The sequence below is a fragment of the Leucoraja erinacea genome, chromosome 13, assembly GCF_028641065.1.
Source record: "Leucoraja erinacea ecotype New England chromosome 13, Leri_hhj_1, whole genome shotgun sequence".
Classification (NCBI taxonomy): Eukaryota; Metazoa; Chordata; class Chondrichthyes; order Rajiformes; family Rajidae; genus Leucoraja; species Leucoraja erinaceus.
Window position 1 is genome coordinate 53,281,019 of NC_073389.1, and position 71,537 is coordinate 53,352,555.

The following is a 71,537-nucleotide window of genomic DNA, read 5'->3' on the forward strand; positions in this document are numbered from 1 at the left end:
ACTGCCACACTTTTCGGCGACAGTGGCGACAATTTTTGCTGTCGTAGGTTATCGTAGGTGAATTCCCTGGCAGTCGCCTAAGTGGGACATGCCCAGAGGCAGCAACTCTACCGCTGCGACATCGTGTCGCACTTATTTCTGATTTCCTTCAACAGTTTTCCTTCGGGAGTTTTTGCTGTTGTGGTGGAATGAGCTTGGGATAACCGGCCATCACAAGTTCACAACTGATAGGAGCAGAATTAGGCCACTCGGCCCATCAAGTCTACCCCGCCATTCAATCATGGCTGATCTATCTCTCCCTCCTAACCCCATTCTCCTGCCTTCTCCCCATAACCCCTGACACCCGTACCAATCAAGAATCTATCTATCTCTGCCTTAAAAATATCCACTGACTTGTCCTCCACAGCCGTCTGAGGCAATGAATCCCACAGATTCACCACCCTCCGATTCACCCTGTAGTTGTTACGGATGAGAGTCATCTGTCAGCCCCAAAACATGCTGACATTTGTGTAATGCTTAGGTTGTTCTCTATGCAAAGTAGTTCACTCTATCTAGGTACGTGTGACAATTAAGTATCATTCATTCAGTCATACAGCACAGAAACAGGCCCTTCGGCCCAACTCGTCCATGCCATCCAAGGTGCCCCATCTAAGCTGGTCCCATCTGTGCTTGACTCATCGGCAGCTGCATCTTCCCCTACCCTGTACATGTCCAAATGCCTTTCAAACAAGTCCAAATCTCTGTTCATTCTCTCCTGGCACTTTCCCTTGCAACCGCAGGAAATGCTACACTTGTCTTGCACCTCCTCCAACCTCATCTATTGCATCCGCTGCTCTAGATGTCAGCTGCTCTACATCGGTGAGATCAAGCGTAGGCTTGGCGATCGCTTCGCCCAACACCTCCGCTCGGTTCGCAACAACCAACCTGATCTCCCGGTGGCCCAGCACTTCAACTCCCCCTCCCATTCCGAATCTGACCTTTCTGTCCTGGGCCTCCTCCATGGCCAGTGTGAGTCCCACCGTAAATTGGAGGAGCAGCACCTCATATTTCATTTGGGTCGTTCACACCCCAGCGGTATGAACATTGACCTACAATTTCACGTAGTCCTTGCCTTCTCCCTCCTTCCCCTCCCCTTCCCAGCTCTCCCACAGCCCACTGTCTCCGCCTCTTCCTTTCTTCTTCCCGACCCCCCCCCCCCCCCCCCACCATCCCCTCATCAGTCTGAAGAAGAAACATCACCCATTCCTTCGCTCCACAGATGCTGCCTCAGCCGTTGAGTTTCGCCGTCATTTTTGTGTACCTTCTGCAGTTTCTTCCTACATTTTCTACCAAAGGTTTCTCAGTTCTTAATAAAATCTTGTCTGCACAGATTAGTATCATAGAGTTATGCAGCAGAGAAAATGGCCCTTTGGCCCAGCTCGTCCATGCTAACCTAGGCACCAACTTTGAGTGAATCCCATTTGCTTGTCTTAGGCCATATCGCTCCAAGCCATTAGAGTAATACAGTGTGGAAACAGTGTGGTACCTGTCCAACTGTTTCTTAAATGATGGGATAGTCCCAGCCTCAACCACCTCCTCTGGCAGCTTGTTCCATACACCCACCATCCTTTGTGTGAAAAAGTTACCCTTCGGATTCCTATTAAATCTTTTCCCCTTCACCTTGAACCTATGTCCTTTGGTCCTCGATTCCCCGACTCTGGTGGACCATCCTATCACCAACTAGAGAGTGGATGAGAAAGTGGGATGCAATCAACGGTTCTGACCTACGATCGACCTCATTGGAGACCCTCGGACTATCTCTATTCGGGCTTTACTGTACACTAAACATTATTTATTTTACCATGAATCTGACATAATCATCGGTGGTCACTCGAAACGAGTATGACTGTCCTCTCCTCTCATTAGGGTGGTCTACTTGTGGGTCTGCGGATGTCTGTAGAGGCCGATCTGCGATCCACACACACCTTGGTGCAACGTGGGCAGTGGAGACTGGCGGTGGTCGTTAGTTGTCGAGCCTCCTTCTCTCTCTCTCTCCATCCGGTGTTGTCGCTTTGTCTCTGCGACACGGCGTAGTTCCGTTTCGTCACGTGCAGCTCCTTCCCGCACGGATTTCCTCCAGGAGCGCCAGTCTTGTGCAACATGCTCCCAGTTGCTCGATGTGATGTGGAATTTCTTCAGACTGTTCTTGATGTGGTCCTTGAAGCGTTTCTTTGGCTCGCCGACCTTCCTTCAATTGAGAGTACGGGATCTGTTTAGGGAGACGTGTGTTGGACATGCTGATGACATGGCCAGTCCATCGAAGTTGGTGCTGCATTATTGTGGTGGTGATGCTGGCCATGATGGCTTCCTCCTAAACGCTGATGGTGGTGCGTTTGTCCTCCCAGCTGACCCTCAGAATCTTTCGTAGGGATCTTAGAAACCTAGAAACATAGAACATAGAAATTAGGTGCAGGAGTAGGCCATTCGGCCCTTCGAGCCATTCAATATGATCATGGCTGATCATCCAACTCAGTATCCCGTACCTGCCTTCTCTCCATACCCTCTGATCCCCTTAGCCACAAGGGCCACATCTAACTCCCTCTTAAATATAGCCAATGAACTGGCCTCGACTACCCTCTGTGGCAGAGAGTTCCAGAGATTCACCACTCTCTGTGCGAAAAAAGTTCTTCTCATCTCGGTTTTAAAGGATTTCCCCCTTATCCTTAAGCTGTGACCCCTTGTCCTGGACTTCCCTAACATCGGGAACAATCTTCCTGCATCTAGCCTGTCCAACCCCTTAAGAATTTTGTAAGTTTAAGAGTGTGTATTTTGTAAGATCCCCGTCTCAATCTTCTCCAAAGTTCTAGAGAGGTATAAACCATGTCTTCCTCCAAACGTCTGGTTGCTTCATACCAAGTCTTTTTCGATGGATATTGTTCCAGGGCTCTCAGGTGCCTGCTGTAGGTGGTCCATGACTCGGCTCCATACAACAGGGTGGAGAGGACAACGGCAGTTTTGTTTGAGCCTTGTCTGTACAGTGTGGACGGCTCGATTGTAATCGTGTATGGTCTTTCCGCTGACTGGTCAGCAGGCAACAAAAAGCTTTCCACTGTACCTCGGTACACATGACAATGGACTAAACTGAACTAAATTGTTCCTCTATCACCTTAAACCTTTGTCGTCAGGTTGTTGATTTCCCTACGAACCTCTGTCTATGCATTCTCTCTATATATTCCCCTCGTGCTTTATGGTTGCAAGTTTCCTACCCGCAACATGAGCGCCCTGGAGAGGAAAAGACTACAAAAAGCAGTAAACACTGCCCAGTCCATCATCGGCTCTGACCTCCCTTCCATCGAGGGGGTCTATCGCAGTCGCTCCCTCAAAAAGGCGGGCAGTATCATCAAAGACCCACACCATCCTGGCCACACACTCATCTCCCTGCTGCCTTCAAGTAGAAGGTACATGAGCCTGAAGACTGCAACAACCAGGTTCAGGAATAGCTACTTCCCCACAGCCATCAGGCTATTAAACTTGGCTGGGACATAACTCTGAACATTAATAGCCCATTATCTGTATATTTGCACTTTTATCAGTTTATTTATTCATGTGTGTGTATATTTATACAACGGTATATGGACACACTGATCTGTTCTGTATTCATGCCTAACTATGTTCTGTTGTGCTGAAGCAAAGCAAGAATTTCATTGTCCTATACAGGGACGCATGACAATAAACTCTCTTGAATCTTGAAACCTACACCTGGAAGATATGAGACTCCTCCTTGCAGGCAAATCAGACCACTTCCAAAAGACTTGGTCTGCATTTATCGACTTACTCCAAGAATAAGGTGCATCAGTACTTCAAAAAAGTAATGGTTGTCACGATCTGGTAAAGGGGGAGGAAAAATATGAAGTTGGTATATCCCTTTTTATAATAGAGCTCTGTTTTTTTTTCCTTTTTCCTCCTTTCTTTTCTATGGTCTATTTTTTAATTCTTTTCTCGAACCAATGGGTCGTTATTTTCTCTCATGATCACTCTATTTACACGAGCACAACTCTCTTTCTCTTACTTCCTCTACTTTTTTATCTATATCTTTCCTTAAAGCTTAAAAAATGCAATAAAGGTAATAAGATATATCTGGCTTGTACTGTTGCAATTTACTGTACTTCTAATAAATAAAAATATATTTTTTTAAATTAAAAAAAAAGAATCTTGAGACCTCTCATGCTGCATTTATCGGTGGGCGGAGGGGAGCGGGGACTTGGAGAGAGAGAGAGAGAGGTTTCCTCTAATGAACGAATGCTTTATGGCACATTTCAACTCCGCCCTGGAGCTGCTGCTGAGTCAAGCTGCAAGCATCTTGTGATCAATCCTGTGAGAGGCAAGTACTTATGTTTTAATTAACTGGAAAACCAGACCCGGGCTGATTAGATTGAACGGAGAAGAGCAGTATTTCAGAAGAGGAAGATAACACATCATCTGGGCTGGTGCCCACTTTCATGACAAAGACCCTGGCTCATCACACAATGTCCCCCTCACACAAATATATCCCATGAGTCATAGCGCGGAAACAGGCCCTTCGGCCCAACATGACCGTGCTGACCAATATGCCCCATCTACACTAGTCCCACTTGCCCGAGTTTGGCCCATATCCCTCCAAATCTGTGGTGGTCTGCAAAAGAAATGTAATAGATGTCAGTCGATAGTCTATCTCCCGCGATGGAGACTATAGGCAATAGACAATAGGTGCAGGAGTAGGCCATTAAGCCCTTCGACCCAGCTCCGTCTGTACGAGGTATTTTATTGTACATTATCCAGGCAGCGAAAAGACTATACATAATTACAATCAAACTGTCCCCAGTGTAGAGATACTGGATAATAGGAGGTAATAATGTTTATTGCAAGGTAAAGTCCGGTTGGCTTTCAATAGACAATAGGTGCTGGAGTAGACCATTCGGCCCTTAGAGCCAGTATCGCCGTTCACTGTTATCATGGCTGATCATCCCCAATCAGTACCCCGTTTCTGCTTTCTCCCCATATCCCCTGACTCCACTATCTTTAAGAGCTCTATCTAACTCTCTCTTGAAAGCATCCAGAGAATTGGCCTCCACCGCCTTCTGAGGCAGAGAATTCCACAGATACACAACTATTTGTGTGAACATGTTTTTCCTCATCTCCGTTCTAAATGGCTTATCCCTTACTCTTAAATTGTGGCCCCTGGTTCTGGACTCCCGCAATATCGGGAACATGTTTCCTGCCTCTAACGTGTCCAAACCCTTAACAACCGTATATGTTTCAATGAGAAATCCTTTCATCCTTCTAAATTGCAGAGCGTACAAGCCCGGCCGCTCCATTCTCTCAGCATATGACAGTCCCGTCATCCCGGGAATTAACCGTGTAAACCTGCGCTGCACTCCCTCAATAGCAAGGATGTCCTTCCTCAAATTAGGGGACCAAAACTGCACACAATACTCCAGGTGTGGTCTCACTAGGGCCCTGTACAACTGCAGAAGGACCTCTTTGCTCCTATACTCAACTCCTCTTGTTATGAAGGCCAACATGCCATTCGCTTTTTTCACTGCCTGCTGTACCTGCATACTTACTTGCAGTGACTGATGAACAAGGACCCCCCCAGATCCCGTTGTGCTTCCCCTTTTCCCGACTTGACACCATTCAGACAGTAAACTGCCTTCCTGATTTTGCCATCAGTGTGGATAACCTCACATTTATCCACATTAGTTTAGTTTAGTTTAGTTTAGAGATACAGCGCGGAAACAGGCCCTTCGGCCCACCGAGTCCGCGCCGACCAGCGATCCCCGCACACTAACACCATACTACACAGGGGACAATTGTTACATTCATACCAAGTCAACAAACCTGCACGTCTTTGGAGTGTGGTAGGAAACCGAAGATCTCGGAGAAAACCCACGCAGGCCACGGGGACAACGTGCAAACTCCATCCAGACAGCGCCCGCAGTCGGGATCGAACCCGGGTCTCTGGGGCCGTAAGGCAGCAACTCTACCGCTGCGCCACCGTGCCAGGCCCCAATGCAAAAAGGAGGTTGCTTGCTTTTTTTGGCCCAGTTTTAGATGCTGCCTTTCCAAACCACGTCGCCATGGAAACCGTCAGAAATTGAACGAGCTACAGATGTCGGCGGTCGATCCCAATTAATGCTTCCCATGGTGATGAGTGAAGGATGCGAATCAATTGCCATCCGCTGTCGCCTTCGTAAGTACCTGTACCATGGTGAGATCATGAATGTTTCATTTCAGCTGGTCCCGGTAAACACAAGATCAAAGGCAGAGCGACACAAAGTGCTGGAGTAACTCAGCGGGTCAGGCAGCATCTCTGGAGAAAGGGAATAGGTGGTGTTTCGGGTCGAGACCCTCCTTCAGACACAGATGCTGCCTGCCCCGCTGAGTTACTCCAGCATTTTGTGTCTATCTTTGGCATAAACCAGCATCTGCAGTTCCTTCCTACACCTTATACACTCTGGAGTTTAGAAGGATGAGAGGCGATCTTATTGAAACGCATAAGATTATTAAGGTTACACAAAAAAGCTGGAGAAACTCAGCGGGTGCAGCAGCATCTATGGAGCGAAGGAAATAGGCAACGTTTCGGCCCGAAACCCTTCAGGAAGGAAATAGGTAACGTTTCGGGCCGAAACCCCAAAGGGGTTTCGGCCCGAAACGTTGCCTAGTTCCTTCGCTCCATAGATGCTGCTGCACCCGCTGAGTTTCTCCAGCTTTTTTGTGTAACCTTCGATTCTCCAGCATCTGCAGTTCCTTCTTAAACACTAAGATTATTAAGGGTTTGGCCGTGCTGAATTTTTTAACCCGGTCGGTTTTTCGGAGCCCCGCGCGATGTCGGGACCAGCTCCGCACAACTCCATATGGCTCCGGCGATCGAAGTGGGACCGGCTCCGCGAGGCCGCACGGCTTAAAGCGACCACGTTAGGTCGTGCAGGCGCATGCTGCTGGGACCAGCGCTTTAGGTCGCGCTTGCCGCATGCAGGTCGCATGCTCGTGGGACCGGCCCTTTAGAGTGATCTGATGTGGAAACAGGCATTTGGGTCCAACCTGCCCACACCGATCAACATGTCCCATCTACACCAGTCCACCTGCCTACATTTGGCCCACATCCCTCTTAATTGGTAAGGGTTGTTAAGGGTTTGGACACGCTAGAGGCAGGAAACAAGTTCCCGATGTTGGGGGAGTCCAGAACCAGGGGCCACAGTTTAAGAATAAGGGGTAAGCCATTTAGAACGGAGACAAGGAAACACTTTTTCTCACAGAGAGTGGTGAGTCTGTGGAATTCTCTGCCTCAGAGGGCGGTGGAGGCGGGTTCTCTGGATGCTTTCAAGAGAGAGGTAGATAGGGCTTAAAAATAGCGGAGTGAGGGGATATGGGGAGAAGACAGGAATGGAGAACGGGGAACATCAGCCATGATCACATTAAATGGCGGTGCTCGGTCAAAGGGCCGAATGGCCTACTCCTGCACCTATTGTCTGTTGCCTATCAACTTCTCCTATCCATGTACTTGTTTCTTACATGTTGTGAAAGTCCCTGCCTCAACCACATTCTCCGACAGCTTATTCCACACATCCACCACCCTTTGTGTGAAAAAGTTACTCAACAGGTTAAACATTAAATGTTTCTCCCTTCAACTTAAACCTTTGTCCTCTGGTTTTCGTTTCCTCTACTCTGAGCAAGAGACTCAGGTGTAGTATTTCCACTGATCGGCGAGCATGCAACAGTGTACCTCGGCACATGTGACCATAACAAACTAAACGGAACTTAAACGAAACTAAACCGTGCATGATCAGAAATGCACAATATTAATAATTCTCTGAGTTCATAAGTTACAGGAGCAGAGTTAGGCGACTTAACCCATCGAGTCTACTCCGCCATTCAATCAGAGCTGATCTATCTTTCCTTCTTAACCCCATTCTCCTGCCTTCTCCCCATAACCCCTGACACCCGTACTAATCAAGAATCTGTCAATCTCCACCATTGACTTGGCCTTCACAGCCATATGTGGCAATGAATTCCACAGATTCACAACCCTATGACTAAAAAAATTCTTCCTCAGCTCTTTTCTACAGGTACGTCCTTTTATTCTGAGACTGTGGCTTCTGGTCCTAGACTCCCCAGAGTAGGGGAAACATCCTCTCCACATCCACCATATCCAGGCCTTTCACCATTTGGTAAGTTTCAATGAGGTTCCCCCCCTCATCTAAACTCCAGTGCGTAAAGGCCCAGTGCCTTAGAATGTTCATCATCACACGTCAACCCACGTCATTCCTGGGATCATTCCCGTAAACCTCCTCTGGACCCTCTCCAATGCCAGCACATCCTTCCTCAGATACGGGACCCAAAACTGATCACAATGTTCCAAATAGGGTTCAAAGAATTCACAGAATCAATAAACTCATCAGGAAGGCCAGCTCCATCCTGGGGGCGGAGTTGGAGTTGGATTCACGGGAGGTTGGTCTTGGAGGGGAGGATGTCCGCTCCTCAAACTGTGGAGCATCTTGGACAATACAGCTCACTCCCTCCATGACACACACTGGTCAACCTGAGGAGCACCTTCAACAACAGACTGCTTCCACCAAGATGCAGCACAGAACGCCACAGGAGATCCTGCTTCCATGTGGCTATCAAACTGTACAAATCCTCCACATTATGTCGTGGGATAGACTGACTCCCCCCCCCCCCCCCCCCCCCCCCCCCCCATCTTTGCACATCCCCAATCCTCCACACTTCAATTTCATCTTACATGTATCTTGTTGTGATTTACGAAGGGGAAATCATGCTTGACTAATCTTCTGGAATTTTTCGAGGATGTAACTAGGAAAGTGGACAAGGGAGAGCCAGTGGATGTAGTGTACCTGGACTTTCAGAAAGCCTTTGATAAGGTGCCACATAGGTGACTAGTGAGCAAAATTAGAGCACATGGCATTGGGAGTAGAGAGTCCTGACATGGATAGAAAATTGGTTAGCAGACAGGAAACAAAGAGTAGGGATTAACGGGTCCCTTTCAGAATGGCAGGCAGTGACTAGTGGGGTACCGCAAGGCTCGGTGCTGGGACCTCAGCTATTTACAATCTACATTAATGATATAAAATGAAGGGATTAAAAGTAACATTAGCAAATTTGCAGATTACATAAAGCTGGGTGGCAGTGTCAACTGTGAGGAAGATGCTATGAGGATGCAGGAAGACTTTGACACGTTGGGTGAGTGGGCAGATGCATGGCAGACGCAGTTTAATGTGGATAAATGTGAGGTTATCCACTTTGGTGGCAAGAACAGGAAGGCAGATTATTATTTGAATGGTGTCAAGTTGGGAAAAGGGGAAGTACAACGAGATCTGGGTGTCTTTGTTCTTCAGTCACTGAAAGTAAGCATGCAGGTACAGCAGGCAGTGAAGAAAGTTAATAGCATGTTGGCCATAACAAGAGGAGTTAGGTATAGGAGCAAAGATGTCCTTCTGCAGTTGTACAGGGCCCTAGTGAGACCACATCTGGAGTATTGTGTGCAGTTTTGGTCTCCAAATTTGAGGAAGGACATTCTTGCTATTGAGGGAGTCCAGTGTAGGTTCGCGAGGATAATTCCCGGGATGGCGGGACTGTCATATGGGTTTGTATCCACTGAAATTTAGAAGGATGAGAGGGTATCTCATTGAAACATATAAGATTATTAAGAGATTGGACATGCTGGAGGCAGGAAACATGTTCCCATTGTTGGAGGAGTCCAGAACCAGTGGCCACAGTTTAGGAAATAGGGATAGGCAATTTAGAACAGAGATGAGGAAAAACATTTCACCCAGAGAGTTGTGAATCTGTGGAATTCTCTGCCTCAGAGGGCAGTGGAGGCCAATTCTCTGGATGCTTTCAAAAGAGAGTTAGATTGAGTTCTTAAAGATAGCGGGGTCAAGGTTAAAGGGGATATGGGGAGAAGGCAGGAACGGGGTACTGATTGTGGATGATCAGCCATGATCACAGTGAATGGCTGTGCTGGCTCGAAGGGCCGAATGGCCTACTCCTGCACCTATTCTCTATAGTCTCTTGACTGTTCATAAGGTCATAAGTGATAGGAGTTGAATTAGGCCATTCAGCCCATCAATTCTACTCTGCCAATCAATTATGGCTGATCTATCTCTCCCTCCTAACCCCATTCTCCTGCCTTCTCCCCATAGTCCCTGACACCCGTACTAATCAAGAATAGGTTCAGGAAGGAATTGCAGATGCTGGAAAAATCGGGGAAAGAATGCTGGAGAAACTCCATAGATGCTGCCTCTCCCGCTGAGTTTTTTCCAGCATTTTTTGTCTAAGGAAGAACCTATCTATCTCCACCTTAAAATATCCACTGACTTGGCCTCCATAGCCTTCTGTGGCAAAGAATTCCACAGATTCACCAGTTGGCAAACCAAATTTCCCTCCTGGGATGAATAAAGGTCTATCGTACGGTATCGTATTTTTAGAAGGCATTTTTCGGGCAAATCATCACATCTCAATCCCTTTCTGTAAAACGGCATTGGAATTTGAAGGCCTTCCCGTTTCTTTTACTTAGCGGAGTTTTTCCATAACCTGATTACAGTTCTGATGGCGGGGCGATAAATCCTGGCGTAGAGCGATTGAGAGTCTTGTCAATTTGCTTTAGGGGAGAAACGCGATGCTGTAGAATCGCTGATTGTGGCCACAGTGTCTCTTAATCAATAAAAGAAGCTCGGTTAATGTTGTGGAATTTATGTGGAGCCAACAGAATTGCAGCCAATGATCTGACGTGGCGGAAAATCTCTGGAGAAATGCCACAGTGAATTAAACATCCGGCTGAATGCCTTCCTCCTCACTGCCAAGGCTTGTGCTGCCTCAGCCATTGGACCTGACATGGGCTGAATCCCATATTTCTCCATTCTTTAGTTCAGTGAACAGCGAAAGGCCTGGATAGAGTAGACGGGAAGAGGATGTTTCCATTAGCGGGAAGAGACTGGGAACAGGGGCCATAGCCTCAGAACTAAAGGACCTCCCTTTAGGAATGGGCAGCGCGATGGCGCAGCGGTAGCGTTGCTGCATTACAGCGCAGGAGACCCGGGTTCGATCCCGACTACGGGCTCTTGTCTGTACGGAGTTTGTACGTTCTCCCCGTGGGTTTTCTCCGAGATCTTCGGTTTCCTCCCACGCTCCAAAGACGTACAGGTTTGCAGGTTAATTGGCTCGGTGTATAAATGTAAAATTGTCCCTAGTGTGTGTGCAGGATAGTGCTAATGTGCGGGGATCGCTGGTCGGCGCGGACTCAGTGGGCCAAAGGGCCTGTTTCCGCGCTGTATCTCTAAACTAAACTAAACTAAACGGAGATGAGGAGGGATTTCTTTCGTCAGAGGGTGGTGAATCTGTGGAATTCATCGCCACAGAGACTGTGGAGGCCAAGTCCATGGATATATTTAAGGCGGAGATTGGCCGATCCTTGATCAGTACGGGCGTCAGGGGTTGTGGGGAGAAGTTAGGACAATGGGGTAAGGGTGGGAGAGATAGATCAGCCATAATTGAATGGCAGAATACACTTGATGGGCCGAATGGCCTAATTCTGCTCCTGTAACGTATGAAGAAGAATTTAGGATTCTCAAGAATTATTTTTTTAAATCTATCGCTGCAATTTATTTATATTTCAGTCAAGATTTTTTTTCAGACCCTCCATCCAGATATGAGGAATGACTATTCTCTTGATGTCCTGCAGTGATAACCATCTGGAAAGCATTAAACAGTGTGTAATGGAGAGAAAGATTAGTTGGCAGGTTCAGAAAGGCATAGTGGAGAGTCTTAAGATGAATGATTTTGATTAGAAGGCCTCTCTACTCTGCCCTGCACAGCGATCAATAATTCCTCTCTATCGGAGAACGCTCCAATTTCCGTCTCTCCTGCACTAAATATGCCAAGCTGGGATTCACCTAGGATACTGAAATTAAACAGAACTGAACACAAACTCAGCATAGATGATCACCCGTGTGTAGTAAGGAACTGCAGATGCTGGTTTATACCAAAGGCAGACACAAAATGGTGGAGTAACTCACCGGGACAGGCAGCATCTCTGGAGAGAAGTAATGTGATGTTTCGGGTCAGACAATAGACAATAGGTGCAGGAGTAGGCCATTCGGCCCTTGGAGCCAGCACCACCATTCAATGTGATCATGGCTGATCATCCCCAATCACTACCCCATTCCTGCCTTCTCCCCATCTCCCCTGACTCCGCTATCTTTAAGAGCTCTCTCATGAAAATATCCAGACAACCGGCCTCCACCGCCCTCTACGGCAGCGAATTCCACAGATTCACAACTCTCTGGGTGAAAAAGTGTTTTGCCTCATCTCCGTTCTAAATGGCTTGCCCCTTATTGTTAAACTGTGGCCCCTGGTTCTGGACTACCCCAACATGGGAACATGTTTCCTGCCTCTAGCGTGTCCAAACCCTTAATCTTTATTACTAAAAGTAAGATCTTGACCATTTCCTGTTTTTATGTTCCATGGTTTTTGAAAAAAAGCTGCCACTTACGGCTGTGTTTTTTGGCCATCTTACTCAGAGTCCCCCTCCGCTGCGCAGGACAAGATGGTTTTTCCCATCGATGAAAAATAAAAGAGTTATTAATGGTTAAAAAATGTTGACATTCTCTCTGCTGACCCTGCTGGTGGGAGGGGGAAGGGACTATAAAACCCGGAAGTGTTGTGCCTCACTCAGTCTCTGGAAGATGGAGGAAGCGAGATGGTCACGTCTCTCTGAGCTGTGAATAACATTGAACACATGTCTACTCAACTGTGAGTCCCCTTAATGTGTTTTGAAAATGAAAATGTGGTTCCTTTAAAATGCTGCACTGCAAATGGTTATGGGTGGTGTTAACTGCTTTGAAATGCTGCACTGCAAATGGTTGTTGGTGATGTTAACTGCTTTGAAATGTTGCACTGCAAATGGTTGTTGGTGGTGGTAACTTGACAACTTCCTGTTTGCACTCTATATTGATTTTAGATAAAACGCTGCCACTTACGGCTGTGATTTTTGGCCACCTTACTCAGTCCCCCTCCGCTCATCAGGTGCAGAGGATTCTTCCCATCAATGAAAAGTAAAAGTGTTAATAGTTTTTTTTAAAATGTTGAGAATCACTCTCCTGTCAATCACACCATGAAAGCCACGCCCCTTCCGGTGGAAGGGGGGAGGTATTATAAAACCCGGAAGTGTGGGTGTGGCTCAGTCTCTGCAAGATGGGGGAGGGAGAGGTCACGACTGTCTGAGCAGTGAATCAACTGAACACACTGAATGTCTACTGAACTGTGAGTGTGGTGTTTATGTGGTGTTTTGTGTGGTTTTATGGTGGTTTTATGGTGATTTCACACTGCTTGAAATGGTATGAAAATACATTTGAATGTGGTGGCCTTACACCCTTGCATGAAATGGTATGAAACTGCACTTCAATTTTGTTGTCTTGCACCCTGCTTGAAGTGGCATGAAACTGCACTTGAGTTTGGTGGCCTTGCACCCTGCTTGAAGTGGTATGAAACCGCACTTGAATTCAGTGGCCTTGCACCCTGCTTGAAATGGAATTTCAAGGAATAGCGGTGAGTCAACTGCTCGCCCACCAGCCGTGAGGGAGCTGCCAGCACATCAGGCTTGTGTGACTGAGCTGTCACCCCAAGAATCCATTTGGTCCACAATGTCCATACTAGCCCTCTGAAAACCAGTCCGTTCAGCCCACAATACCCATACTAGCGCTCCAGATAGCGCCCCTCCCCCGCCCCCACTGGCCAATAATATTGGAATTGGTGGAGAGGTGGAATATTGCGTTGGGGGACCAGCGCTCCCGTGTAAACTCCCGTGTAAACTATTAACACTTCATAGCAAGAGGATTTGAGTATAGGAGCAGGGAGGTTCTACTGCAGTTGTACAGGGTCTTGGTGAGACCACACCTGGAGTATTGCGTGCAGTTTTGGTCTCCAAATCTGAGGAATGACATTATTGCCATAGAGGGAGTGCAGAGAAGGTTCACCAGACTGATTCCTAGGATGTCAGGACTGTCTTATGAAGAAAGACTGGATAGACTTGGTTATACTCTCTAGAATTTAGGAGATTGAGAGGGGATCTTATAGAAACTTACAAAATTCTTAAGGGGTTGGACAGGCTAGATGCAGGAAGATTGTTCCTGATGTTGGGGAAGTCCAGGACAAGGGGACACAGCTTAAGGATGGGGGAAATCCTTTAAAACGGAGATGAGGAAAACTTTTTTCACACAGAGAGTGGTGAATCTCTGGAACTCTCTGCCACAGAGGGTAGTTGAGGCCAGTTCATTGGCTATATTTAAGAGGGAGTTAGATGTGGCCCTTGTGGCCAATGGGGATCAGAGGGTATGGAGAGAAGGCAGGTACGGGATACTGATTTGGATGATCAACCATGATCATATTCAATGGCGGTGCAGACTCGAAGGGCCGAATGGCCTACCCCTGCACCTAATTTCTATGTTTCTATGACCCAATTGGTCCCACTTAGTCTAGTAATCTTATATGATTCAATAAGATCGCCTCTCATCCTTCTAAACTCCAGAGTATACAAGCCCAGCCACTCAATTCTCTCAGCATATGACCGTCCCGCCATCCCGGGAATTAACCTTGTAAACCTACGCTGCACTTCCTCAATAGCAAATTCATAAAACGAATAAAACTGATTGTATTGTATTGTAGCAGGAATGTCCTTCCTCAAATTAGTGGACCAAAACTGCACACAATACTCCAGGCGTGGTTTCACTAGGGCCCTGTACAACTGCAGAAGGACCTCTTTGCTCCTATACTCAACTCCTCGTGTCATGAAGGCCAACATGCCATTCGCTTTCTTCATTGCCTGCAATACTTGCAAGCTTACTTGCGTTGGCTGATGAACAAGAACCGCCAGATCCCGTTGGACTTCCCCTTTTACCAACTTGACACCATTTAGATAATAACCTGCCTTCCTGATTTTGCTAACAAAGTAGATAACCTCACATTTATCCACATTAAACTGCATCTGCCATGCATCTGCCCACTCACCCAACCAAAACCCTTCTTCAGACTGGGTAACCTATTCCGTTGAAAGGCCAGTCTGAAGTTGGGTTCCGTTCCGAAACGTCGCCTATTCCTTTTCTCCAAAGATGCTGCCTGACCCGCTGAGGGTTACTCCAGCATTTTGTGTCTCTTGATGATCAAGCATTGCCCATATTCCGATCGATTTATGTGTAGGAAGGAACTACAGATGCAGGTTTACACTGAAGACAGACACAAAATGCTGGAGCAACTCAGCGGGACAGGCAGCATCTCCGGAGAGAAGGAATGCTTTAACGTTTCAGGTCGAGTGGGGAGACACAGATATGGAAGGGTAAGGTGTGAAAACGACAGGATCAAAGCATCTGTAGATCAAGAAAGTGCGGAACTGTTCACTGTTGGCTGAGGGGAAGGTGACAACGAGGCATACAAAGTAAAATTAATCAGGAGGGCAGTGAAACTAGTCAGGGAACTAGGATGGGGGAGGGACAGAGAAAGAGGGAAAGCAAGGGTTACTTGAAGTTAGAGAAGTCACGGTGGCGCAGCGGTAGAGTCGCTGCCTTACAGCGAATGCAGCGCCGGAGACCCGGGTTCGGTCCCCACTACGCGTGCTGTCTGTACGGAGTTTGTACGTTCTCCCCGTGGGTTTCCTCCGAGTTCCCCCCACACTCCAAAGACGTACAGGTTTGTAGGTTAATTGGCTTGGCATAAATGTAAAAATTGTCCCTAGTGGGTGTAGGATAGTGTTCATGTGCGGGGATCGCTGGGCAGCGCGGATCCGGCTGGCCGAAGGGCCTGTTTCCGTGCTGTAACTCTAAACTAAACTAAACTAAAGTCAATGTTCATACCGTTGGGGTGTAAGATGCCCAAGCGAAATATGAGATGCTGTCCCTCCGATTTGCACTGGTATTCAATCTGACAGTGGGGGAGGCCCAGGACAGAAAGACCAGCCTGACAACAGACAATAGGTGCAGGAGTAGGCCATTTGGCCCTTCGAACCAGCACCATCATTCAATGTGACCATGGCTGATCATCCCCAATCAGTACCCCGTTCCTGCCTTCTCCCCATATCCCCTGACTCCGCTATTTTTAAGAGCCCTAGCTAGCTCTCTCTTGAAACTACCCAGAGAATTGGCCTCCACCGCCCTTTAAGGCAGAGAATTCCACAGACTGTGGGAATGGGAGGGGGAGTTAAAGTGTTTAGCAACCGGGAGATCAGGTAGGTAGAGGCGGACTGAGCGGGGGGTGATAGTGGAGGAGGCCCAGGACAGAAAGGGTCAGTGTGGAAATTGAAGGGGTGAATTATTAAATGTTTGGAAAAGCTGGGAGGTGTGGTTAGGCCTGGGCGGATCTTTCCGTTGCTGTGGTAAGTTGTTGCATGAAGTCGCAGAACCAGTTCCACCCTGCGTTCCGGGGCGTTTGAGGAACTTCATGCAGAACTTCAATAAAAGTGAGGAACCTTAACTGTGCCCCAGCTTGCGACATCGCAAAGCAGACGTCCGTCGTCCTGCAGCTGAGTTTAGCTCGTTGTCACGCGCTCCGAGTTACGGTGAAAAACCAAAGCAGAAAACGCTGGAAAATGCTCAGCGGGTCAGGCAGCGTCCGAGGGAAGGGAAGCGGAGGTAGCACTTCAGCTCTGAAGCTCCTGATGCTCGGACTCCTGCTGGTGTGCACCAGTGCCAAAGTCTACAAGAGATGTGAGCTGGCAAAGACCCTGAAGCAGTTTGGCATGGATGGATATTACAAGTACAGCCTGGCGAACTGTGAGTATCGTGTAGGAAGAAACCGCAGATAGAAACATAGAAAATAGGTGCAGGAGTAGAGGCCATTCGGCCCTTCGAGCCTGCACCGCCATTCAATATGATCATGGCTGATCATCCAACTCAGTATCCGGTACCTGCCTTCTCTCCATACCCCCTGATCCCTTTAGCCACAAGGGCCATGATTGAATGTTGACTAGATACTTCCCCTTCATGCTGCAATCTGCACACAAGTGAACTGGTAGAGGTTGATGAGTTTTATTGTTCTCATTCCAGGGGTCTGCATGGCTTACTCGGAAAGCCGCTATAACACCTCGGCAATTAATCACAACACGAAGCAAGGAAAAGTTTGGTCGACGGACTATGGTATTTTTCAGATCAACAGCAAATGGTGGTGTGATAATCAGAAGACCAAAGGTGGAAAAAACATATGTGGGCTCAGATGTGATGGTAAGTAGTTAAGTTTACAGATAGTCCTTACTTTCTCCCTCCTTCCCCTCCCCCTCTCCCACACAGCCTACTGCCTCCGCCTCTTCCTTTCGTCCCCACCCCGACATCAGTCTGAAGAAAGGTCTCGACCCGAAACGTTGCCTACTCATTTTCTCCATAGATGCTGCCTCACCCGCTGAGTTTCTCCAGCATTTTTTGTCTACTTTCGATTTTTTCAGCATCTGCAGTTCCTTCTTAAACAGCATCAAGAGCTCTTGTCCGCACTGGGCCTGTACTCACTGGAGTTGAGAAGGATGAGGGGGGGGACCTCATTGAAACGTAACGAATAGTGAAAGGCTCGGATAGAGTGGATGTGGAGAGGATGTTTCCACTAGTGGGAGAGTCTAAGACTAGAGGTCACAGCCTCAGAATTAAAGAACGTTCCATTAGGAAGGAGATGAGGAGGAATTTCTTTAGTCGGAGGGTGGTGAATCTGTGGAATTCTTTGCCACAGACAGCTGTGGAGGCCACAAGTCAGTGGATAATTTTAGGGCAGAGATAGATAGATTCTTGATTAGTACGGGTGTCAGGGGTTATGGGGAGAAGGCAGGAGACGAAGGATGTCAATGGATATTTTTAAGACAGAAATAGATTCTGGATTAGTACGGGGTCAGAGGTTATGGGGAGAAAGCAGGTGTATGGGGTTAGGAGGGAGGGATAGATCTGCCATGATTGAATGGCGGATTAGACCTGATGGAGTGAATGGCCTAATTCAGCTCCAATCGCTTATGGCCTTATGAGATACAGCGCGGAAACAGGCCCTTCAGTCCAGTGAGTCTGCACCGACCAGCGATCCCCGCACACTAACATTATCCAACACAAAAGGGACAATTTTTACATTCATACCAAGCCAATTAACCTACAAAGCTAAGAACCTGAAGAAGGGTCTCGACCCGAAACGTCACCCATTCCTTCTCTCCACAGATGCTGCCTGTCCTGCTGAGTTACTCCAGCGTTTTGTGTCTATCTTCTTTAATCTAACAAACCTAAACATCTTTGGAGTGTGGGAGGAAACGGTTCTCTGAGAAAACCCACGCAGGACACGGGGAGAACGTGCAAACTCCATTCAGACAGCACTCGTAGTCAGGATCAAACCTTTATCTCTGGCGTTGTGAGCGCTGTAAGGCAGCTATTCATTCTATTGCTGCACCACCATGCCGCCCAAATCAATAATCAACTCAAATCAAAAGTAAATCACTTTAGCACTATAGTCATTGCTTTTTACGAGGCATTTGCCAGGCCTCGAGGGCCTGAGTTATAGAGAGAAGGGGGAATCGAGGACCAGGTAGGTGATGGGGGGGGGGAAGATTTAATAGGAATCTGAGGGGTAATTTCTTCACACAGAGGGTGGTGGGGGTATGGAACGAGCTGCCGGAAGAGTTAGTTTAGGCAGGGGCTACCCCAAAGTTTAAGAAACAGTCAGACAGGTACACGGATAGGACGGGTTTGGAGGGATATGGACCAAATGCGGGCAGGTGGGACTGGTGTAGATGGGACATGTTGGTTAGTGTGGGCAAGTTTAGGCTGAAGGGCCTGTTTTCACACTGTATCACTCCATGGCTATCAGGGAAGTTAAAAAATAGGAACTTGAAATCTGTGATTTCCTAATCAATCAGTTACACTTGCAAATAAAAGCAGAAGTAAGAAGTATACATCGTCTGGTTCAAAGGTTTTATGATTCAATGGGGCGTTTAGTGTCACATATGCACAGATTAGTTTAGTTTAGTTTAGAGATACAGCATGGAAAGAGGCCCTTCGGCCCACCGTATCCGCGCCGACCAGCGATCCCCGCACACCCACACCAGCCTACACACAAGGGACAATTTACATTTACACCGACCCAATTAACCTACAAACCTGCAGGGCTTCGGAATGTGGGAAGAAACCGAAGGTCTCGGAGAAAACCCATGCAGGTCACGGGCAGAACGTACAAACTGACTCACTGTACCTTAATTGGTACACTTGACAATAAAATACCTTTGAATCTTTGAGCCTTTGAAATGATGAGAGCTTCCTGTCGAACCCCCCTTAATACAAAGTGATAAGAGTCACACAGCACAGAAACAGGCCCCTCAGCCCAACGTGCCCACACCGACCAACATGCCCCAACTACGCTAGTCCCACCTGCCTGCATCTGGCCCATATCCCTCTACACCTGTACTATCCATGTACCTGTCCAAAAGTATTGTGTGCAGTTTTGGTCCCCTAATTTGATGAAGGGCATTCTTGCTATTGATGGAGTGCAGTGTAGGTTCACAAGGTTAATTCCCGGGATGGCGGGACTGTCATATGCTGAGAGAATGGAGTGGCTGGGCTTGCATCCTCTGGAATTTAGAAGGATGAGGGGGGATCTTATTGAAACATATAAGATTATTAAGGGTTTGGACACACTAGAGGCAGGAAACATGTTCTCGATGTTGGGGCAGTCCAGAACCAGGGGCCATTTAAGAATAAGGGGTAAGCCATTTAGTCAAGTCGAGTCAAGTTTATTTGTCACACACACATACGAGATGGGCAGTGAAAAGAAAAGTGGCAATGCTCACGGACTTTGTGCAAAAAGACAAACAAACAAACAACCAGACAAACTATTTGGAGATGAGGAAACGCTTTTTCACGCAGAGACTTGTGAGTCTGTGGAGGCCGATTCTCTGGATACTTTCAAGAGAAAATTGTTTTTGTTTTTTTTTTTAATTTAATTTATTAGAAGTAAGTATACAGTGGTACCTTTTTACAGGTTCCCAAAATTATGTTAACATAATACATTATCTGTACAACTTCCTTTTTTATTTTAAAAGAGAGAAATAAGAAAGAAAGAGATAGTAAAGAATAGAGGGAAGTCTAGTGTGTGTGAATAAAAAGAGGGAAAAAGAGATAGTGAAGAAAAGAAATAAGCAAGAAAGGAAAACAGAGTGAGATTATCAAATCGCCATAAGGAGATGATTTTTTATATTCTTGCTCATCTTTCACCCATACCTGAAACTACCTACTGTTGCACCACATGAATTCAAGAAATCAATAAATGGAGACCAACTTGGTCTTGCTTATCTATTAGGAGGAGTCTCATTTCTTCCAAGAGTACTTTGTCCAACATATTACTGATCCACATTTTAAACGTTGGTTATAGTAGCATTTTTCCAAAAAAATTTTTGCTGTTATTAACCCATAATTAAAAAATGAATTTTGGGGTATGTTTAATTTGTTTCCGTCTCCCATTACTCCTAATATAATCATTTCAGCATTAGATTTCATTTTATCTTAAATAGATTTGTGAATATATCAAGAGAAAGTTTGATAGAGCTCTTAAAGATAGCGGAGTCTGGGGATATGGGGAGAAGGCAGGAACGGGGTACTGATTAGGGATAGGTACACAAAATTGCTGGAGAAACTCAGCGGGTGCAGCAGCATCTATGGAGCGAAGGAAATAGGCGACGTTTCGGGCCAAAACCCTTCTTCAGGTTTCGGCCCGAAACGTCGCCTATTTCCTTCGCTCCATAGATGCTGCTGCACCCGCTGAGTTTCTCCAGCAATTTTGTGTACCTTCGATTTTCCAGCATCTGCAGTTCCTTCTTGAACACTACTGATTAGGGATGATCAGCCATGGTCACATTGAATGGCGGTGCTGGCTCGAAGGGCCGAATGGCCTACTCCTGCACCTATTGTCTAAATGAGTTGGCCAGCATATTGGCACAGCTGATAGAGGTACATGGAATTTGGAGATGTTGCTTTACAAAGAAGGGCACAGCGGGATTGGTAGCATCTCTGGAGAACGTGCATAGGTGATTTTTGAGTCGGACCTGCTGACCTGCTGAGTTACTCCATAGTTTGGAAGGTGGGTCGGAGCTGTGGGATTAGTTCATTAATGATAGGAGCGGAATTAGGCCATTCGGCCCATCAAGTCTACTCCGCCATTCATTCATGGCTGCTCTATCTCTCCCTCCGAACCCCATTCTCCTGCCTTCTCCCCAGAACCCCTGACACCCGTACTGATCAAACTTCATTCATCATTGCAGATCTTTTGAACGACTACTTGGGCGATGACTGCAACTGTGCAAAGGTTATCGTCACAGAGAGCAAAGGAATGAAAGCCTGGTACGTTGAACGCCTTCAGGTCTCGTTTCGGTTACAGGTCAAAAAGGCTTTTGGCACATTGGCCTTCATCAGTCAGAGTATTGAGTATAGAAGTAGGGAGGTCATATTGCAGTTGTACAAGACGTCGATGAGAATGTATTTAAAGTATTGTGTTCAGTTCTGGGCACCGTGTTATCGGAAAGATGTTGTCAAGCTGGAAAGGGCGCAGAGAAGATTTACGAGGATGTTGCCAGGACTAGAGGGTCTGGGCTATAGGGAGAGGTTGGGGAGTCTGGGTCTTTATTCCTTGGAGCGCAGGAGGATGAGGGGTGATCTTATACAGATGTATAAAATCATGAGAGGAATAGATCGGGTAGATGCACCGATCTTGCCCAGAGTAGGGGAATTGAGGACCGGAGGACATAGGTTCAAGGTGAATGGGAAAAGATTTAACCATGAGGGGTAACCTTTTCACACAAAGGGTGGTGGGTGTATGGAACAAGCTGCCAGAGGAGGTAGTTGAGGCAGGGACTATCCCAACCTTTAAGAAACAGTTAGACAGGTACATGTACAGGTTTTTGGAGGGATATGGACCAAACGCGGGCAGGTGGGAGGTAGCTGAGACAGTTACAACATTTAAAAGACATCTGGGCAGGTGCATGGCTAGGGAACGTTTAGAGGGACGTGGGAAATCTGAGGCGGGGAAACATTGAAGAATTGGACTTTAATCCTTGGTCTTGTGATAGTTTTCTTGTTCTCTGTACGATCGGTGGTGAATCTGTGGAATTCTTTGCCACAGACGGCTGTGGAGGCCAAGTCAGTGGATATATTGAATGCAGAGATAGGTAGATTCTTGATTAGTACGGGTGCCATGGGGTTATGGGGAGAAGGCAGGAGAATGGCGTTAGGAGGGAGAGATAGATCAGCCATGATTGAATGGTGGAGTAGACTTGATGGGCCGAATGGCCTAATTCTGCTCATATTACATGATCTTCTGATCTCTTCTTTTCTCTTGCAGGGTGGGCTGGAATAAGAACTGCAAGGACAAAGACGTTGAGCACTTTGTTGATGGGTGTGGTGTGTGAAAAGAGAAATGATTCAGCATTCGTGTTCAACACCCCCCTCGCGCCCGCTTCTCATCCCAGCTTGCTTCAGATACAGCGCAATGGCATCTTTACCACTACTACCTATATTCTCCTTAGGCCCCCTTTGGTCGTGGCTGACCATGGGTGTCTCCAGGGCGCTAGTCCCTATGTGGAGGACGCCTGTGCGTGACTTTGTTTAACGTGGGGAGACTGGTGCACAGACAGCCACCCCACGGTCCTTGACAGATCTGGGTCAGGATCCAGTGGCATGGAGTCCAAGACGACCGGAGACCCTTTTCTGCCGCAGCCTTCATCCGCCTTCCCAGCCGTTGTGACGTTAGCTCCACTAAGGTCAGCCATCGTCCTCCGCCTGTTCCACCGTTGAGGTCTTGGTTGGATTGCTCTTTGTCAGAGACCTCCCCCTCGACCTTACCGCCATGGGTGGCCCCACCAGGAGCATCACAGCTCCAGACGGCATCGCTCTCAGGATCTCAGGTCCACACGAGCTTCTCCACCACGACAAGGTGATGATCCATGGAAAATAAGTTCCCAAACATAGAAACATAGAAATTAGGTGCAGGAGTAGGCCATTCGGCCCTTCGAGCCTGCACCGCCATTCAATATGATCATGGCTGATCATCCAACTCAGTATCCCGTACCTGCCTTCTCTCCATACCCCCCTGATCCCCTTAGCCACAAGGGCCACATCTAACTCCCTCTTAAATATATACATTGATCCAATAATTGTACCCCCCCTGTGGTAGCTCGTACCAGATACGAACAACCCTCTGAGTGAAAAAGTTGCCTTGAGGTCTCTCTTAAATCTCTCCTCTCTCATCTTTAGCCTGTACCCTCTAGTTGTAGAACCCTCTACTTAAGGACCATGCACATGAAATACATAGAGTACATTTATTTTTGCCACAGTCCGCAGCTTAAATGGCGAGAGCGTCATATCCGAGTGATTACATTGAAATAAAAATTATAAAAAAATGAATAAATAAAGCGATAATTAACTTACAATGTTTTTGTCTGTCGTTGTTTTCTCATTATCTTCCCTGAGGTGTAAAGATGCCACTTGATTGGGTGACAATGGACAACAATGTCACCCAAAGGTAGACACAAAATGCTGGAGTAACTCAGCGGGACAGGCAGCATCTCCGGAGAGAAGGAATGGGTGTGACGTTTCGGGTCGAGACCCTTCTTCAGACCCGAGAGGTCACCCGTTCCTTCTCGCCTGCCCCGAGATGCCGCCTGCCCCGCTGAGTTACCCTAACATTTGGTGTGTCCATCTTTGGTTTAAAGTAGCGTCAGCAGTTCCTTCCTACACGACAATGTCACCCACACTGACTCTCTTCACCTCTCCTGTCACGGGCGGAAGGGATGGTGGGGTCCTGGTGCAAGGCCAACTGAAGATCAATGGGCGGCACAGTGGCGCAGCTGGTAGAGCCGCTGCCTCACAGCGCCAGAGACCCAGGTTCGATCCTGACCTCTGGCGCTATGCTATCCATGTGCATCGAGCCACAGTGGCGCAGCGGTAGCAGTAGATCCTGACTACGGGTGCTGTCTGTGTGGGGTTTGTACGTTCTCACTGGGACCACGTGTGTTTCCTCCGGGTGCTCGGGTTTTCTCCTACGCTCCAAAGACGTGCGGGTTTGTAGGTTAATTGGCTTCTGTAAATTGCCCCGTAGTAAGATGGAAAACTGGAACAACGTGGAGATAATGTGAATGGGTGATCAATTGGCAGCATAGGCTCTTTACTTTAGCTTTTAGAGATACAGCGTGCGAATAGGCCCTTCGGCCCATCGAGTCCGTGCCAACCAGAGATCACCCTGTACACTAACACTATCCTACACACACTTGAGACTATTGTACATGTTACCAAATTAACCTACACTCCTGAATGTCTTTGGAGTGTGGGAGGAAACCAGAGCACCCGGAGAAAACCCACGCGGTCCCAGGGAGAACGTGCAAACTCTGCACAGACAGCAGTCCGTAGTCAGGATCGAACCGGGGTCCACTGCTACCACTGCGCCACCGTGCCACCCCAATGGGTGGAGCTGACTCGATGGGCCGAAGGGTATGTTTCCATGCTGTATCTCTCAATCAATTTCTGGAGGAAGGAACTGCAGATGCTGGTTTAAACCAAAGATAGACGCAAAAAGCTGGAGTAACTCAGCGGGACAGGCGGCATCTCTGGAGAAAAGGAATGGGTGACGTTTTGGATCGAGACCCAAAACGCCACCCATTCCTTCTCTCCAGAGATGCTGCCTGACCCGCTGAGTTACTCCAGTTTTTTGTGTCTATCTTCAATCCATAAACCTGTTCTGTCCCTTTAGCAAAAGTAAAAGCTAGAACAGGAACTCGCCTGCCATCTACTGGATAAGCAGTATGAGTGCAGACCATAGAGAAGCTCCATTGTGTAGGAACAAGGAACTGCAGATGCTGGTTCAATTCCTGTTGTTCATCATTCCTGAACCCGACTGAATTGAGTCTGAAGAAGGGCCTCGACCCAAAACATCACCCATTCCTTCTCTCCAGAGATGCTGCCTGTCCCGCTGAGTTACTCCAGCTTTTTGTGTCCATCTTTGATTTATACCAACACCTGCAGTTCCTTCCGACACATTCCTGAATCCTGGGCGTCTCACGCTCGTAAATCACGCACCACTGATTGGGAAGCGGTCAAACCCTTGTTGATACAATACAAGAGAATTAAGCCAAAAGCCAGCAGACCCTTGGACAAACGTTAGACACCAAAGCCTGGAGTAACTCAGCAGGTCAGGCAGTATCTCTGGAGGTCCACAGAAATGCTGGAGAAACTCAGCGGGAGCAGCAGCATCTATGGAGCGAAGGAGATAGGCAACGTTTCGGGCCGAAACCTTTCTTCAGTATCTCTGGAGAGAAGGAATGGGTGGCATTTAGGGTTGAGACCCTGAGTCTGAAGAAGGATCTCGATCCAAAACGTCACCTATTCCTTTTCTCCAGAAATGTTCCTTCCTCCAGAGATTGATAGAGAGATACAGTATGGAAACAGACCCTTCGGTCCATCGACTGGGGTGGCACCGGGGTGCAGCGATAGCAGTAGACCCCGGTTTGGTCCTGACTATGGGTGCTGTCTGTACGGAGTTTGCACGTTCTCCCTGTGACCGCATGGGTTTTCTCCAGGTGCTCTGGTTTCCTCCCACACTCCAAAGACATGCAGGTCTGTAGGTTAATTTAGTAAGGTGTAAAATTGTCACTGGAAAAATAGGCCATGGCAAGAGACCAGTGGACAAAAGTTAGACACAAAAAACCTGGAGTAACTCAGCGGGTCATGCAGCATCTCTGGAGGGAAGGAATGGGTGGCACTTTGGGTTGGGACCGAGTCTGAAGAAGAATTTCGATTTAAAACGTTTCGATTCGAGATCCTTCTTCAGATTGGGAGTCAGGGGGAGAGGGAAATGAGAGACAAAGAAGGTGCATAGAACAAATGAAGGAAAGATATTAAGAAGGAACTGAGTTTGGCCACACCTGGGGAATTTGGAGTACCGTGTGCAGTTCTGGTCACCGTATCACAGCAAGAAAATGGCGGCTTTGGAGAGGGTGGAGAGGAACTTCACCAGAATTTGACTATGGAGTATTGTGAACAGTTTTGAGCCCCTGCAGCTTCGGCTCGCCTGCAGTCCGTCAGTCTTGTCTTTTTTTTGTTTTCTTTTGTCCTGTTGTTTTAGTTTATTTCAGTTTATTTTAGTTGTGTATGTGTGGGGGAGGGGGGGGTGGGAGAAACTTGTTTTTAGTCTCTTCTTTCGGGGGGGGGATGCGATCTTTTCTTGTCTTATTCTCCCGTCTCCATCTCCGTCTTCGCTGAGGCCTAATCACGGAGCTGGCGGCCTCCAACTGGGACAGGCCTCGAGGCACTGGAGGCAGAGCCAGGACTTACCGACGCGGGGCTGGCCGACGTCGGGGCTGTGGCAGCGGCGACCCGAGGCTCAGCATCGGGAGCTCGCATGACCCAGGTCGGTGACCGATTCTCCGGAGCTCCCGCAACAACAGCTTTGTCCGCTGCACTGGAGGGCGGCAGCTTCGTCCGTTCCGGGCCGCGGAGTTTGAACCGGCCCGTTCGCGGAGCTCGGATTCGGCCGCGGGCCTTACCATCACCCGGCGGGGGGCCCCAACATCGGAAGCCTGGATTGCCTCAACGCAGAGGGAGAACAAGGAGGGAAGAGACAAGGACTTTAAGACTTTTGCCTTCCATCACAGTGGGGAGGTGCCTGGTAGACTCACTGTGGTGGATGTTAAATCTGTGTTCATTGTGTGTTTTGTTATTTTATTCTAAGTTATGACTGGAAGGTCCATAATTTCGTTCAGAATGAAAAGTCTGAATGACAATAAAGGAAACTTTATACTCTATATCTGCGGAAGGATGCGCGGGCCTTGGAGAGAATCTGAAGAAGGATTCCGACCCTGAACGTTCCCCTTTTCTTTTTCTCCCAAGACGTGGAGTTAGTTTAGTTTATTGTCTATTTAGTTTAAAGATACAGTGCGGAAACAGGCCGTTCGGCCCAGGGAGTCCGGGCACCAACCAGCGATCCCCGCACATTAACTCTATCCGACAGACACTAGGGCCAATTAAACTACAAACCTGCTCGTGTTTGGATGTGGGAGGAAACCAAAGTTCTCGTGGAAAGCCCACGCTTCTATAGACAATAGATGATAGATAATAGGTGCAGAAGTAGGCCATTCGGCCCTTCGAGCCAGCACCGCCATTCAATGTGATCATCCACAATCAGTACCCCGTTCCTGCCTCCTCCCCATATCCCCTGACTTCGCTATCTTTAAGAGCCCTATCTAGCTCTCGAAAGTATACAGAGAACTGGCCTCCACCGCCCTCTGACTTTTCTCTGCTTGGATTCCAGAGAATTCCAAGCAGAGAAAGTACAAACCCCGTACAGACAGCACCCGTAGTCGGGATCGAACCCGGGCCTCTGGAGCTGTAAGCGCTGTCGGGCAGCAACTCTACCATCGTGCCCGAGTTACTTCAGCGCTTTGCGGCTATCTTCGGTACAAACCAGCACTTGCAATTCCTTCCCGCGCACAAATCTCTGACTACGGCGGAGGCAGCGTGAAGTGTGGATGGATTCACTAGCGGGGAGCGTGGTCTGTGTGATGGACTGGGCCACATCAACAACGCTCGGGATATTTCTTATGGGTCTTGGACAGAGTCGTTTCCCAAACCAAGGTGTGGCATAAACCTCACACTGAACTTCTGTTTTCTGATAGATCCAATTAATAACAACAACCTCACCCAGTTAAAGGCAAATACTTCCCAGGCATATTTACTTTGCGAACATTAATACCACCCATTCAACTAACAGCCTCCAAACCCAAGAAATAACCATTCAAAAGCACCTTTCTATTAATTGATCCTTATCGTTAATTAAATTATGAGTAACATTTTGTTCATTTTCAGAGAAGTGTGGTGCCAAGGAGCGGCAGGATGGAATTTTAATCTCCCCTTCACCCAGTCCCACGATCTGGGTACAGAATGTCCTTTGGATGAACTGTGTAGGAAGGAACTGCAGATGCCGTTTTACACCGAAGATGGACACAAAGTGCTGGAGTAACTCACGAGTAAGGCAGCATCTCTGGAGAAAAGTATCCATATATTAGTTTAGTTCTTCACACACAGAGTTGCGAGTCTGTGGAATTCACTGCCTCAGAGGGAGGTGGAGGCCGGTTCTCTGGATACTTTCAAGGGAGAGCTAGATAGGGCTCTTAAAGATAGAGGAGTCAGGGGATATGGGGGAGAAGGCAAGAACGGGGTACTGATTGGGGATGATCAGCCATGATCACATTGAATGGCGGTGCTGGCTCGAAGGGCCGAATGGCCTCCTCCTGCACCTATTGTCTGTTTAGTTTAAAGATACAGCGTGGAAACAGGCCCTTCAGCCCACGTCGACCAGTAATCCCCACACACTCGCACAATCCTACACACACTATGGACAATTTATACAAGCCGAATTAACCTACAAACCTGCATGTCTTTCTGAAGTGAGGGAGGAAAGCGGACGTCTTGGTGAAAACCCACGTGGGTCACGGGGAGAACATACAAACTCCGTACAGGCAGCACCCGTAGTCGGGATCGAACCCGGGTCTAAGGCAGCAACTCTACCGCTACGCCACCGTGGCATTTACTGACATTTTCCACACCCTATATCTCCCTCATCTTTCCTCACTGATCAAAGAATGAACGTTAAAATGTGTTTAATTAGTGAATATCACAAAGGCGTAGACATCACGCAGCACGGAAACAGGCCCTTCGGCCCAACTCATCCATGCTGACCAAGATTCCTCATCCAAACTAATCCCATTTGACCACACGTGTAGGAAGGAACAGCAGATGCTGGCTTAAATCGAAGATAGACACAAAATGCTGGAGTAACTCAGCGAGACAGGCGGCATCTCTGGAGAGAAGGAATGGGAGACCTTTTGGGTCTGAAGAAGGCTGTCGACCTGAAAACGTCAACCATTCCTTCTCCCCAGAGATGCTGCCTGTCCCGCTGAGCTACTCCACCATTTTCTGTCTACCTCCCATTTGACAAACGACCCTTCCACAGAGTTCCTATCCACGTATCTTTTAGTTTCAGGACATGGGCCAAACATCTTTTAACGTTTGTTCTGCAAACGCTCCAATAGCTTTCAAGAGAGAGCTAGATACGGCTCTTAAAAACAGCAGAGTCAGGGGATAATGGGGAGAAGGCAGGAACGGGGTACTGATTGGGGATGATCTGCCATGATCACATTGAATGGTGGTGCTGGCTAGAAGGGCCAAATGGCCTACTCCTGCACCTATTCACCAGACTACTCCTGCACAGGTTCACCAGACTGATTCCTGGGATGTCAGGACTTTCATATGAAGAAAGACTGGATAGACTCGGCTTGTTCTCGCTAGAATTTAGAAGATTGAGGGGGGATCTTATAGAAACGTACAAAATTCTTAAGGGGTTGGACAGGCTAGACGCAGGAAGATTGTTCCCGATGTTGGGGAAGACCAGAACAAGGTTTAAGGATCAGGGGGAAATCATTTAGGACCGAGATGAGAAAAACATTTTTTTACACAGAGAGTGGTGAATCTCAATTCAATTCAATTCAACTTTAATGTCATTGCACAGATACAAGTATGGGTACAACGAAATGCAGTTTAGCGTCAGTCCGTAGTAATAGTGCAATATAGAAATAAAAATACAGAATAAGCAAACAATGCGGACGGAGAGACTGGAGAAATCTATCGGCGGGACTCTGAGTTCAGCAATGTGATAGTGTTGTTGTAGAAGCTGTTCCTCATCCTACTAGTACGAGACCTGAGGCTCCTGTACCGCCTCCCTGATGGGAGGAGGGCAAACAGTCCATGGTTGGGGTGGGAGGGGTTTTTAATGATCTTCCCGGCCCGTCTCAGACACCGTTTTCGGTGGAGGGCATCCATGGCAGGGAGCGGGGCACCGATGATGTACTGAGCAGTTTTCACCACCCGTTGTAGTGCCTTCCTGTCCGCTACGGTGCAACTGCTGTACCATACCGTGAAGCAGGTGGTCAGGATGCTTTCGATGGTACAGCGGTAGAAGTTGGTCAGGATCTGGGGGGGACAGGTGAGCTTTCTTGAGCCTCCTCAGGAAGTAAAGGCGCTGCTGCACCTTTTTGATCAGCTTGGAGGTGTTGAGGGACCAGGACAGATCCTCCCAGATGTGTACCCCGAGAAATTTGTAGTTGGAGACGCACTCCACCTCAGTCCCGTTTATATGGATGGGGGTATGTCTGCCCCCTCTGGTCTTCCTGAAGTCAACACTAATTTCCTTCGTCTTCTTGGAGTTGAGGACGAGGTTATTGTTGGCACACCAGGTTGTCAGGTGCTGGACCTCATCCCTGTAGGCTGACTCGTCGCTGTCACTGATCAGTCCCACCACCGTGGTGTCGTCGGCAAAGTTAATGATGGCGTTGGAGCCATTCTTAGGGATGCAGTCATGGGTTAAGAGGGAGTAGAGGAGAGGGCTGAGCACACAGCCCTGTGGCACGCCGGTGTTCAGTGTTATAGTGGAGGAGGTGAGGTTGTTGACCCTAACAGACTGTGGTCTGTTGGTGAGGAAATCCACAATCTCTGGAATTCTCTGCCACAGAAGGTACTTGAGGCCACAGTTAATTGGCTATATTTAAGAGGGAGTTAGATGTGGCCCTTGTGGCTAAAGGGATCAGGGGGTATGGAGAGAAGGCAGGCACAGGATATTGAGTTGGATGATCAGCCATGATCATATTGAATGGTGGTGCAGGCTCGAAGGGAAAAATGGTCTACTCCTGCACCTATTTTCTATGTTTCTATTGACTATTGTCTATTGTCTAATAAACTAAACTGAACTAAGTTATTTAGACCAACATTAAGTACAAATTGCATTTTCAATTGAAAGAGGAATGCTGTTGAAAAGGTTATCAAAGATAAACCATGACAAATTAATCAGGTTGAGTTCTTTGATCAAGAATCTGTGACTCATGAGGTATGTTTGGAGTTTCAAAAGGCAATTAATAAATTAGCCGACATCAATGAACGAATGCACCTGGGGTTAACGAGGCAGTGGTATTTTGGGCTTATGACAGCCAAAAGGAAATGAAGTTGAGAATAGCGGTGAATAGATGCTTCCGATTGGGGTGAATTATGCAGTCAGGGCTCTGATAGGAGTCATTGACGGGAGAATTGCTTCTTATGTTCCAGATGCAGTAACCTGAATGGTTATGGAATGCTTATGGAATATACTACTGATGGAGGTCTCTCGCTAAACACCTCCACTCAGTACACCTATTCCTGCCTGAGCTCCCGGTTGCTAAAAACTTTAACTCCCCTCCCATTAATAACCAAATCTGATCAATAACCAAAAATCTGTAGCCTCCTTTTGCTCTGGTATTTTATTAAATTCACATGTTTATCTGAGGAAAGACATTCTTGCCATAGAGGGAGTACAGAGAAGGTTCACCAGACTGATTCCTGGGATGTCAGGACTTTCACCACCCGTTGTAGTGCCTTCCTGTCCGCTACGGTGCAACTGCTGTACCATACCGTGAAGCAGGTGATCAGGATGCTTTCAATGGTACAGCGGCTGTCAGGACTTATGTGGATAAATGTGAGGTTGTCCACTTTGGTGGCAAAAACAGGAAAGTAGATTATTATCTGAATGGTGGCCGATTAGGAAAGGGGGAGATGCAACGAGACCTGGGTGTCATGGTACACCAGTCATTAAAAGTAGGCATGCAGGTGCAGCAGGCAGTGAAGAAGGCGAATGGTATGTTAGCATTCATAACAAAAGGATTTGAGTATAGGAGCAGGGAGGTTCTACTGCAGTTGTACAGGGTCTTGGTGAGACCTCACCTATTGCGTACAGTTTTGGTCTCCTAATCTGAGGAAAGACATTCTTGCCATAGAGGGAGTGCAGAGCTGGTTCACCAGACTGATTCCTGGGATGGCAGGACTTTCATATGAAGAAAGACTGGGTAGACTCGGCTTGTACTCGTTAGAATTTAGAAGATTAAGGGGGGATCTTATAGAAACTTACAAAATTCTTAAGGGGTTGGACAGGCTAGATGCAGGAAGATTGTTCCCGATGTTGGGGAAGTCCAGAACTAGAGGTCACAGTTTAAGGATAAGAGGGAAGTCTTTTAGGACCGAGATGAGAAAATCATTTTTTACACAGAGATTGGTGAATCTGTGGAATTCTCTGCCACAGTAGGTAGTTGAGGCCAGTTCATTGGCTATATTTAAGAGGGTGTTAGATGTGGCCCTTGTGGCTAAAGGGATCAGGGGGTATGGAGAGAAGGCAGGTATGGGATACCGAGTTGGATGATCAGCCATGATCATATCGAATGGCGGTGCAGGCTCGAAGGGCCGAATGGCCTACTCCTGCACCTATTTTCTATGTTTCTATGTTTAATCAATAATGTTTTATTATTAATGTTTAATGTTTTATGTATCATTCCTAACTGTCAATGTATGTCATGTTGTCACTTGCGGGCGGAACACCAAGGCAAATTCCTTGTATGTGAATACTTGGTCAATAAACCTATCCATTCATTCATTCATTCACACACTGTCAGAGTGAGGCCCAGTGCAAATTGGAGATACAGCATCTCATATTTTGCTTGGGTAACTTACAATCCAGCGGTATGAACATTGACTTCTCTAACATATTGACTTCAAGGAACCCTTGCTTTCCCTCTCTTTCCATTCCACCATCTTCCTAGTTCTCCGACCAGTCTGACTGGCCCCCTGATTAAATGTTATCTCGGTATGCTTCGTTGTCAACTTCTCCTAGCTAACAATGACCCATTCGACATTTACCTTTGACTCCATCCCCCCACGACGTCCCTTTTTCACACCTTACACTTCCTTATCTCTGAGCCTCCCTCTCCCCTGACTCTCAGTCTGAAGAAGGGTCTCGACCCGAAACATCACCCGTTCCTTCTCTCCAGAGATGCTGCCTGGCCCGTGGAGTTACTCCAGCGCTGTGTGTCTGGCTCCGACACAAAACCAGCATCTGCAGTTCCTTCCTACACAGATCAAAAGCAGATCACTCTCCACAACTCAAAATAGAGCCATTTCATTTCTCACACTTCACGAGGATGGAAATAGTGAGCAAGTAATTGTGTAAACGTTTTCAGATCTATTGGGATTGATTGCACGGCATTCTTTTGACTGTAGACATTAGAGATACAGCGTGGAAACAGGCCCTTCGGCCCACCGAGTCCGTGCCGACCAAAGATCACCCGTCCACTAGTTCTATCCTACACACTAGGGACAATTTTACAGGAGCCAAGTAACCTACAAACCCGCACGTCTTTAGAATGTGGGAGGAAACCAGAACACTGGGAGAAAACTCACGCCTGAACGTGCGAGCTCCACACAGACAGCAGCAAGAGACAGTATTGAACCCGGGTCTCGGGTGCTGCGATAGCAAGGAACAGGCCCTTCGGCCCACTGAATTCACACCGACCATCGATCACCCGTTCACACTAGTTCTATGTTGTACCACATTCTCAACCATTCCCTACACACTAGGGGCAATTTATACAGAGCAAATCAACCTACAAACCCGCACTCTGAGTCTGAAGAACGGTCTAGACCCGAAACATCACCCATTCCTTCCCTCCAGGGATGCTGCCTGTCCCGCTGAGTTACTCCACCATTGTTTGTCCACCTCCCATTTAAACTAGCATCTGCAGTTCCTTTCCTCTACATTCTACATTCCTCTACATTCAGAATGGCCAACTCCCTGAACTGGGACCGTGATCCTGGTGCTAGGGCACAAAGAGAGCGGAGTCAGGGGATAAGGGGAGAAGGCAGGAACGAGGTACTGATTGGGGATGATCAGCCATGATCACATTGAATGGCGGTGCTGGCTCGAAGGGCTGAATGGCCTCTACTCCTGCACCTATTGTCTCTGTTTACATGTCTGCTGTCTAAGCATCCAGGAAAAACATCATTCTAGCATCTGCTCAATCTACCCCAAAGATAACTACTTCAGGAAGATCATTCCTTTGGTTTAGTTTTGAGATACAGCGTGGAAACAGGCCCTACGTTCTGCCAAGTCCGGGCTAACCAACAATCCCCGTACACTAACACTATCCTACACACGCAGGGACAATTTACAAATTTAGCAATAGACAATAGACAATAGGTGCAGGAGTAGACCATTCGGCCCTTCGAGCCAACTACAGCCCTGTGCGTCTTTGGTGTGTGCCCCTAGTGTGTAGAAATGGAACTACGCCGTGTCGCAGAGACAAAGCGACAGCATCGTAAGGAGAGAGAGAGAAGGACGCTCGACAACTACCGACCACCGCCAGTCTCCACTGTCCCGTTACACCAAGGTGTGTGTAGATCACGGATCTGCCTCTACAGACATCTGCAGACCCACACGTAGACGACCCTATGGAGAGGAGAGGACAGTCATACTCAATAGACAATAGGTGCAGAAGTAGGCCATTCGGCCCTTCGAGCCTGCACTTCAATATGATCATGGCTGATCATCCAACCCAGTATCCCGTACATGCCTTTTCTCCATACCCCCTGATCCCTTAGCCACAAGGGTCACATCTAACTCCCTCTTAAATATAGCCAATGAACTGGCCTCAACTACCCTCTGTGGCAGAGAGTTCCAGAGATTCACCACTCTCTGCGTGAAAAAAGTTCTTCTCATCTTGGTTTTAAAGGATTTCCCCTTTATCCTTAAGCTGTGACCCCTGGTCATGGCTGATCATCCCCAATCAGTACCCCCATTCCTGCCTTCTCCCCCTGACTCCGTTATTTTTAAGAGCCCTATCTAGCTCTCTCGTGAAAGCATCCAGAGAACCTGCCTCCACCACCGCCCTTCTGTGGCAGAGAATTCCACAGACTCACCACTCTCTGTGAGAAAAAGTGTTTCCTCGTCTCCGTTCAAAATGGCTTACTCCTTATTCTTAAACTGTGTGTGGCCCCTGGTTCTGGACTCCCCCCAACATCGGGAACACGTTTCCTGCCTCTAGCGTGTCCAAACCCTTAACAATCTTATATGTTTCAATCAGATCCCCTCTCATTCTTCTAAACACCAGAGTGTACAAGCCCAGCCGCTCCATTCTCTCAGCATATGACAGTCCCGCCATCCCGGGAATTAACCTTGTAAACCTACGCTGCGCTCGTTTCGAGTGACCGCCGATGATGAGGATAGAACGAGTGTATGGGGTTCTATGCTGGTCGGCGCAGACCCTGCGTGGGTCTTTCTGTCCTGGTCCTCCTCCATTGTCAGAGAGAAGACAAATGCAAATTGGAGGAACAGCACCTCATATTTCGCTCGGGCAGCTTACACCCCAGCGGTCGGTCTCTGTCGTTGCTAAGCAGCAACTCTACCGCTGCGGCACCGTAGCGCACGTTTTTTGACCCATTTTCTGACCTGTTTTGCACACAAAGCCAACTAATAAAGTTTTACAGTCGTGCAGCACAGAAACAGGTAGGCCAAACAGCTTTCCGTTCCATAAAGAAGTTTGAAATGACAACTAGGCCAAACTCAAGTACAATTGGATGAGTAATTCAAAGATAAAAATGTCTTGGCCTACAACCATCACTGAGATAGTTAATATGTTCATATTGGAGCAGAATTAGGCCATTCGGCCCATCAAATCTGTTCAGCCATTCAACCATGACTGATCTATCTCTCCTTCCTTCCCCTATTCCCCCGCCTTCTCCCCATAGCCCCTGATACCCGTACTAAGGGCGGCACGGTGGCGCAGCGGATGGAGTTGCTGCCTTACAGCGAATGCAGCGCCGGAGACCCAGGTTCGACCCGACTATGTGCTGTCTGTACGGAGTTTGTACGTTCTCCCCGTGACCTGCATGGATTTTCGCCAAAATCTTCGGCTTCCTCCCACAGTTCAAAGACATACAGGTTAATTGGCTTGGGTTTGTATACTTGGTATAGGTGTAAATTGTTCCTAGTGTTTAGTTCATTTCAGAGATACAGCACAGAAACAGGCCCTTCGGCCTACCAAGTCCGTGCCGACCAGCGATCCCCGCACATTAACACTATCCTACACACACTAGGGACAATTTTCATTTATACCAAGCCTATGTGTGTAGGCCTGCATTAATGGGCAAGGATCGGTGGGCTGAAGGGTGCTGCATCTCTAAACTAAACTAAACCAAACTAATCAAGAATCTAACTCTGCCTTAAAATAATCCATTGGCTTGGCCTCTAGAACATTCTGTGATTGGCCATCTCCAGTTGCCATGCTTGAAACATAGAAACATAGACATAAAATAGGTGCAAGAGTAGGCCATTCGGCCCTTCGAGCCTGCACCATTCGCCATTCAATATGATCATGGCTGATCATCCAACTCAGTATCCTGTACCTGCCTTCTCTCCATACCCCCTGATCCCTTTAGCCACAAGGGCCACATCTAACTCCCTCTTAAATATAGCCAATGAACTGGCCTCAACTACCTTCTGTGGCAGAGAATTCCAGAGAGATTCACCACTCCCTGTGTGAAAAATGTTTTCATACATGTGAGGAGGTCCCTTTTCTACAAGCTTCTAAAGTTTGTGTGTTAAAGGTGTTTCCCCCATACATTACACAGGGAGTTTCATGAGTTTCACCCAATGATGATGAAAGAGCGTAAACATGTGGCCAAAAGGCACTGTGATGTGTGGCAGGCTAGGAGGTGATATGGTTTGTTTGCCCAGGGTGTTTTACATGGTCACCACAAACCACCCCCGAAACAGATTCAGCGTCAAACACAGAGACTCTAGACTGTAGGGATACAACGCGGAAACAGGCCCTTCGGCCCACCGAGTCCGTGACGGCCAGCGATCACCCCGTACACTAGCACCATCCCACACAATAGGAACAATGAAAACATTCCTTTACCGAAGCCAACTAACCCACAAGCCTGCACGTCCTTGGAGTGTGGGAGGAAACCGGAGCACCCGGAGAAAACCCACGCAGGTCACAGGGAGAAGGTACAAACTCTGTGCAGGCAGCACCCGTAGTCAGGATCGAACCTGGGTCGCTGGTGCGGCAAGGTGGCGCAGCGGTTGGGATGCTGCCTTACAGCGCCAGAGACCTGGGTTCAATCCTGAATACTGGAGCTGTCTGTATGGAGTTTGTACGTTCTCCCCGCGAGCACGAGGATTTTCTCCGAGATCTTCGGTTTCCTCCCACACTCCAAAAGCATGCAAATTTGTAGATTAAGTCAAGTCAAGTCAAGTTTATTCGTCACATACACATTCGAGATGCGCAGTGAAATGAAAAGTGGCAGTGCTCGCGGAAACTACAAACAGAATGGAACAGAATCACATATTATTTTACATATTAAATATTGTGGGCAGAAGGAAAAAGGGAAAAAAGGGAAAACAGCACTTTTTAAAAAAAGCAGTAGAGTGGCACAGTAAAAGCTAGTCCCTGGTGAGATAGGAGTTTACAGTCCTAATGGCCTTTGGGAAGAAACTCCTTCTCAACTTCTCCGTTCTCACAGCATGGCAACGGAGGCGTTTGCCTGACCGTAGCAGCTGGAACAGTCTGTTGCTGGGGTGGAAGGGGTCTCCCATGATTTTATTGGCTCTGGAGTTGCACCTCCTGATGTATAGTTCCTGCAGGGGGGGCGAGTGAAGTTCCCATAGTGCGTTCGGCCGAACGCACTACTCTCTGCAGAGCCTTCTTGTCCTGGGCAGAGCAATTCCCAAACCAGATGGTAATATTTCCGGACAAGATGCTTTCCACAAGCCGCTGAGTAGAAGTCCACGGTTGCTGAGTAGAAGTCCATTGGCTTGGTATAAATGTAAATGGTCCCCTAATGTGTGTGGGATAGAGTTAATGTGCTGGTTGGTGCAGACTCGGTGGATCGAAGGGTCTGTTTCCGCACTGTATCTAAACGCTACTGCAGTGCCACTGGGCCGCCATTGGATTGTGTACAAAGCAAAATAGCGCTGTCAGAAAACACAGAAGCATTTCACCAATTTACAAGTTATAGGAGTAGAATTAGGCCATTCGGCCCATCGAGTCCACTCTGCCATTCACTCATGGCTGATCTCCCCACAACCCTTGAACCCGTTCTAATCAGGAATTTGTCGACCTCTGCCTTAAAAATATCCACTGCGACTTGGCCTCCACAACCCTCTGTGGCAATGAGTTCCACAGATTAACTACCCTTTGACTAAAGAAGTTCCTCCATACCTCCATTCTAAAAGAGCGCCCTTTAATTCTGAGGCTGTGACCTCTGGTCCTAGACTCTCCCATCAGTGGAAACATCCTTTCCACATCTTTCATTATTCAGTAAGTTTCAATGAGGTCCCCCCCTCAACCTTCTAAACTCCAGCAAGTACAGGCCCAGTGCTGTCAAACGCTCATCATACGCTAACCCACTCATTCCTGGGATCATTCTTGTAAACCTCCTCTGGACCCTCTCCAGAGCCAGCACATCCTTCCTCAGATATGGGGCCCAAATTTGCTCACAGTACTCCAAATACGGCCTGCCCAGCGCCTTCAGAAGGGTCTCGACCCGAAATGTCACCCATTCATAGAAACATAGAAATTAGGTGCAGGAGTAGGCCATTCGGCCCTTCGAACCTGCACCGCCATTCATTATGATCATGGCTGATCATCCAACTCAGTATCCCGTACCTGCCTTCTCTCCATACCCTCTGATCCCCTTAGCCACAAGGGCCACATCTAACTCCCTCTTAAATATAGCCAATGAACTGGCCTCGACTACCCTCTGCAGCAGAGAGTTCCAGAGATTTCACCACTCTCTGTGTGAAAAAAAGTTCTTCTCATCTCGGTTTTAAAGGATTTCCCCCTTATCCTTAAGCTGTGACCCCTTGTCCTGGACTTCCCCAACATCGGGAACAATCTTCCTGCATCTAGCCTGTCCAACCCCTTAAGAATTTTGTAAGTTTCTATAAGATCCCCTCTCAATCTCCTAAATTCTAGAGAGTATAAACCAAGTCTATCCAGTCTTTCTTCATAAGACAGTCCTGACATCCCAGGAATCAGTCTGGTGAACCTTCTCTGCACTCCCTCTATGGCAATAATGTCCTTCCTCAGATTTGGAGACCAAAACTGTACGCAATACTCTAGGTGTGGTCTCACCAAGACCCTGTACAACTGCAGTAGAACCTCCCTGCTCCTATACTCAAATCATTTTGCTATTCCTTCTCTCCAGAGTCACTGCCTGTCCCACTAAGTTACTCCAGCGTTTTGTGTCTATCGGCAAGATGTGTTGTGTACGTTATCTGGCACAATCTTCTCGACCCTCCTTTGCATTGCAAACTTTGTGAAATCTTACCTGTTCAGGCCCTGTGACTCATCGCACAGAAATTGTTTGCTTTTTCCCCCAGGTTCTCTATTTAACTGGCATTTTCAGACTGATAAGACTGATTCAGACTGATAAGACTGATTCGGTCCTGTATAAAGGCACAGGCATTCGTTCCATATCGGCACATACCCTGGTGACAAGATGAAGACGCTTGTTATTCTCAGTGTCCTGATCGCTGTCTCCAGCGCCAAAATCTTCAGCAGATGTGAAATGGTCAACGTTATAAAGGACTCCAGGCTAACCAAATTCACCCAGTACAGCGTCGCTGATTGTAAGTCACATTTTCTCTTTGCTATTTAAAGAAGGTACAGGAGCCTGAAAACTGTAACATCCAGGTTCAGGAGCAGCTTCTCCCCTGCAGCCATCTAGTCTATATTAAATACCACAACCTCCATTAAGCTCTGAACTACATGGACTATCATTGGTATTGTTGCATGATTTTTGTTTATTTGTTTTTTATGTGTGTACGTATGTGTATATATATATGCAGGCTCCAAGGGCCAAATGGCCTCCTCCTGCACCTATTTTCTATATACATGTGTGGATTATACACTGATCTGTATACTGTCAGTCTGATGAAGGGTCTCGTACCCAAAACGTCACCCATTCCTTCTCTCCAGAGATGCTGCCAGTCCCGCTGAGTTACTCCAGCATTTTGTGTCTCTCTTTGGAGTAAACCAGCATCTGCAGTTCCTTTCCTACGCTGTTAATTTTATCGCCGGTTCTTATGTCCAAACCTTTCTCCGGCACTGAGGTAAAAACGAACTGATCGGTAGTTTATTCTCACTCGAGTTGTTAACGCAGACCAGACCATCACACAAACTAACCCTCCTTCCATTGACTCCATCTACACCTCGCGCTGCCTCGGCAAGGCCAGCAGCATCATCAAGGACCAGTCGCACCCCGGCCACTCCCTCTTCTCCCCTCTCCCATCGGGCAAAAGGTACAGAAGTGTGAAAACGCACACCTCCAGATTCAGGGACATTTTCTTCCCAGCTGTTATCAGGCAACTGAACCATCCCACCAACAACCAGAGAGCAGTGCTGAACTACTATCGAACTTTTCGATGGCCCTCGGACTATCCTTGATCGGATTTACCTTGCACTAAACGTCATTCCCTCATCATGTATCTATACACTGTAAATGGCTCGATTGTAAACACGTATTGTCTTTCTGCTGACTGGTTAGCACGCAACAAAAGCTTTTCACTGACCCTCAGTCCACGTGACAATAAACTAAACTCACAGCTTTATTATTCAAGAGAATAACACTTGCAACTTGAGACAACACGATTGGGGCGATCAGCTGAATCAAACTTCATTGTCATTTTGATCATCGTTTCTAACTTACCTCGGTGCTTCGCAGATCTATTTTTTTTTTAAAGCTTCTTATGGAAAGTATTTTGTCCCTAGTTTCAATCTCATGACCTTCTATCCATTCTTGATAAGACATCGTGCATTGAAATAACTATGATTTATACATTAGGGTCTTAGCAAGAATGTTGCCAAAACTTGAGGTGCTGTGCATTAGGGAGAGGTTGGGCAGGCTAGAATTTATTCCTTGGAGCGCAAGAGGCTGAGGGGCGGTTTTAGTTTTAGAGAAACAGCGCGGAAACGGGCCCTTCGGCCCACCGAGTCCGGGTCGACCAGCAATCCCCACAAGTTTATACCCACGAGGGTCAATTCACACAAACCCAAGCCAATCAACCTACAAACCTGTGCGTCTTTGAAGTGTAGGAGTACAATAGACAATAGGTGCAGGAGTAGGCCATTCGGCCCTTCAAGTCAGCGCCGCCATTCAATGTGATCATGGCTGATCGTCCACAATCAGTACCCCGTTCCTGCCTTCTCCCCATATCCCCTGACTCTGCTATCTTTAAGAGCCCTATAGAAACATAGAAACATAGAAATTAGGTGCAGGAGTAGGCCATTCGGCCCTTCGAGCCTGCACCGCCATTCAATATGATCATGGCTGATCATCCAACTCAGTATCCTGTACCTGCCTTCTCTCCATACCCCCTGATCCCTTTAGCCACAAGGGCCACATCTAACTCCCTCTTAAATATAGCCAATGAACTGTGGCCTCGACTACCCTCTGTGGCAGAGAGGTCCAGAGATACACCACTATCTAGCTCTCTCTTGAAAGTATCCAGGGAACCGGCCTCCACCGCCTTGTAAAGCAGAGAATTCCACAGACTCACAACTCTCGGTGTGAAAAAAGCGTTTCCTCATTTCCATTCCAAATGGCTTCTGTGGCTCGAAATGGCTAAATGGTTCTAAACCGAAAATCTCAGAGAAAACCCACGAGGTCACGGGGAGAACGTACAAACACCCGTAGTCCTCCCACACTCCAAAGACGTACAGGTTTGTAGGTCAATGTGTAAATTGTCCCAAGTCTGTGTAGGGTAGTGTTAATGTACGGGGGGGTCGCTGGTCGGTGCGTACAAGGTGGGTCTAAGGGCCTGTTCCTGTGCTTTGTCCCATCTAAAAATAAAAGACTAAACTCTTTCACTACAATGCCTCTCTATATTGGAGTGTTGATTTTAATTCCAGGGTTGTGCCTGGCCGAACATGAGAGCAAATACAACACCCGTGAGGTGGGACGCGAAGTGAGGGATGGAAGAAGATGGGCATCCGAGTACGGGATTTTTCAGATCAGCAGCAAATGGTGGTGTGATGATGGAGAGACTCCTGGTGCCGTCAATGGCTGTGGCAGGAGATGTACCGGTAAGTACATCAAGAAAATGGGATGCTCTTGTCAGGAATTAGCAAGTATGATGTTGTGGGAATTACAGAGACATGGCAGCAAGAGGGCCAGGGCTGGCAACTGAATATTATTGGTATCATTTAAAATTCATTGGTATCATTTAAAAATAAATTGGATAGGCATATGGATGAGAAGGGAATGGAGGGTTATGGTATGAGTGCAGGCAGGTGGGACCAAGGGGAAAAAAAGTTGTTCGGCACGGACTTGTAGGGCCGAGATGGCCTGTTTCCGTACTGTAATTGTTATATGGTTATATGGTTAATGTTCAAGGGTATACCTCCTATCGAAAAGACAGACAGGTGGCCAGAGGGGGCGGGGTTGCTCTGTTGGCGAGGAATTAAATTCAGTCACTTCCAAGGGGTGACATTGAGACAATAGATAATCGGTGCAGGAGGAGTAGGCCATTCGGCCCCTCGAGCCAGCATCGCCATTCAATGTGATCATCCCCAATCATTATCCTGCCTTCTCCCCATATCCCCCGACTCCACTATCTTTAAGTGCCCTATCTAGCTCTCTCTTGAAAGTATCCAGCGAACCGGCCTCCACCGCCCTCTGAGGCAGAGAATTCCACAGACTCACAATTCTCTGTGTGAAAAAATGTGTTTCCTCATCTCCGTTCTAAATGGCTTACCCTTTATTCTTAAACTGTGGCCCCTGATTCTGGACTCCCCCAACATCGAGGACATGTTTCCTGCCTCTAGCGTGTCCAAACCCTTAATAATTTTCTATGTTTCAATAAGATTCCCTCTCATCCTTCTAAATTCCTGAGTATACAAGCCCAGCTCATAACAACCGTAGCATTACCTTTACGACATGCCAATTTTAACTCTCGATTTAACTTACACCCTATTTCCAGGCTACTGTTTTGCAGCTTATAGTTAAAGCAGAATTTGCAATCATTCCAATTCTCCTGTGCTACTTTATGGGACTCGTAGGTACTCGGGGCTCTCGTGGACATTTTTCAACATGTTGAAAAATCTTCACGAGTCTTCCCGAGCTTACCGAGTTTCCCGAGTACCTGCCGTTAGCGTTACGAGCCGCTAAGAGACGTCCCTGAGCTCCGACGTACCCGCAAAGTACATTCCATGTGCTTACCACGATTTTTTTTTTTTTTTAAACTCGGAAGAGCTCTTGAATTACCTCATACAGTGGGACAGTACCTTCAGTCTTTAAGTTCATAAATTCGCAAGTGATAGGAGCAGAATTAGGCCATTCGACCCATCATGGTATGAGTGCAGGCAGGTGGGACTAAGGGAAAAAAAAGTTGTTCGGCACGGACTTGTAGGACCGAGATGGCCTGTTTCCGTGCTGTAATTGTTATATGGTTATATGGTTATAAGTCTACTCTGCCATTCAATCGTGGCTGATCTATCTTTCCCTCTCAACCCCATTCTCCTGCGTTCTCCCCATAACCCCTGACACCCGTACTAATCAAGAAACTGACAACCTCCACCTTAAAAGTATCTACTGATTTGGCCTCTACAGCCTTCTGTGCCAATGAATTCCAAAGATTCACCATCCTCTGACTAAATAAATTCCTCCTCATCTCCTTCCTAAAGGAACGTCCTTTTATTCTAAGGCTGTGACCTCTGGGCCAAGACTCTCCCAGCAGTGGAAACATCCTCTCCACATCCACTCTATCCTGGCCTTTCACTATTAAGTTCTATGTTCAATGTCTGTTTAATGCAATGTACATTTTTGATTTCTCACTACAGAATTCCTGGGGGATGACTTGGAACCTGACATTGAGTGTGCAGCCAAGATAGTGAGCGAACGAGGAATGGAGGCCTGGTGTGTACATCCTCACTCTGGTTTATAATGGTCATGCCAACATATATTGTTTACAGAATACTACGTCTGTCCTGGGCCTCCTCCATTGTCAGAGTGAGGCCCAGCACAAATTGGAGGAACAACACCTCATATTTCGCTTGGGCTGTCTACACCCCAGCGGTATGAACATTGATTTCTCTAATTTCAGATAGCCCTGCTTTCCCTCCCTCTCCATCCCCGTCCCAGTTCTTCCACCAGTCTTACCTTCCCCAATTCATTCTATCTGTCCCGCCCCTCCACTGACATCAGTCTGAAGAAGGATCTCGACCCAAAACGTCGCCCATTCCTTCTCTCCACGGAGTTGCTGCCTGCCCCGCTGAGTTACTCCAGCATTTTTCGTGTGCTATGTTTACATATCTGTGTATGAAGGAACTGCAGATGCTGGTTTAAACCGAAGATAGGCACGAAAAGCTGGAGTAACTCAGGGAGATATGCAGCACCTTTGGAGAGAAGGAACGGTTGACGTTTTGGGTCGAGACCCTTTGTCTGAGACCCTCTGACTCCACGATTGGTTCCCCTCTGTGATTCCACCTGCTCTCCGACTCTAGGACCCCATTCCTTCTCTCCAGAGATGCTGCCTGTCCCGTTGAGTTACTCCAGTATGTTGTGTCCACCTTTGGTGTAAATCAGCATCTGCAGTTCTTGCCCACACATGTCATCTGCTCCACTGCAAAATATGCTAAATATGCTAAAATATGCAAAATATGCTAAATAAATGTCTACTTTGAAGAACAAGTCCTTCTCTTCCAACAAAAAGTCTGCAACACCCTCTCTCGCTGCTCCCCCTCTGGGATTCCTCCTGCTCTCCGTCATATGTTGATAGTTTGGAGCAGCTGGGCTAGTACACTCTGGAATTTAGAAGGATGAGAGGAGATCTTATTGAAACATATAAGATTATGAAGGGTTTGGCCACGCTAGAGGCAGGAAACATGTTCCCGATGTTGGGGGAGTCCAGAACCAGGGGCCATAGTTTAAGAATAAGGGGTAAGCCATTTAGAATGGAGATGGGGAAAATCTTTTTCACACAGAGAGTTGTGAGTCTGTGGAATTCTCTGCCTTAGAGGGCGGTGGAGGCTGGTTCTCTGGATGCTTTCAAGAGTTAGATAGAGATCTTATGGATAGCGGAGTTAAGGGATATGGAGAGAAGGCAGGAACTGGTTACTGATTGCGGATGATCAGTCATGATCACATTGTATGGCGCTGCTGGCTCGAAGGGCCTACTCCTGCACCTGTCTATTGTCTACGAGGAAGAAGGATCTCGACCCGAAACATCACCCATTCCTTCTCTCCAGAGATGCCGCCTGTCCCGCTGAGTTACTCCCGCGTTTTGTGTCTATCTTATGTTTACTTGTTGTGCTGCTGCAATGTCAGAATTTCATTGTTCCGTTTCGGAACATATGACAATATGTTGGTAGTAAAGAAACCAAACGCAATACCAGCATTTATTTAGACAAATAAATCGGGAAGAAGATACAGGGGCCTGAAAACTGTAATGTCCAGGTTCAGGATCAGTTTCTTCCCTACAGCCATTAGGTTATAGAAACATAGACACTAGGTGCAGGAGTAGGCCATTCGGCCCTTCAAGCCTGCACCGCCATTCAATATGATCATGGCTGATCATCCAACTCAGTGTCCCGTACCTGCCTTCTCTCCATACCCCCTGATCCCCTTAGCCACAAGGGCCGCATCTAAATATAGTCAATGAACTGGCCTCAATTACCCTCTGTGGCAGAGAGTTCCAGAGATTCACCACTCTCTGTGTGAAAAATGTTCTTCTTAAACACTACAGCCTCAAGTAAGCACAAAAACCTGGCGTAACTCAGCGGGACAGGCAGCATCTCTGGAGAGAAGGAATGGGTGACATTTCAGATCGAGACCCTATTTCAGACAGGTTAGGGATGAGGGCAACAAGAGATTTCGACGGTGATGTGGAGAGATAAAGAACAATGAATGAAAGATATGAAAAAAATGTAACGATGATATACAGGAAATCGTAAACGGTTTGTTGGGTGAAAATGAGACTTGGGTGGGGGAGGGATAGAGAGAGAGAGGGAATGCCGGGGCTACCTGAAGTGAGAGAAATCAATATTCATACCACTGGGCTGTAAGCTGCCCAGGCGAAATATGAGATGCTGTTCCTCCAATTTGCGTTTAGCCTCACTCCGACAATGGAGGAGACAGAGGACAGAAAGGCCTGTGTAGGAATGGGAAGGAGAATTAAAGTTTCCAGCAACCGGGAGATCAGGGTAGGTTCAGGCCGGGCTGAGCAAAGGTGTTCCACGAAATGATCGCCCAGTCTACGTTTGGTCTCGCCGATGTACAAGAGTCCACATCTTGAACAACGGATACAGTAGATGAGGTTGGAGGAGGTGGTGCAAGTGAACCTCTGCCTGACCTGAAAGGACTGTCGGGGTCCCTGGACAGAGTCGAGGGAGGAGGTATAGCGAGGTGTTGCTTCCTCTGTGGTTGCAGGGGAAGGTACCCGGGGAGGGGGTGGTTTGGGTGTGAAGGGAGGATTTAGCCAGGCAGTTGCGGAAGGAACGGAGGATTATGTGTTGCATGCGACGGCTGATGAGGTGGAAGGCAAGGACCAGGGGGGCTCTGTCTTGGTTGCGACTAGTGGGAGGGGGAGCAAGGGCAGAGCTGCGGGGTACCGAAGAGGCACGAGTGAGGGCCTCATCAATGATGGAAGAGGGGAAACCCCGTTCTCTGAAGAATGAGGATATCTCGGATGTTCTAGTATGGAACACCTCATCTTGGGCGCAGATGCGGCGTAGACGGAGGAATTGGGAGTAGGGGAGTCTTTGCAGGAAGCAGGGTGGGAAGAAGCTTAAGGATAAGAGGGAAATCCTTTAAAACCGAGACGAGAAGAACTTTTTTCACACAGAGAGTGGTGAATCTCTGGAACTCTCTACCACAAAGGGTAGTCGAGGCCAGTTCATTGGCTATATTTAAGAGGGAGTTAGATGTGGCCCTTGTGGCTAAGGGGATCAGAGGGTATGGAGAGAAGGCAGGTACGGGATACTGAGTTGGATGATCAGCCATGATCATATTGAATGGCGGTGCAGGCTCGAAGGGCCGAATGGCCTACTCCTGCACCTAATTTCTATGTTTCTACGTTTCTAAGTGTAGTCGAGGTAGTTGTGGGAGTCAGTGGGTTTGTAATAGTCTATTTCTTGTGTTGGAGACTGAGATCAAGAAAAAATAAGCTCTGAACTACAGACTATTATTGTTATTATTGCACTGTTATGTGTATGTATGCGTATGCATGCGTGTGCGGGTGTACACACACACACACACACACACTGAACTTTTTTTTCCTCATTTATTATATTATTTACAGTGTACTATGTTTACATGTTCTGTTGTGCTGCAGAAAGTAAGAATTTCATTGTTCTATCTGGGACATAATGACAATAAAACACTCTTCACTCTTTCTTGACGTTCCTTTAGGAAGGAGATGAGGAGGAATTTCTTTAGTCAGAGTGAATCTGTGGGATTCTTTGCCACAGAAGGCGGTGGAGGCCAAGTCAGTGGATATTTTTAAGGCAGAGATAGGTAGATTCTTGATTAGTACGAGTGTCAGGGGTTATGGGGAGAAGGCAGGAGAAAGGGGTTAGGAGGGAGAGATGGATCAGCCATGATTGAATGGCAGAGTAGGCTTGATGGGCCGATGGCCTAATTTTACTATTCTTTAGAGGGAGGTGGAGGCCCGGTTCGCTGGAGGCCAGTTCGCTGGACTTTCAAGAGAGAGCTAGATAGGGCTCTTGAAGATAGCAGATTCAGGGGATATGCGGAGAAGGCAGGAACGAGGTACTGATTGGGGTTGATCAGCCATGATCACATTGAATGGTGGTGCTGGTTCGATGGGCCGAATGGCCTACTCCTGCACCTATTGTCTATTGTTTTATGACCTTATTGAGTCATAAAGTCATAGAGTGTCACAGTGTGGAAACAGGCCCTTCATCCCAACTTGCCCACACCGGCCAACATGTCCCATCTACACTAGTCCCACCTGCCTGCGTTTGGTCCATATCCCTCCAAACCTGTCCTATCCATGTACCTGTCTAACTGTTTCTTAAATGTTTAGATAGTCCCAGCCTCAACTCCCTCCTCTGGCAGCTCGTTCCATAAACCCACCACCCTCTGTGTGAAAAGGTTACCGCTCAGATTCCTATTAAATCTTTTCCCCTTCACCTTGAACCTATGTCCTCTGGTCCTCGATTCCCCTACTCTGGGCAAGAGCCTCTGTGAGTCTGCCCGATCTATTCCTCTCATGACTTAGTGCACCTCCATAAGACCTTGATTTGGTCGGGATCGAACGTGAGTCTCCAGCTCCAGCTCCTGACTCTCGATGTATCTCGATGTATTCTCATACGTTGGATATTCTTTCTTTTTTTCAGGAGCTCCTGGGTGGAGAACTGCAAGGGTAAATGGATTGGCTATTACACCTACTTTTGCTTCTGAGGCTGGAGGAAGTTCCTGCTGGTCAGAAGCGCTTGGTTGCAGATCCATTGTTGAACCCATGGCATTCTGCATCGGGCCCAGTCATTCTGTATGAAAGGGAAATTCCCTTGACCGCAATCCATTAAAATAAACTTCATTAAATGATGAACATCTGTGTCCATTGCTGCTCACGTTGCCATGATCACATTGAATGGCGGTGCTGGCTCGAAGGGCTGAATTGCCTATTGCTGCACCTGTTGTGTATTGTCTATTGTTCTGATGTGAATGATGAAATATTGACCAAAGGAAGGCGGGGACATCGAGATAAAAACTTTCTAAACATTGCAAAGGGAATACAACAGGCATTACAGGCATTTTACAACAGGCACGATAGGTCTGAATACCGGATTCAGATTCAGATTCAATTTTAATTGTCATTGTCAGTGTACAGTACAGAGACAACGAAATGCATTATAAAGGTCTTGACCAGGAAACGTCACCCATTCCTTCTCTCCAGAGATGCTGCCTGCCCATTGAGTTACTTACTCCAGCCTTCTGGGACTATCTTCGGTTTAAACCAGTATCTGCAGTTCCTTCCCAGGCATTCTAGAGTGCAATAGATGCTGGTTTAAAACAAAGATCGACACAAAAAGCTGGAGTAACTCAGCAGCAGCAGACACTGTTTCTGGGGAAAAGGAGTGGGTGACGTTTCGGGTCGAGACCCTTCTTCAGACATTATGAAGTCACACAGTCGCACAGCATGGAAACACGCCCGTCGGCTCAACTTTATCTCACCGACCAAGATGCCTCATCGACACTATTCCCACCTGCTTGCGTTAGTTGCAAGACGGGCAGAAGGGCACGTTTCTGTGCTGGATGACTCCATGCCTTCCATTTCAAATGTCTTCCATTATATCACCTGCCAAGGGGGCACGGTGGCGCAGCAGAAGTGTTGCTGCCTTACAGCGCCAGAGACCCCGGTTCGATCCTGACTCTGGGAGCTGCCTGCCCTGAGTTTGTACGTTTCTCCCCGTGATCGAGAGGGTTTCCTCCGGGTGCTCCGGTTTCCTCCCACACTCCAAAGACGTGCAGGGTTGCAGGTTAATTGGCTTTGGTAAAAATTGTAAATTGTCACTGGTGTGTGCAGGATAGTGCTAGTGTACGGGGCGTGGTCCCAGTGGACCGATGGGTCTGTTTCTGCGCTGTATGTAACTCTAAACGCTCTGGCTGTATTTCATTATATAATTACAAACTAATTAGTAAGAGGCTGCATGCAACAAGAATAAAAGATGGAGGGATCAACGTACCAGGCTTTCAGTCCTTGCTGTGGCAATATAGTTCTTGCACAGTCTATGGACGCTTGCAGGTTATACAAATCTATGATAATAAACAAAAGGTTAGAATCGACATTCAACGCTCAGGTCGGCTTTAGTACAGAGTTGAAAAGATTCACCATAGAAACATAGAAATTAGGTGCAGGAGTAGGCCATTCGGCCTTTCGAGCCTGCACCGCCATTCAATATGATCACGGCTGATCATCCAACTCAGTATCCCGTACCTGCCTTCTCTCCATACCCCCTGATCCCCTTAGCCACAAGGGCCACATCTAACTCCCTCTTAAATATAGCCAATGAACTGTGGACCTCAACTACCCTCTGCGGCAGAGAGTTCCAGAGATTCACCACTCTCTGTGTGAAAAAGGTTCTTCTCATCTCGGTTTTAAAGGATTTCCCCCTTATCCTTAAGCTGTGACCCCTTGTCCTGGACTTCCCCAACATCGGGAGCAATCTTCCTGCATCTAGCCTGTCCAACCCCTTAAGAATTTTTCAAGTTTCTATAAGATCCCCTCTCAATCTCCTAAATTCTAGAGAGTATAAACCAAGTCTATCCAATCTTTCTTCATAAGACAGTCCTGACTTCCCAGCAATCAATCAATATTATGGTAAACTCCCCTACCTGACCACCCACCTTTCCTTGATCATCGTTGCTTTTTAATCATCGAAGCTTCTATACCTTCTGTGGGCAAGTTGGGCCGAAGGGCATGTTTCCGCACTGTACGACTCTAGGACTCACTTAACTCATCTTTCATTCATTTGTCCTATTTTCCTTCTATATCTCTGTTTGGATTTCTCTAACATCAAATAGCTCTTGCATCACCTCTCTCTCCATCCCACCCCCACCCAACTCGTAGTGAGGTCACTCTGGCGCAGCGGTAGAGTCGCTGCCTTGCAGCAAATGCAGCGCCCAGGACCCGGGTTCGATCCCGATTACGGGTGCTGTCTGTACAGAGTTTGTTCGTACTCCCCGTGACTTGAGTGGGTTTTCTCCCAGATCTTCGGTTTCCTCCCACACTCCAAAGACATCAAGGATTTTAGTCTAATTGGCTTGGTAAATGTAAAATCTGTCCCTAGTGGGTGTAGGATAGTGTTAATGTGCGGGGATTGCTGGTTTAGCACAGACCCAATGGGCTGAAGGGCTGGTTTCCACGCTGTATCTCTAAAACTAAAAACTAAAACTAAAAATAGACCAGTTCAACTCGTCTTGTTGAGTCTCACTGCTGGTACTCATTCTCACCTAGTCCACAGCCAACAACGAACGGCCTGTTTAGGCTGCGGGCCGAGGTGCTTTTTCGTTTAAATTCGTGACCCTAATCGCGTACCTACCTGAATTTTTAACATATTGTGTAAAAATATTATAGAAATCATACCTGAAACTCGTCAAGGACAAAACCTGCACATTTTTAAAATATGATCAAAAATACTCAAATTTTCCGAATAGTAATTGTCCAATCAATGCACATTTGACATTGCATCGGACGCCACTTGACCAGTCACGCTCTTTGTTTCATGGTAGCTAGCCAGTGAGCAGTCTGGGATCAAGGCTGACAAAAATGCTGGAGAAACACAGCGGGTGAGGCAGCATCTATGGAGCGAAGGAAATAGGCAACGTTTCGGGTCGAGCCCCTTACTCAGACTGAAGAAGGGGGGCCAAATAAAAAAGGCCATGTTTAAATTCAACCAATTCTGAGGAAGGGTCTCGATCCGAAACGTTGCCCATTTCCTTTGCTCCATAGATGCTGCCTCACCCACTGAGTTTCTCCAGCATTTTTGTCTACCTACCATTTTCCAGCATCTGCAGTTCCTTCTTAAACAACTGGGATCAAGGCCGACTCCTCATTACATCAAAACAATAGTGAGGTTTCCAAGGAATAAAGGTAATGCTAACCTTGCTGATCATTTTGTTTTACAACATGGCCGTTCGAATGGAGAGGAGGTGCGATGGGTCCCTCAAGAGTTAAAAAAAAATCGGGATTTTTGCCGCCATCTGCGGGAGGCCGGTGGCGCAATAGGGACGCAAATTGGCGCCGTCTCCCCGCGCGTGCGCAGTGGGCCCGGGCGGGATGAGGCCGCCGCCATTTTAGCTACGGACATTGCCTCGACGCCTCGGGCTGAGTGAAGTGAGGGGATGAATGTTGAGCTTTACAAGAGAACAAATAACTATTTGACAGTATATACAGTGGAACTGTACGCTATTTTGATGGCAGTTCGGTGGATGGAACAGATGCAACCATGTAAAGTATTAATATGTAGCGACTCATTATCTGCAATCCAGTGTATTGGGTCTGGTGCATCCCATAGGCGGCCTGATTTAGTGTATGAAATCCTGCTACTATTAAGCCAAGTGACAAGGAGGGGCAGTGACGTGACTTTGTTGCGGGTCCCAGCACACGTTGGTGTTCTAGGGAATGAAAAGGTGGATCAATTAGCAAAGGAGGCTGTAAAAAAAAAAGAAACATAGAGGTAAACTTACAACTATCCAAATCTGAAGGAAAACACTTTGTGTGGAAGAAAATAAATCAGGAATGGCAACAATACTGGGAACAGGAGACAAAGGGGAGACACTTCTATTCGCTACAAAACAGAGTGGGCATTACAGAAAGAAGAGGAGGGAACAGGTAGTATTAACAAGATTGAGGATAGGACACACTCACCTGAACAGCACATTAAAAATATTGGGAAAACACCCTACTGGGCTGTGTGAGGAATGCCATCAGCCAGAAACAGTTCAGCATGCCCTAGTTGTATGTAGGAGATATGAGACAGAAAGAGGACTTATGATCATTGAAATGAGGAAAATTGGATTGACAGAAATATCAGTGAAGAACATTCTAGAGTGTGGAGGGAAAGGAAAAGGAATAAAGGTGTTGTTTGATTTCTTGAGGGCCTCTGGGCTTATAGAAAGGGTATAATGTAAAGACATGAGTACTGTGGAATGAAGCCAGAAGGTGGCAGCAAGGCAACATTGCGGATGCCGGCTGCCGTAAAACTCCAAAGAAGAAGAAGAAGAGTGAAGTGAGTGGGGCTGTGGGGGCCCGCGGGATAATTTGGGAAAAAAAGTAGTGCCCGCTTCTCCGGTGTCTGAAGGTCCATCGCCTCCATCCGCGGCGTCGACTGCTCGCCGCCGGTCAACCTGGCGTCCAGGGAGCGGGTCCCGCCCACTGCTGGCGGTCGGTCCGTTAGAGACCGTTCTCCCGTCGCCGGGTGAGAGCGGGGACCACTGAACCGGATCACGGTCCTGGCGGCGGCCGGGGCCCCGACACCAAGCGATACTCCGGCTCCGTCCCCCCCGCCGCGGGCCCTCCAACGCTGCAAGGGACGGAGAGAGAGTGGGGGGATGAATGTTGAGGGGACTGAGGGGGAGGTGAGAGGGGGAGGAGAGGGAGAGAGGGGGAGGGAGAGAGGGGGGGACTGAGGGGGAGGTGGCAGGGGGGAGGGGGGGGAGAGGGATGGGAACAGAGAGGGAACCATGTAAGGGAGGGGGAGAATATGTAGGACTCATTAGGGGCAATCCAGTGTATTGGGTCTGGTGAGGAGAGGGGGGGGCCTGACTTAGTGTATGAAATCCTGCTACTATTAAGGGAGGTGACAAGGAGGGGGGACTGAGGGGGAGGTGAGAGGGGGACGTGAGGTTGTTGAGGGGGGGGGGGACTGAGCACACGTTGGTGTTCTAGGGAATGAAAAGGTGGATAGATTAGGGAAAGGAGGCTGGGAAAAAAAGAAACATAGAGGTGAACTTACAACTATCCAAATCTGAAGGGGGGAGGAGAGGGGACATTGTGGGGAGGGAGAAAGGGAGGGGGAGAGGGGATCAGGAATGGGGGAATACTGGAGGGGACAGAGGGGGAGGTGAGAGAGGGGGGGGACTGAGGGGGAGGTGAGGGGGGGAGGGGGAGGGAGAGGGGGAGGTGAGAGAGGGGGGGACAGGGAGGTGAGAGGGGGGAACAGGTAGTATTAACAAGATTGAGGATAGGACACACTCACCTGAACAGCACATTAAAAATATTGGGAAAACACCCTACTGGGCTGTGTGAGGAATGCCATCAGCCAGAAACAGTTCAGCATGCCCTAATTGCATGTAGGAGATATGAGACAGAAAGAGGATTTATGATTTATATTTGAAATGAGGAAAATTGGATTGACAGAAATATCAGTAAAGACTGAGGGGGAGGGGAGGGAGAGAAAGCAAAGCAGGGAAATGCAAGAAAGCTTAGCTGACGAGGGAAATTGAGACGTTAGTCAAAAACAAGAAGGATACATGGGACAGGTATTGGCAGCTGGGATCAGTGGGCCGAATGGCCTGTTTCCATGCTGTATCTCTAAACTAACCAAGTGCTGGTATACAGGATGCAAGGAAGGAATTTTCACTGGTGTGGCAGAGTCCAGGACCAGATGTCGTAACCTCGGAATTAAAAGGGCATTTTTTTGGAAAGGAGGTGAGGAGAAACTTTTTTAGTCAGAGGGTAGTTAATCTCTGGAACTCATTGCCACAGAGGGCCGTGGAGGCCAAGTCAGTGGATATTTCTAAGGCAGAGATAGCCAAATTCTTGATTAGAACGGGTATCAAGGGTTATGGGGAGAAGGCAGGAAAATGGGATTAGGAGGCAGAGATCAGACAATAAATCAGCTTTGTTGAGTCACTCTTTCTTGGGGAAAAATACTTATCTGCGGTGCTGGCTCGAAGGGCCAAATAGCCTACCCCTGCACCTATTGTCTATGTCTTCTCCTGATTCAACGCTTAAAAGGTATTTGGACAAGTCTACGGATAGAAGATAGAATACCAGCACAGGAACAAGCCCTTCGGCCCACGATATATGTGCTGAACATGATGCCAAGACTACCTACACAAAGTCTGTATCCCTCCATTTACATTGTGCCTAACCTAAAGTCTCTGAAAGGTTGAGAGGGACATAGGCCAAATGGAGGCAAATAGGATTAGCGTTGATGCTAATGGTGTGGGTGTCATGAAAGGGCTTGTGTCTGTGTGCTCTGACTGAGATTCTAAATCGCCCTTCAAAAGAGAAAACCATCTGCACATGTGTACAGGAGAAAGATTGCCCCAAGTTGAAACACAATTCACACGTAAATCAAGGCACGTAAATTGAGTTTATTCTCCGTTCCAGAGAGGTACACAATCAATGACAGCAGGTTCACATCCTGTACAATAACTTATACGCCACAAAGTTTTCTCATACAGATACTGTATAACAGCTTTCACAGCACTGTCCGCACCTCAGATACCAAATCAATAATTAAATCTTTAGTTTCCTACAAGGAACTTTAATATGCACTGTTCCAAGGGACTCTGAGCACTGGGCCTGTACTCGTGGAGTTTAGAAGAATGAGGGGAGACCTCATTGAAACTTACAGAATAGTGAAAGGCCTGGATAGAGTGGATGTGGAGAGGATGTTTCCACCAGTCGGAGAGTCTAGGACCAGAGATCATATCCTCAGAATTAAAGGACGTTCCTTTAGGAAGATGAGGAGGAATTTTTTCAGTCAGAGGGTGGTGAATCTGTGGAATTCTTTGCATCAGACGGCTGTGGAGGTCAAGTCAATGGTTATTTTTTAAAGCAGAGATAGATTCTTGATTAGTATGGGTGTCAGGGGTTAGGGGGAGAAGGCAGGAGAATGGTAAACAGTGTAGTAAACTAGCTCGCAATCCCTGAGATTTGGAAGAACAAGCGGGAAGTATTGCCTACCTCATCCTAATGGATCGGAGATTCTCATTTCACATGTGATGTGATCGCCAATATCGCACGCTATCAGGCTTCGATACGCCATGTTAACATCAGGGCTGAGGGAGAGGCTGCGGGCAGGAACTGGCAAGAGATACTCAGCTTCTTAGTAATAATGTTAAGTTTAATTTAGAGATAAAATTGACTCGCTGAGTCCCACCGAGTCAATAGACAAAAGGTGCAGGAGCAGGCCATTTGGCCCTTCGAGCCAGCACCGCCATTCAATGCGATCATGGCTGATCATCCATGCTGACCAGCACACTAACGCTATCCTACACACACTGGGGACGATTTGCAATTATAGCAAGCTGATCAGCCTACAGAGCTGTACGTCTTTGAAGTGTGGGAGGAAACCAGATTCCCGGAGAAAATCTACACAAGTCATGGAGAGAACGTGCAAACTCCGTACAGACAGCACCCGTGGTCAGGATCGAACCCTGGGTCTCTGGGGCAGCGAGGCAGCAACTCTGTCGCTGCGCCACCGTGCCACCCCTGCTTCTGGCCAGGAGGTTAGTCTTGAGGGAGATGCATGGTTTTTCTCTCATCCTTACCTTAAGCATCCTCTCAACACAACACTCTTTGCACACCATGGGCGTGCGCAACAAAGAATTTCACCGTGACTTGCTACACGTGGCAATAAAGTGCTAATTCATTAGAAAGACAGGGTTGCACACACTGAGAACCATGCAGAGGCTGATTGGGCCATTGTGAAGAACACATTCAAGGGGGTGCCCATTATAATCGATGGGCAATACCACCAACAGAAAGCTCCGCAGTAATTAACTGTATTGCTTGGAGTGAGACACTGGGAACTGGAATGTTGAGCTGAACCATAAAGTGCTGGAGGAACTGAGCAGGTCAGGCAGCATCTGTGGAGGGAATGGACAGGTGACGTCTCGAGTCTGGCATCCTTCTTCCGGCTGATGAAACGTCACCTCTCCATTTCCTCCACAGATGCTGCCTGGACCGCTGAGTTTCTGAACCACTTTGTCTAATACACGGGGGCGGGGGAATGGATCAGAAGTTGAGAACATTAAAAAAAAAAAACACATAGATACAAGGCATTATTTCACGGTTTATCACTCAACTGGGAAGGAATGTCTTATTTATGACAATTATAATAATTTTTGAGTGTGGAAAGCAGTTTATTTAAGATAATTAGCAACTCATTCTCCCCACCAGGTGTACAAAATCGCGAGAGGAACAGATCAGGTAAACGCACAAGTCTCTTGCCCGGAGTAGGGGAATCAAGAACCAGAGGACATAGGATGAAGGTAAGGTGGAGGGGGGGGGGATGATTTAATAGGACTGGAAGGGTAGCTTTTTTTTTTTTTTTTTTTTTTAAACACAAAGGGTGGTAGGTGTATGGAATGAGCTACCACAGGAGGTAATTGAGGCAGGTACTATTGCACGTTTAAGAAATATTTAGACAGGTACATGGATAAGACAGGTTAGAGGGATATGGGCCAAGCGTAGGCAGGTGGACAAGTTGGGCCGAAGGACCTATTTCCACGCTGTACGAGTCTATGACCTTATCTATCGAATCTCTGGAATTCTCTGCCACAAAAGGTAGTTGAGGCCAGTTCATTGGCTATATTTAAGAGGGGGTTAGATGTGGCCCTTGTGGCTAAAGGGATCAGGGGATATGGAGAGAAGGCAGGTACAGGATACAGAGTTGGATGATCAGCCATGATCATATTGAATGGCGGTGCAGGCTCGAAGGGCTGAATGGCCTACTCCTGCACCTATTTTCTACGTGCCGCCTTCGGGTGCCACCATTGCAGCAACTCACCAAGGCACAAGAGGAGCGCCGCCACAGACCACTCTCGGAGTCGCACGCTATCCACTCGGAAATAAATAAACCGTTCCTTCACAGAATTAATCAAAACTTTGGAACATCCCGCACCACGCAGTGGTTTAAGAGAGCAATTCATTGCCAGATTATCAAGGGTTAATAACACCATTAACTGAAGAAGGGTCTCGACCCAGAACGTCACCTATTCCTTCGCTCCATAGATGCTGCCTCACCCGCTGAGTTTCTCCAGCATTTTTGTCTAACACCAGTAACTCTTACCTTTTTGAGATTTAATTTTTATATAAAAGTCAGAGTTTAATTGCCCAGAAGAAAGTCCCTGGGTCAGGACAAGAAAACATTTAATCAAGCATTTCATCATTTTCATCTAATATATGTTGCAACAAGGATAGAAGGTATCTGGTTCATAAAGAAGTCTCTTTATGTATAAAATTTCATATAAATATATATTTAATAAATTTATACGTTCACTTTTTTTTCTGCCTTATGGCGGATATTAAATAAACAAAAGTCACTTTAAATAAACTAACGTCGTGGGTCAAAGCACTGATTTCATTTCGGTCGCACATTTATCTGAAGTTTCTGAAGGAGAAAATGCTCAGTCCTTTCAGATCTTGCAGGATAAAGTCATCCATATTGTAAGACTACTTGAGAGGGCACTTTTTTTTCCAGAAATCCAAAAGATTTTTTCCACCATTAATATCTTGCCCAAAGTCCACTCTGGTTATTCAACAGCAGGAACTTGGTGACATCTCCCATACATTCCACGGGGCCAACTTAAGATAAGCAAGTGGTGTCAATGTAAAGCACATCTCATCTTCACCTGACAGACACCTCATGCCCTTTGCAAAGGAGTCAAGAGAGCCAGGAACTCAGCCCCTGCTACCTGTACTTGTGACTATCTTGTAGGCCAAATCGACCAAGAGTTGAAACTCTTAAGAGAGTGGTCCCAAAACCATAGACTTGCCATAATCGGCTTGGTCAGACTGAATGCGGCGAGTTGGCTCAGAAAATTTATTGTGGAACAGGGAGGTGAAAATTAAAAACGGTACCTAGAAAATAACAGAACCTGTGATGAATGATGCCAAGCAACATGGCTCCCATGTTAATTCGTGCCACTGCTTCAGAGAGGAAGGTAGAACGCCAGAGAGCTAATAAAGCAAAGCTTTCAAAATTAGTGACTGACTCCCCAAATGATTTGCCGGAAGCTAAGGAGATCATTTTGAAGACTGAAGGTAAGAGCGTTAGCAATACGTTGTGTTTTCCATCTCCGATCCACGGGATTAAGTTGACTTCTGAGCCTCTGTAAACAAGTTCAATGCGAGGGTGGGAGTCCGTTAGTTGAAGTTCGTTTTACGTAGATGCCTGTTGGGGATTTCCAAGGCACTGACCTGCAGTGGCCACGAGCCACCCACTATCCCCGCCTGTATGGCAACGCCAATAACCACAGCCAGGTCGGGGTCCACCGAGGTATTGGGCTCTTTGCCGAAGAACTCGCGGATGACTTGTCGTATCCGCGGGATGCGGGTGGACCCGCCGACCAGGACGATCTCATCCACCTCGTAGCGATCCAGGTGGCCGCGGGACAGCACCTCTCTCACCGGTTCCAGGATCTTCTCAAACAGGTCTCGGTTCAGCTCCTCAAAGAGGTCCCTGCTCACCGTTTCTTCCAGCAGGACCTGGATGCTGCTATCAGCTTGTCCCCCCTTGCCGTCCGTTGGCACCTCAGCGGGCTGCCTGGGGTCCGGCAGTGAGATCGGGACCTTGATCAGTGCCGTGTCCGACAGGGTCAGGTTCAGCTTGGCTGCTTCCACCGCTTGGCGCAGCTGATGTATGTCTCTCTTATTTGAAGGCAGAGTCCCAAACCGTTGGTATATCCGATTGTACAGATACTTCAGCAGCCGCTGGTTGAAGTCCTGGCCTCCCAGCTGGTTATTCCCTGTCCAAATAAAGCACATCAAGTTAGAATCACGCTACATAGGGCAGGCCATGTAGATTTGCTGTTAGTCCCATTACCGAGGTCTCACCTTTCCTGCTAAATTTAAAAGGAGCTTAATTCTGTATCTCACCGCTGCTTAGTTTAGTTTGGAGACACTGTGCAGAAACAGGCCCATCGCCCCACCAACGATCCCTGCACATTAATACAATTCCACACACACAAGGGACAATTTACAATTTCACTATTTTACATTTACACCAAGCCAATTAATCTACAAACCTGCACTTCTTTGGAGCGTGAGAGGAAATCGGAGCTCTCGGGGAAAACACACGCAGGTCGCGGGGAGAACGTTCAAACTCCGTATAGACAGAACCCGTAGTCAGGATCGAACCTGGGTCACTGACGCTGTATTGCAGCAACTCTACTGCTGCGCCACCTGCCTTGGAGTGTTAGCACGTAGAACAGTGAACAGTGCAGCACAGGAACAGGCCCTTCGGCCCACAATGTGCTGAACTAACTCTTATCTGTCCGCACATCATTAATAACCCAAAGAGGACAAGCCAGAGGCAGCTTTTCTGTTTGCAGAATGGGCATCTTAGAAAGACTGTGTTTTCTTCGTGTTTTCTTCGACCCTCACTGCAACTTCCCAACAGAGGGCGGCATAGTGGCTCCTCCAGTTTTACCCCCCCACCACCACCTCTATCTTTTCAGTCTGAAGAAGGATCCTGACCTGAAACATCACCTATTCCTCTTCTCCGGAGATGCTGCCTGGCCCACCGAGACACTCCAGCATTTTGTGCTCTTGACAAAGACTGCCTTATCTTCCCGTGTTTCAAACTCCCTGTTATTGGCTAAAGCCACTTAAAGCGGTCTGGTTTACCTCACACCTGTTTATAATTTCATTCTCGGAGCCATGTTAACATCCCACAAGATTTGGGCAACTCTTCTTAGGAACTTGAAGCACCCTTAATAATAAAAAATAAGTTTGCCGACTTATGTTTTGCTAACTTAAAAAGAAACAAGAGGACGGAACAACTGCTTTTACCTGCCATCGCTCTGGTCAGAAACATCCCGCCCTGTTTGTTCAACAGGGAGACATCCAAGGTGCCACCACCAAGGTCCACCACTAGCACATTGAATACATCCACCTTGTGCAGTCCGTAGGCCATGGCTGCTGCAGTCGGCTCGTTAATGACCCGAAGGATATCCAGACCTGCAAAACAAAAATGGCCAGACTCGCTACACTGGTCGACAGCCCTACGATACGATACCATATGATAGAACTTTATTTATCCCAGGAGGGAAATTGATCTGCCAACAGTCATAAAAAAACACAAAATATATGAAGCATGAAATTAAAGTGGCACTTTAATTTTTCACACACAGAGTTGTGAGTCTGTGGAATTCTTTGTGGAGGCCGGTTCTCTAGATGCTTTCAAGAGAGAGTTAAATAGAGCTCTTAAAGAGAGCGGAGTCAAGGGATTTGGGGAGAAGGCAGGAATGGGGTACTGATTGTGGATGATCAGCCATGATCACATTGAATGGCGGTGTTGGCTCGAAGGGCCGAATGGCCTACTCCTGCACCTATTGTCTATTGAGTGGAAAGGATTGGGGACGTGCAAAGACTGGGGATGGGGCGGGGGGGGAGTCGGTGTCAGTCTACCCCACGACAGAAGGGGGAGGAGTTGTAGTTTGATAGCCACAGGTACCTACCTATGCCACCGCCAGGTGTGTGGGTGCAAAAAACAGTCAACTTGCTATGAGTGGATGGAAAAACAAAATGAAATGCTTCAATGTACGTATGTTTCGGGTCATGACCTTTCTTCAGACTCCGACCCTATCTTCTATATCTTGTGTCTCTCTCTTGTGACTGGTGACTGATTTCTATCCCTGGATACCTTAGCAAAGATTCTGGGGCTCGTGTTGTCGACCTCCCCGTGGTGAGCCCGTCAACTGACCTCAGTCAGGCGAACCACGGCAAACAGAGCCGCAGCTCGGCGCCAACTCGGAGCATGCGCCCTTTTTAGGGCGGGCATCGAACCGGATGGCATCACCCTGCTGCAGACTTCTGCGGCTTCAAACGCAAGAAGAAGAAGCAAAGATTCTTCGATCGGCACACAATTCCTCGTCTTGCTCACTCACACATGGATTTCCAAGTACAGCAAGCTGTTACTATAAAAATTACAAGTAGAGTTCCTGGACAGCTGGCAGCCATGATGAATGGTGAACGGATTCCTCCACCATAAAACTCGGGCCATTATAGGTTTATGAGGTCAAGACCTATCTGTCTGTTTGAGCAATGTTGCTTTTCGTTCACGAGTACTGTCCTCATTTCTCTGGAGCAGCTGTCACATGTTAATAACAAGCAGTTGAAGCAGTCATGGTGAAATCATACAGTACACAAGATCTACTTTCCATTTTATCTTTTAGTATCTAGCCTATTGTTCACTTTCCTGCATCCCATTTGTCTGCAGATTTGGGTTACTGCGTTTTACTTAAGAGCTTAAATTCCACAAACCTGGTAACAATAATGGATGGCACAGCGGCACAGCTGGTAGAGCCACTGTCTCACAGCGCCAGAGACCCAGGTTCAATCTTATCTTTGGGTGCTGTCTGTAGGGAGTTTGCATGTTCTCCCTGCGTCCACATGGGTTTCCTCCGGTGCTGTTGCTCCCTCCCACATCCCAAAGAGCCTGCGGGCTTGTAGGTTAAATAGCCTTTGTAAATTGCCCCTAGTGTGCGTGTGTGATGGCATAGAATTAGTGTGAACGGGTGATCAATGGTCTCGGTGGGCAGAAGGGCCTGTAACCATGTTGTACCTCTAAACTAAACTAGCCATAGATAGACATAGTCATAGAGTGTGGAAACAGGCCCTTCGGCCCTACTTGACCACATCAGCCAACATGTCCCAGCTACACTAGTCCCACTTGCCTGCGCTTGGTCCCTAACCCTCCAAATCTGTCCTATCCATGTATCTGTCCAAGTGTTCCTTAAACGATGGGATAGTCCCAGCCTCAACTACTTCCTCTGGCAGCTTGTCCCATACACCCACCACCCTTTGTGTGGAAAAGGTTACCCCTCAGATTCCTACTAAATATTTTCCCCTTCACCATGAACCTATGTCCTCTGGTCCTCGATTCCTCTACTCTGGGTAAAATAATTTGTGCATCTACCAAATCTATCCCCCTCATGATTTTGTACACCTCTATAAGATCTCCCCTCATCCTCCTGCGCCCCATGGAATTGAGACCCAACTAAATAACAAGCAACTCAGTCAGTTGCTAGGCGACAGTGGGGTGAGGATGTCGCTGCTGAGGGAAGGAAGAAAGGGGGATCCAGCGTTGGAGAGGGGGGGGGGGGGGGGGACCACCATGATGGACGGGGGAGCAATGGGGACCTGGCGTGCGGGGTTTCACCCAGTGAATGAAAAGAATTCCACTGTGACTTGCCACATGTGACAATAATGTATTCATTCATTCATTCATTCATTCATTCTTCATTCATTCATCATTCATTCATTCATTCATTCATCATTCATTCATTCATCCATACATTCATTCATCCATACATTCATTCATACACTCATTCAAGAGGGTTCCACTTACCTGCGAGCTGAGCTGCTTTCACTGTGTGGTTTCTCTGCCTCTCGTCAAAGTCTGCTGGTACTGAAATGACAGCCTTGCTCACAGGCATCCCCAGGTAGTCCTCCGCCATCTTCTTCAACTCCAACAACAACCGCGAGCCAACGTACTCGGGCGTGACGCGGAACGATTCATTCACAGAAACGGAGAACTGCGCATCCCCCTTATGATACAACACCTGTAAACAGACGATAGCACAGTGTGGATATAAAATGCATGCAAAACTACTCTGGGATGGACACAAGAGATGGCTGAATGGCTTCCTGAGCACAGTTGAAAGACTTCACACTCAAGAAGGGTCCAAATCCAAAACATCGCCTGTCCATTCCCTCCATTCTCAGCAACATCCTTGCAAATCTTTTCCGTGCCCTTTCCAGTTCAACGGCATCCTTCCCATAACTGGGTGACCAGACTTGCGCACAATACACCAAGTGTGGTCACAGAGCGTGGCTAGAGTCACTCTTTCAAGACTTTACAGATACAGATCGTCAGTTAATTGGGATTTAGCTGCCTCAGTCTCACCAACGTTTCTTTTTAGGAACAGCTACCACCTGGTCACAGGTGTGACTGGAAGACCTGGATGTCCCTCCATAGGCTTCGTACCAGGATGGGCCGATGCAAGGCCAATATGAGCAAATGGGGCCGTGCAGATGCAGCAGACACAGAATGTGAATGTGGAACATCTGTACAGTCCATGCCACACCTACCAAGATTCTTAAGGGGTTGGACAGGCTAGATGCAGGAAGATTGTTCCCGATGTTGGGGAAGTCCAGGACAAGGGGTCACAGCTTAAGGATAAGGGGGAAATCCTTTAAAACTGAGATGAGAAGAACTTTTTTCACACAGAGAGTGGTGAATCTCTGGAACTCTCTGCCACAGAGTTGAGGCCAGTTCATTGGTTATATTTAAGAGGGAGTTAGATGTGGCCCTTGTGGCTAAGGGGATCAGGGGGTATGGAGAGAAGGCAGGTACGGGATACTGAGTTGGATGATCAGCCATGATCATATTGAATGGCGGTGCAGGCTCGAAGGGCCGAATGGCCTACTCCTGCACCTAATTTCTATGTTTCTATGCTCACTTTTTGCTCACTTTTTGGTGAACAATGCTGCCTGGAAGATCCAGCGGTGGCAAATGAGAAGTCTGTCCACTGAGCAGGAGCCTGCCCGAACATTTGAAACATAGATGATGGACATGAAAGAAGAAGGAATAATATAAATTTCCTTCAGTTCCTCATTATCACTACTAACCGCCGTTTCTCCTTGTAATTGAAGCCCGCCAATCCCAGTAATATCTTTACGATACCATTCTGCTGGACCTTGATTGCCTGGTATTTATGGCGGGTTCGCTTGTATCTTCTTCTGTGAAGATGACAATTAAGAATTTTAAAGTTTCCCATCTGCAAGGAACCTACATGTGCCAACTTCAACGTCCTCTGCTCTGAGGTTTGCAGTTTGTCAACACTGTAGAAGCCTTTGGACCTCAGTAATATTCTGATAAATCGTTCCCACCTCTTTCAAAAGTGTGGACATTTCTTTTCAGCTTCAGAATAGTATAGTTTAGAGATACAGCGTAGAAACGGGCCCTTCAGCCCACCTAGTACACACTGACCAGCGTTCCCTGCACATTAACACTCCTACACACACTAGGGACAATTTGCACATATACCAAGCCAGATTACCTGCAAACTTGTACGTCTTTGGAACGTGGGAGGAAACTGAATCTTTCGGAAAAAACCCAAGCAGGTCACGGGAAGAGCATGCAAACTCCGTACAGACTGCACCCGTGGTCAGGGTCGACGCCATAAGGCAGCAACTCTACCGCTGCGCCACCGTGCTGCTCTACCTGCCTTGGGGTGTTAGCACATAGAACAGTGCAGCACAGGAACAGGCCCTTCGGCCCACAATGTCTGTGCTGAACTAACTCTTATCTGTCCGCACATAATTAATAACCCAAAGAGGACAAACCAGAGGCAGCTTTACGGTTTGATAGAACTCTAGGGGCTATTGGAGTCAAGGGATATGGGGAGAAGGCAGGCACGGGTTATTGATAGGGGACGATCAGCCATGATCACAATGAATGGCAGTGCTTCCTCGAAGGGCCGAATGGCCTGCTCCTGCACCTATTTTCTATGATTCTATGACCGCGGCTTCAGGATGTTATAGGCAGTCGGAGCTCTTCTTCGGCGATCCCCAGCAAGGGATCCCAGGCTCCAGACCTCTTTGCTCCTATACTCAACTCCTCTGGTTATGAAGGCCAACATGCCATTCGCTTTCTTCACTGCCTGCTGTACGTGCATGCTTGCTTTCAGTGACTGATGAACAAGGATCCCCAGATCTCGTTGTACTTCCCCTTTTCCCAACTTGACACCATTCAGAAAATAATCTGCATTCCTGTTTTTGCCACAAAAGTGGATACCCTCACATTCATCCACATTAAATTGCATCTGCCATGCATCTGCCCACTCACTCAACCTGTCCAGATCACCCTGCATCCTCATAACATCCTCCTCACAGTTCACACTGCCACCTAGCTTTGTGTCATCTGCAATTTTGCTAATGTTACTTTTAATCCCTTCATCTTAATCATGAATGTATATTGTAAATAGCTGCGGTCCCAACACCAAGCCTTGCGGTACCCCACTAGTCACTGCCTGCCATTCTGAAAGGGACCCGTTAATCCCTACTCTTTGGTTCCTGTCTGCCAACCAATTTTCTAACCATGTCGGCACCCTACCCCCCCCATACCATGTGCTCTAATTGTGCCTACTAATCTTCTATGTGGGACCTTATCAAATGCTCTCTGAAAGTCCAGGTACACTACATCCACTGACTCCCCCTTGTCCATTTTCCAAGTTACATTCGCAAAAAATTCTAGATGATTAGTCAAGCATGATTTCCCCTTCGTAAGTCCATGCTGACTCGGACCGATCCTGAACATACAAACTCCGTACAGACAGCACTCGTAGTTGGAATCGAACCCAGGTCTCCGGCGCCTCAAGCGCTGTAAGGCAGCAACTCTACCGCTGTGCCACTGTGCCGCAAATGTATAAATAGAACGGTGAACAGAACCACTTGTGTCTTTACCTTGAACTGGTAGCGGCTACTTTCATCGCTCAGCTGCTCGGGCGTGAAACGCTTCCCTATAAAGCGCTTGGCATCATATACAGTGTTCAGTGGGTTGGCGTCACCCACTTCCTGAGCACCGTACCCCACCAATATCGCTCGGTCGGTAAACGACACCACGCTTGGCAACGTCTTTCGCCCGGCTTGGTCGGCAATCACCTCCACCTTCCCGGTGCCAGGCTGGAACACTCCGACCGAGCAGTACGTGGTGCCCAGGTCCACACCAATCACCTTTGGCTTTGGAGGGGGAAGATACTGCTGTGCCAAGTACCCAGCTAACAACAGGGCCAGGATGGAGGAGCCTGGGGAAAAATAACAGTGTAGCAGCATGGTCGTTAAATTAAGATTACAACAAAAGCTTTTCACTGTACCTCAGTACACGTGACAATAAACTAAACTAGAGCTGCACTGTGGCGCAGCGGTAGAGTTGCTGCCTTGCAGTGCCGGAGACCCCAGTTCCATCCCGACGGGCGCTACCTGCACCCGTGGGTTTACTCCAAGATCTTCGGTTTCCTCCCACACTCCAAAGACGTACCGTTATGTAGGTACATTGGCTTGGTAAATGTAAAAGTTGTCCCTAGTGTGTGTACGGTAGTGTTAATATGCGGGTATCGATGGTCGGCACGGACCCAGTGGGTGGAAGGGCCTGTTCGCGTGCTGCATCTCTAAACTAAACTAAACGGTCTGGAATAATCGCCTGCAAATGAAATAATTAAAGAAAGTGATCACGGAATTATCAGATTGTCATCTTAAATCCCTCGGTGTCCTTCACCAGCATGACCCAAATGCAACTCTAAATTCACTGTGTATACAGGAAGGAGTGTACTGGAGACCCTTCTTCAGACTACAGGACTTGTTTGCTTGGTCACAGACACCTTGTGAAATATATAGTAGCTGCCATTGAACTGTTCAAGCTCACTGGTGTTCCCAAATGGTGTAGAAGCAAGGATCAGCAGATGGTGATTTACAGAAGACGACACAGAGTAGCGATGTTATAAGCGGCGCTGCAGATCTGCCACTGGCTGTGAGTACGACTACAGAGCCTTTGGGGGACAGGGGGATGGGATTAAAATGCAGGTTTGTATCGCTTGTTGGAGAGGGATTTCCTCGGGCTGCTAGTCGGTGAAGAAAAATCGATCGTACTTCCGTTCCCCTTTTTTTTGAAAATATATAAATCGCTGGACAATTTAATCGCTGGATTAAAGTAAAAGACTTCTAACGGCCTGAACGCCTTCAACGTGACGGATCGCAATAACAGGACAACAAAAGGCATTTATGTCAAATAGAATCTTGCTTCTTGGGGTGCTTTAGTCTAATTTTACAATGCGAAAATGTTATTTAGTCCCCATACAAATTGGCCATGACTTGCCTGCCAATATTCACGGCAACGGCAACATTCCAATCGGTCGCATTCCAGAAACACCCATGCGCAAGATGATTAAAATTCTCTTTTTTTTTGGACATTCATGTCATAAGAGTATCTAAATCGGCTATATTTTGTGTTATTGTCTATCCATAATCAATATTTTTATACTAAATATGCACAACAGTTTTGGTCACATGTATTGTGCAAAAAATAATAATTTTGATTATACTGAGAGTGGATGTTTCTAGATTAATTTATGCGAATTAAACATTAAATTCCTTCCATTTTTGCATATGTTCATGACCGTGAGATTTAAAAATCATGTTATATTGTGAATTCTTGTGTGAATGGGATTAGTTTGTTATTTGGATACTTAGGCTATTTTAAAAATTTAGTCTTTTTTTTAAGAAATGGATAGATGTTTAGATCTAGTAATTGAATTTAGATTAATTTAATTGCTTTGATGAAACAGATGAATATGAATTTTTTGTTGGGTATTTACTATTTGTTTTAGCATTTAACTTTATAATTTCTACCTTTTTCCTAAAACTGAAATTAATAACTTGTTTCTGTTAATGCTGTTCAGTGTTGGTTTCCTTTACATTTTAAACATATGTCTCCGAAGAAGAAATACAAAATTGTCAATCCAAATGCCCAGCAAAAGAGACTGATTTAGACAGCATTCGTAGAGATTATCCGAATTTGGACCACTCCAAATGTGGTGATCCACCCCTGCAACGGACTGTTCCAGCTGCTACGGTCAGGCAAACGCCTCCGTTGCCATGCGGTGAGAACGGAGAGGTTGAGAAGGAGTTTCTTCCCAGAGGCCATTCGGACTGTAAACGCCTATCTCACCAGGGACTAACTCTACTGAACGTTTTTCCTTCCATTATTTATTATGTAAAAGAATATGTGTGTTATGATTGTGTTTATAGTTTGTTTGGTTGTTTGTCTTTTGCACAAATGTCCGTGAGCATTGCCACTTTCATTTCACTGCACATCTCGTATGTGTATGTGACAAATAAACTTGACTTGACTTGACGATCTACAGGACATTCTTAATGGGAAAGTAGTGGGCAGAAAGGCATGTCATGCGTGGTTTGAAGAGCAAAAACCTGTAGTTTACAATGACAAAATTGAAAAGTTGAGGAAAAACAAGGTGTACAGAGTTGCTTATTGGTTACAATCTGAGGAGTATGATGATGCTACTGATTATGATATGCCAATGTACCAGCTGGCAACTGATCTTCTCCATAAAGACTTGGTCCATTGCTAGAAATTGTAATTTATTTACCTATCTGTTACAGACGTACAGCGTATAATACAATAATATTAAAGTTCTGATCTTGAGAATATCACATTTTTAAATTTTCAAGGCAGTCTGGGTGTTTATTACTATTTCTGTCACAACGGTTAATTTTGTAATTGGCTACAATTAGGTAACTAACTAATTATATGCTTTAATTTCATGTCATCCAAGTAAGAAGTTGTATAGAATGCTTCAATCAATAATAACTGAAAATTTCATTCAGTTCTCTTAATTTTTACGAAAGTTATGGGCTTTTGACTGTCCTCGATCACAGCTTTTGTGTTAAGTCAATGAAAAAGCAATAGGGAACAAGATGCTAATTTCCAAGTATGAAAATGGCCATAACCTTTTTAATACTGAAGATATGAAAGTTAATTAGGTGTCAAATTAAAGTTATTTTTATGCTTTATCTGATGGGATAAATTACAGGCTTGATTTTTAAAATCTCAAAATTTTGTAACATTCCTACACAAAGTGTTGGAGCAACTCAGCTGGTCAGGCTGCATATCCAGAGAATATTGACAGGTAACATTTCAGTTCGGGACCTTTCTTCAGACTCCATGGATAGGTGAAATTTAGGGTCAGGACCCTTGTTCAGACGTTGTGGAGGAAATCCCTTCACCTAAAACATCACCTGTTCATATTATCCAAATGCTGCCTGACCTACTAAGTTACACCAACACTTGGTGTCTTCTCTCCCAAATGATGTGATGTCTACAACTGAATGCATCAAACTGGCACACTCTATGATTCAACACTATATCCTAAGAGAAATGTTCAAGCTGAGTGCAGTCACAGCAAGTGCTGAGTACAGTCACAACATGTACTGAGTGCAGTTACATCAAGTACTCTATAGAGTAGGACCACAGTTTAAGGGCTTGCCATTACACACATATTGCACACTAATTATATGAATATTGTGTTAAAACGCTTTGAACTATTTGCTTTGTGAGATTGTAAATGAACATAAACTGGTGATATGCTGATATTATGCAAAATGGGAATAATATGACCTGTTATGAAAATATTGGCATGAATGGTCAGCATTACGGGCAGCATGGTGGCGCAGCGGTTGAGTTGCCTCATGGCGCCAGAGATCCAGACAACGGGTGCTGTCTGTACGGAGTTTGGACGTTTTACACGTGGCCTGCGTGGGTTTTCCCCCCGTTTCCTCCCATCGTCCAACGATGTACGGGTTTGGAGGCTAATTGGCTTGGTCTAATTGTAAATTGTTCCAAGTGTGTGTGTGTTAATGTGCGGGGATCGCTGTTCGGCACGGACTAGGTGGGCCGAAGTGCTTGCATCCGAGCTGTATCACTAAACTAAACTAACATTTATTGACTGGAGTCTCACTCGTGGGAGAAAAACTTACAACAGTCTCAGAGCAGTGCCGACTGTGAAGAGCTGCCATCTTGTAGGACCACGTGTTAAAATGAAGACCGATGTTAAAATGAAGTGGAAAAAATAGGCAAGAATGCTTCTTTGAAACCTGGACAGGGTGAAGGAGGCCATTTTCCCCCCAGGTTGAAAATGTCAAAGACTAGAAGGCATAGCTTTACGGTCAGATGGACCTGATTTAAGGTAAATGGGGATGTGCCAGTTTTTGTTTTACACAGAGAGGTGGGTGCCTGGAACACAAGGCCAGGGATGGTGGTGGAAAACACATTTTAATTTATTGTCTCGTCTACCAAGGTACAGTGAAAAGCTTTTGTTGCTTGCCAACCAGTCAGCGGAAAGGCAATATGTGATTACAATCCAGCCATTTATACTGTAGATACATGATAAGAGTTTAACGTTTAATGCAAGGTAAACTCAGCAAAGATCAATCAAGGATAGTCCGAAGGTCACCAACGAGGTAAATAGTAGCTCAGGTCTGCTCTCTGGTTGTGGTAGCAGATACGATAGTGGCATTTAATAGGCTTTCAGATGGGCACATGGAGGGACATGGATTCAATTCGTGGAGAGGTTAGATTAACTTGGCATCATGTTTGGCACAGATATTGTGGGTCGAAAGGCCTTTGCCTGTGCTGTACTGTTCAATGGCCTTCACCACTGAGTGGTACGTTATGTTGTCGTTCTATGTGTCCTCTACCTTGGATGGCCATTGTCTGGACACTGATTGTCTCAGCTGATCCAGATCCTGCCATTACTTGAAGTAAACACAGCCGAAAAGGCCAAGCCATGGGATATCCAAGGTAAAGAGGACGCTTGGCCAAGGAACAGAACGTACAACAATAATGTACAATGTACAAAAACAATCCAGTAATCCAGCATGCTTGGGACTTGTTAGTGCTACACTGGCAATTTTCCAAACTATTGGACATACCTCAACACAAGCACCATTTTTTTTCCCTTGATGTTACACACTAGCATAAGAAATTTTACAGCGGCTGGATTTCATGGGAATGCAGGGACCGGGGCCCCCATTTAATGCCAAGAAGTGTGGGAACTTGGGTCCCATGAGTTTCAAGGGATTGCAGGAAACATCGCCAGGGCAATGACTGACAGGGTGTTCAATAATCTGACATTTTTACTAACAATACATTCATATACATACATCTTATATCAAAACAAACTAAATTCAGAGCTCAAAGACTTGACGGGGCCAATATAGAAACATAGAAAAACAGGTGCAGGAGTAGGCCATTCGGCCCTTCGATCCAGCCCCACCATTCAATATGATCATGGCAGATCATCTATAATCAGTACCCCATTCCTGCTTTTTCCCCCAATATCCCTTGATTCCTTTAGCCCCAAGATCTAAATCCAATTATCTCTTGAAAATATAGGACACTATTTGGACAGGTACATGGATAGGAAACGTTTCAAGGGATATGGGCCAAACCCGGGTACGTGTGACTAGTGTAGGTGGGTTATCTGGGAGAACATGGTCTAGTTGGGCTGAAGGGACTGTTTCCAGTCTGTATGACTCAATGACTGGTCGGG

General features: G+C 47.0%; 3 protein-coding genes across 3 annotated transcripts in view; 2 read left to right on the top strand and 1 right to left on the bottom strand.

The window, feature by feature from the left end:
* The first annotated feature begins 16,437 nt into the window (after positions 1 to 16,437).
* Positions 16,438 to 23,446, top strand: lyz (lysozyme). Its single transcript, XM_055645245.1, has 4 exons — positions 16,438 to 16,793; positions 17,067 to 17,240; positions 21,290 to 21,368; positions 22,366 to 23,446. The coding sequence occupies exons 1-4, from the start codon at positions 16,610 to 16,612 to the stop codon at positions 22,430 to 22,432; spliced, it is 504 nt and encodes a 167-aa protein (XP_055501220.1). The 5' UTR covers positions 16,438 to 16,609; the 3' UTR covers positions 22,433 to 23,446.
* Positions 23,447 to 39,377: 15,931 nt separating this feature from the next.
* Positions 39,378 to 48,996, top strand: LOC129703057 (lysozyme C-1/C-2-like). Its single transcript, XM_055645246.1, has 4 exons — positions 39,378 to 39,555; positions 41,837 to 42,010; positions 43,766 to 43,841; positions 48,284 to 48,996. Exons 1-4 carry the CDS (start codon positions 39,426 to 39,428, stop codon positions 48,345 to 48,347), a joined length of 444 nt encoding a protein of 147 aa, XP_055501221.1. The 5' UTR covers positions 39,378 to 39,425; the 3' UTR covers positions 48,348 to 48,996.
* A 5,754-nt stretch (positions 48,997 to 54,750) lies between these two features.
* The window catches only part of hspa13 (heat shock protein 70 family, member 13), a 20,947-nt gene continuing 4,160 nt past the window's right edge, over positions 54,751 to 71,537 (bottom strand). The window contains exons 2-5 of the mRNA XM_055645247.1: positions 65,878 to 66,218; positions 62,759 to 62,972; positions 60,199 to 60,366; positions 54,751 to 59,153 (exon numbers count right to left, since the gene is read on the bottom strand). Of these exons, the coding sequence (XP_055501222.1) occupies positions 58,552 to 59,153; positions 60,199 to 60,366; positions 62,759 to 62,972; positions 65,878 to 66,218 (1,325 nt within the window). The 3' untranslated portion in view covers positions 54,751 to 58,551. The remainder of the gene's footprint in view (positions 59,154 to 60,198; positions 60,367 to 62,758; positions 62,973 to 65,877; positions 66,219 to 71,537) is intronic.

Bases quoted from the DNA above. Each gene is read 5' to 3' on its own strand.
- lyz (XM_055645245.1), top strand. From the start codon at position 16,610: ATGCTCAGCGGGTCAGGCAGCGTCCGAGGGAAGGGAAGCGGAGGTAGC. The intron at 17,241-21,289 runs GTAAGTAGTTAA...TCATCATTGCAG, and splicing joins ATGTGGGCTCAGATGTGATG to ATCTTTTGAACGACTACTTG. The intron at 21,369-22,365 runs GTACGTTGAACG...TTTCTCTTGCAG, and splicing joins AGCAAAGGAATGAAAGCCTG to GGTGGGCTGGAATAAGAACT.
- LOC129703057 (XM_055645246.1), top strand. From the start codon at position 39,426: ATGAAGACGCTTGTTATTCTCAGTGTCCTGATCGCTGTCTCCAGCGCC. The intron at 39,556-41,836 runs GTAAGTCACATT...TTTTAATTCCAG, and splicing joins CCAGTACAGCGTCGCTGATT to GGTTGTGCCTGGCCGAACAT. The intron at 43,842-48,283 runs GTGTGTACATCC...TCTTTTTTTCAG, and splicing joins GAACGAGGAATGGAGGCCTG to GAGCTCCTGGGTGGAGAACT.